At 39.5% G+C, this 72089-nt stretch overlaps 2 protein-coding genes and 1 pseudogene across 10 annotated transcripts in view; all 3 read right to left on the reverse strand.

Moving 5' to 3' along the window:
- Window positions 1-1337, reverse strand: part of LOC115611358 — a 4815-nt pseudogene extending 3478 nt beyond the window's left edge. Inside the window, exons 1-2 of the transcript XR_003992546.1 lie at window positions 858-1337; window positions 119-265 (exon numbers count right to left, since the gene is read on the reverse strand). The product of XR_003992546.1 is annotated as a pancreatic alpha-amylase-like (transcript). The remainder of the gene's footprint in view (window positions 1-118; window positions 266-857) is intronic.
- A 4749-nt stretch (window positions 1338-6086) lies between these two features.
- On the reverse strand, window positions 6087-15623 carry LOC115611356 (pancreatic alpha-amylase-like). Of its 6 annotated transcripts, none has more exons than XM_030494138.1 (12): window positions 14578-14640; window positions 12811-12865; window positions 12459-12674; window positions 10747-10945; window positions 10360-10557; window positions 8770-9000; window positions 7726-7859; window positions 7513-7635; window positions 7299-7398; window positions 6965-7086; window positions 6729-6854; window positions 6087-6403 (listed from the first exon to the last, which is right to left on the reverse strand). In XM_030494138.1, exons 3-12 carry the CDS (start codon window positions 12476-12478, stop codon window positions 6214-6216), a joined length of 1443 nt encoding a protein of 480 aa, XP_030349998.1. In that variant the 5' UTR covers window positions 12479-12674; window positions 12811-12865; window positions 14578-14640; the 3' UTR covers window positions 6087-6213. The 6 variants fall into 6 exon arrangements, with proteins under 6 accessions (XP_030349998.1, XP_030349995.1, XP_030349993.1 ...); XM_030494135.1 differs by having other exon boundaries at window positions 10747-10893; window positions 14578-14594; XM_030494133.1 differs by lacking the exon at window positions 12811-12865 and having other exon boundaries at window positions 10747-10893; window positions 12459-12595; window positions 14578-15623.
- Window positions 15624-17082: 1459 nt separating this feature from the next.
- Window positions 17083-33291, reverse strand: RNPC3 (RNA binding region (RNP1, RRM) containing 3). 3 transcript variants are annotated; one of them, XM_030494141.1, is made up of 15 exons: window positions 32949-33291; window positions 31867-31914; window positions 30600-30718; window positions 29377-29457; window positions 28485-28596; window positions 27925-27993; window positions 26253-26398; window positions 25157-25282; window positions 24259-24395; window positions 23240-23401; window positions 22965-23059; window positions 22826-22884; window positions 22122-22254; window positions 21109-21181; window positions 17083-17312 (listed from the first exon to the last, which is right to left on the reverse strand). In XM_030494141.1, exons 1-14 carry the CDS (start codon window positions 33210-33212, stop codon window positions 21122-21124), a joined length of 1611 nt encoding a protein of 536 aa, XP_030350001.1. In that variant the 5' UTR covers window positions 33213-33291; the 3' UTR covers window positions 17083-17312; window positions 21109-21121. The 3 variants fall into 3 exon arrangements, with proteins under 3 accessions (XP_030350001.1, XP_030350000.1, XP_030350002.1); XM_030494140.1 differs by having other exon boundaries at window positions 17083-18231; XM_030494142.1 differs by lacking the exon at window positions 23240-23401 and having other exon boundaries at window positions 17083-18231.
- Window positions 33292-72089: the final 38798 nt, after the last annotated feature.

Genomic DNA, 72089 nt, shown 5'->3' on the forward strand with positions numbered 1-72089 from the left:
TGTTGTTCCCCTACAGTTCATTCTCAGTTTATGCCTCCTTAGAGGAGAGCAGCACGAAATCCCCTCAGCTGCTACGGCACGCCTGGCCGTACCAGATACAGACTGTCAAGGCACTTACTCCAACGTTGTTGCATCTGGTCACCATGTCCCTGAATTCGTTTTCGTCTCCTGACCGAGTGCAGAGCTTGTAGCTGATGGGCTGGTATCTTTCCCACCAGGGTCTGAATGGGTCAGTAACGATAATGTTTTCATTTGGAGGTGAAACCTGTGGATGAAATGGTGCGCTTTGAGGGGAAATCGGCTGGATTTATTTCAAGGTTTTAAGGGCCACACCTGTGCTCGGCAACTCCGCCCCTCAGGGGCAGGCTCGCGCCCAACGCAGTCTCTCTCTCCCCCACAGCATGAGCTCGAGTCTGTGAGGTGTCTGTCTTGCAGGCTGGCAAGAAAGAAGTTTGCTTTTGTTCCTGTGGGCTGCACAGGTCCAGCGTGGGCCTGCTTCCAAGGACACGCACGTGGCAGGGCTGAAGCCACAGGAATTCTTTTCACTGCAATAGTGACTTCCTTAGGAAAGCCAAACCTCAGTGCTTATGCACGTCCCTCAGAAGAAGGAAAAGAGGAAAAGCCGAGCTTTGCGGGGGAAGCCGTTCAGAGGAAAGCGTGCCCCTTTCTAACTGATCAGGCATTGGCCCTGAAACAAGATCAGGCGTTGGCCCTGCAGGCTGTGGGGTTTCTGCTTCCATCCTCCCCTTCCCAACACCGAAGTGACTTGGAGCTGGCTGGCTCCAATTCAGGCATTCTGATTTATTAGTCGAATGCTACGCTGCCTTTTCCCAACCTACTCCCAGGAAACAGCTTACCTGGACTCCCCCAAATCCATAAGGAGCTAAATAGCGCTCACACTCAAGAGCAATATCGGCCCAGCGCCATTCAAAGAGATGTACGATAGATGTCGTCCCGGCCTGAACGTTGGGGTTGTACTGCCCCCAGCAGAACCCTAGACCCGCGAGCAGGAGGAGGACTTGCATGATGCCTTCAGTGTGGGGCTGCGGTCTCTCCGCTGGCAATTTATACTCTTGCAAGATGACACGGTTCCTCTTGCAGCTGTCAAAAGTCACACAGATCAGATGCTATCATCAGTTATTATTTGGCTAGCTGGCTCGGTATCCTTCTTCCGTTTTGTTTTTTTTTCCTGGATTGCTCAACAGCTGGAGATAAAACACCTTTTCACAATGATCGTACTTTATCATAAACCCAAATTCAGAATCGTACTCTTTCCAATCATGCAAGCAAGGACAGCCAAGGTCTTCCAAGAAGTAATAACAGACCCTCAGGGGAGGCTCTGGAAGGTAACAGGAAAGAGAGGGTGATAAAAATACACCTGGAACTCTAACAGTGCTAGGAGAATGAATGACTTTGACTTTGCCAGCATTCAGAGACATCCAGTGCTCAGGATTAGTCTGAGCTCAAACCAGGCTACTTCTCAAGTCACTAACAGAGGTATCACACAACACGCCGGGGCTGGGGGGGGGAGGGCGGGCTGCACCAGTTGAGCCACACTGGTAACCAGAAACTGACTCCATTTTGTGCTTGAAGGTTTTCTGGCGTCATTGCCCAGTCCCTGCTAGGGACCTCTTGTTGGTTTTCTTCCCTCGGTTGTACAGAGCAAATGTTGTTCTACCTGATTAAAAGTGATCAGAGCTGTGCGTGGCTCCCTCTCCAACAGAGACTCTGCATAAGGTTGCATCTCACTTTCAGTGACCAGTGGTTCACCTGAGTCAAGAAAAGAAAATCAAAGTCAGATGTAAAGTGATTACTGCTGATGAGTCTTAGCTGCCTGGCAGAAAACTGCATTTGAAAGCCAGAGCTGTTGCCCAAGTCGCTTCTGGCTTTTCCCTACCTTTTCCTCCTTCAAAAACCCCTCTGACTTTTGCTCATGACATCATTTCAGGTCTTCGTTTGGAACCGACTTACCTACAAGATCGAGGTCGCGGCAACGCTCCCTCAATATACGCTCTTAGACACTGTCACGGCAGTGAGAAAACAACACTCTCAGAGAATATGGAGAACAGACAGTCCCTGACATTTGATGAACATCTGTGAGGAAACCAGAGTCTGCCAAACGGCACATCTACTCCAAGATAAAAGAAACCTCACTGCACTTTGTACCTGAACGGCCACAGGCATGTTCTTTCTGAAACTAGCCACACCACCGAACATGTCACATGCCTTCTTCTCCTTGCCAGAATCGGTCTTCAAGGACAAAAGGCCACCTGTTCGTTTTCATGTCACGGGCCTTATGAAAGGTCTCTTTTTCCATTACAACTAGGAAATAGTAAATTACTGCAAACGACCTTGCCTACTCGCTGACAGCAAGGAACCTGTGAGATGATTACACACCTCGTGATTACCAATTAAGTGAGCACAGACCCCTTCCCCCATTCCTCAATACTACCAAGCGCAACCAAAAACGTGCCCCAGGTTAATTTCTACATCGCCAGTCCCTGTGTGCCTCCATTGATGTGATGGCATACGGCTGCCTAACATTGCGTTTCCAGGGACATACAGTTTCCGCTGAAACACGCTGCTGTCAGCCACAGAGAGGAAGGACCTGTCCTTGATAGCCTGATGCAAAGAGTGGAAATTGATTTCAGGGGTGTTCCAACACAACGCAGATGGGGACCCAACCCTCTGCCACCCCCGTCTGAAAAGCTTGTGTTTTAATCCATTTGATCCCCCGTAGTGTTGGAAACCTGGTGGTGGGGGATCTCTGGAGGATGCGGGTTCCAGGCTTCAAGATGAGACCCTCTCATTAGCAAACCCAACTTGATTAAAACTGCTTTTTGGCAGGCCTGCTCTTCTATGTCCCTATGTGGCTCTGTCCGTCGATACCGTGCTACGACGGCAGCGTCTTCCCAGTGCAGTGCTGCAGCATCAATGGGTACGCAAGACCTACCAGCATGCGACTGAGCAGTAAACCCTGCCACAAGAAAAAAGCTCAGAGGAGACAGGAAAGAGCGACTTGCCCAGGAAGCTCAGGGAAAGATGCAGGTGTTGATTGTCCACAGGTGTCGCAAAGGATGCTGACCTGATCTCAGCACAAAGAGGGCTGGAGGGTGGCCTTTATTTTAGGTAAACAGCTGCTTCATTGGAGTGCATCAGCTGGTAGGGTAACACTTTATCCCTGAAATAATTCAAACAGTGTCAATATCTTCCTGGTTCAGCCAGACCGGCATGGGGAGGAGTGTACACATGGCTCAGCACAACAGAGATTCTAAAAACTAAAGAGCTAACAAAAGAGATTTCAAAGACAGCAAGGGGCTTTAGCTGGTTTCAACCCACGTATTCCTTTCCAGGGACGGGGGATGCCCAGCATCCTGACTGTGAGTGTATTATAGACACCATTAACGGAGATCACATCGATACCGCGATTGAACTGTATATTGCAATTGTTCCGTTCCGCGAGGTGTCGCTTACGTTTGTATTACGACTTCAGTATATTTTGTATCACGCGGCTGAGTCAGACAAAGCATCCAGCATCAGTTATCTTCAAATAAGCAAATTTGATATTAAACGTTAAACCCTGCACATGTGGAATATCTGAAAGTAGCTGGTCTGAGAGCATTCGACTCTGACCCAGTCAGACCATCCCAATGGCATCGTCCACCTCGCTGCTGTTCAGCTTGACCAAGCGAATAGTCAATATTGCTGTGTTCTATCATAACAATGGCTTGAAGGGTATGCAAAGGCAGTTAAGTGTGCCCGTGTCTCAACCGCAGCATCCAAGCATTCCCAGACAGATTATGCAAAAGGAAACCGTACAAGACTAAGGGAGATGGCAGTCTGAAAACTGCTCAGAGAGAGATCTTACACTTGACTTATCATCTTCGCAAGAGAGAACATGTCTACATTGACTGCTGCTCACCAGGCAGGTGAGTATCTTAACAGGCTCCGAGGCTGAAAGTGCCCTCCTCTCAGGAAAGAAACAGTGCTCAGATTTCAGTGCTATCTGCCACAGCAAGTCCACTGGCAATCCCAGGAAGGGTGGCAAACCGTGGTCTCAGAGCAGCACAGACACAGCTATTACAAGAAAAGATAAAGCTGTCCTAGCTGAAGGACCTGAAAGGTCATGCCACAGGGGAGACAAAGCCATCACCTCGATGGCCAGTTTTCAGCTGCCAAGATACCGCCACTGTCACGCCGCTACATGAGACGTCACGCTTTTAGACCGCCTTTCCTAAAAATTGGCTTCAGGGATGTTGTAGCACAAGGTAGATGTGAACCCATCCCTTTGCCAGCCCAGTTTGCTCAACAAGGAGAGGAGCCCGTCTGTTTCCAAGGAGCAGGAGGGCTTCCTGCCCTGACCCTGGTGGCAAGCGACAGGTTTGCAAATAGCAATTAGCATCCTGCCACGTGGCTCTCCCAGTCTTTGACACCGCTCCAGCGAGCAGCCCCAGGAGCTGTGTTTTGCCAGCAGGCCCCCTGCCCTCAGCAAGGCGGTGCTGGCCACAGCGAGCAAGGGACACAGGCGGAAGGTCTAACCTCTGGGCCAGGGACGCTCTACCTGGCCCCTTCCTCCCACACCATCGCTGCCTTTGCCAGACACTCGGAGCCCTTGGCCGCACTGAGAGCCGATATCCACCCTCCAGCAGCCGCGCGCTCTCCCTCTCCCACCGCAAAAGGCAGGTGTACCCTTAAGAATACACCTTGACCTCAAAAGAAGACATCCAGGCGTTCCTCTGCCATTGGCCCCTCCGGACTGCGTCGCAACGAGTATTGTGGCCAAGCAGACATTCTGACTTAAAGCAAGGGCTGCACTCTCACACTGACCTCGGCGTTTCCTCATGGCTGACAATGAAGTTGGGAAAGCCGCCACGCCTGTGCTCCATCTGCGTATTTCTTCGAGACGTTACTGGATAGGCAAGCCAAACCCTCCACAGAGACAAGCATGTGCTGCGTTGCAGCCACTGTCAAGAGCTCTAACCGACGCTTGAGTAAACAGCGCCCTTCTCAGGCACCTTTGGAACGGCTACGGTGAACGTTCGTTCCCAGCAAGACACTGGGGCTAACAATATAAGGTCTGTGCTTTTGATTTGTACATCTGGCACAAGCTGACTGTGAACCAGGCACAGCCCGCTGGCTTGACTGATGTCACGGTGTCGTGGTTTGAGCCCAGCCGGTAACTGAGAACCACACAGCCGCTCGCTCACTCCCCCCCTTCCTCCCCCCGCTCCCGGAGGGATGGGGAGGAGAATCGGAAGAATGTAACTCCCACGGGTTGAGATAAGAGCAGTCCCGCAACTAAGGTATAATACAAAACCACTACTGCTACCACCAGTGATAATAACAATTAGTGAAATAACAAGGGGAGAGGATACAATTGCTCACCACCCGCCGACCGATACCCAGCCCGACCCGAGCAGTGATCTGGGCCTTCCGGGTAACTCCCCCCGGTTTATATACTGGGCATGACGTCCTGTGGTATGGAATACCCCTTTGGCTAGTTTGGGTCAGGTGTCCTGTCTCTGCTTCCTCCCGGCTTCCCTTCCTCCCTGGCAAAGCATGAGACTGAGAAAGTCCTTGGTTGGAATAAACATTACTTAGCAACAACTAAAAACATCAGTGTTATCAGCGTTGTTCCCAGGCTGAAAGTTAAAAAACACAGCACTGCACTAGCTACTAAGCAGGAGAAAAATGACTGCTATAGCTGAACCCAGGACACACGGGCTGGAATAACTGAATTGGCACAGCCCAGCTTCCTCTGCCGACCCAGAGCCCGGGCTCTGCTTTGACGCCAGAGACAGATCAACTCTCTTGGGTGCGTAGGCACTACTCGCAGCTGACTGCCCACAGCGTGGCTCATCCGGGATGCAGATGTGCGTGTATGTAGCGGCCTCGGAAGTACCGCATTTCTAACTCGCCCAGGTGTTGGTTTGGGTCCATTTTATTTCTTCTATTTTACGTTCTCCCCCCTTTCTCTGATGTGGAAAGCAGAGTGCTGCATTGCCTTAAAACACAGCACTGCACTGCCACCAGTTGCGACGCGATAAAGTTAACGGTCCAGTTCATTAAGGGAAAAAACATGACTCTTCAATTTGCTTGCCATTTATTATTCACTAGATACAGAGAATCACTCCTGCTCAAACACCAGGGAGTCACCAGTTGCGGGGGAAACGGTAACGCAGAGACCAAACGGAGAAGGACGTTTCTCCCGAGCTACAACTTGGCATTAACGTGAATTGCCATGAATGGATCTTCAGCCTGGCTACTAATCTGGAAATTAGCCAGTCCATCCTCAGAAACATACACCTGGCTTCCAGTGCATCGGTTGTCCTCCTTATCTCCAGAAATAACATCACAGTAGGTACCAGCAGGCAGCCCAGTTTGCAAATCGACGTTCATATCCCTACGTGAAAAGAAGCGGACCCTCTTTGTCCAATGCTTCCCAAGCAGGTAAATTCAAACCGGGTATAGAGGCTTTTTGAACCTGATGCTACGCCCTCAGTTTGAACATGTGGCAATGTAGAGCGTGAGCTTTCTGACCCTGTCCCAGCTTTGCTCCCTACGCTCCCATTTTGGCTCTCTAGACCTGGCATGCGAGCCGAGGACCTCTAGCGCAGGCTAGAGTGAGCGCTCTCATCAGGAGAAGCGGCCATTCCCCTTCCCATCAGTCTTGCAGATCAGGGATGCTATGCTTCTCTCTGGGGACACGGTCTCTCCTACTGACTTACCAGTCATCATTATTGAAAACGATGAAGCCTTTACTGCCACGGCCAAAAGCTACTTGGTTGCTGTCGTTGTCCCACCAGTTGGAGAACGGCTCACCGTCCACCACGTTACGGAAGACAACCATGTTCCTGAAAATGCAAGGGATTGCTGTCACTGGGGCTGCCAGAGCTCTAAAGCCACGAGGAATATGACGCAAAAGCATCAGCTCTTACTTCTTTTTGTCTCCACGGCGACCTACCTGATTTGACGCCAGCGATGTTCACAAACCCAGTCATTGCCACAGGTAGTGTCTTCGTTGATTGTAACGGCCTTTGTCGAGCCATCCGACTCGCTTGGTGGTCCAACCCAGTCATTGACATCCTGTAATTCAAAGGAGAAGGTTAAAACTTCTTACTGAAAAATGCAGAGAGCCTATCTGTAGAGAAAAGCTAGGTGGGGCGTCCAACTCCCACCTGCTAGATCCCACGCGAGACAGAGAAACCACTTCGCTAATTTGAACACACCAGACTGCTTCCCTGGCCCTCTTCTGATCCTCCTTCACCATGAAGCTATCTTCAGCACGAATAGCTTACCTCTCCGTTTACAAAATTTCTTGGCCAGCGAAAACTCGACATCACACGCGTGAACCCATACGGATGAGCGAGCATGAAACCAACTGCCATCTTATAAAGCCTGTTGGTTGGACAAAGAGCGTCATGAGACGTGGGACGAGAAACCGTGCCGGAAAAACAGAGACACAAACAAGCAGATGGAAGAAGCATCGCCCAGACAAGAGCGGTCCTTTACCTGGAGTCCCAGAAGGTCAGAATGGAAGCTCCACCGGCCCCGTGCCCCCGCTGGTTGTCGTGATTATCCACAAAAACCAGGGCTCTGTCGGAAGGCACAAAGCCCCAGCCTTCTCCCCAGTTCCTAGCCAAAAACAGAGAGACTTGAAGCTACCCTGTCCACCGGTGAACCCAGGGCACCCCAATGCATAAGTCGCAGCATCTTCATCCTTACACTAAGTAAGCCATCTTTTCTCCATCCCACTTGCGGATCACCGTCCCCAGTTTGGCACCGTATTTGAATTCTGTCACTCGGCCGTTCTCAAAGTAGTCACTGCCTGTGATCGGCTCTCCACCCAAGTCAATTACCTGGTATATAGGGGAAAGATAGAGCATTCGTTTTTACGTTAAAATCCCAATACGTAAAAGACATTGCCATAGACATTTTTTAAGGAAGAGGTGCTACATGTGCTAAGAATATTATCTGCCTTATATGCAAAATTCTATTTAAAGCTATTTTTTGCACTTTATTTGATCCTAACTGTGAAGTTTTTCCCCTCTACATCCTAAATCTCATTACCCTGTTTGATCACTACAGCATAATTAATGCTTGGGCCATATCAGCTTTTATTACGTCTAGTCACCAATGCCTCTGCTTCCACCATATGGGCAACCCCATTTCACTGTGTAGCTAAAGAATGATTCACTATTTGCCCCAGACATTGCAGACCAACATACTGATTTAGTAAAGAATGTCTAGTTAGCTTTTGCTGACTGAAACCAACAATCACCTGCTTCTTAGGTCTTGTTAGGATTCGTTATTGAAATGTAAAACTCAAATTTGGAATCTAACTAACAGTGCTTATGCCACTGGAAAACAAAGCTTCAGATCATAACCACCATTTATATCTTCTGTTGCAATTTATTGACCAGAATTTAAAATTCAGGGAGTTATATCTCTTTTTTAAACCAATAGAACTGTTACACTAACTTTGATGCAGTAAATTTCATCTCAAGTGAAATTTCCAGGTCAACTAGTTCCAGAAGATCCAAAACAACTGGAGCATTTTGCATGTCAGTTACTGTTTGTGGGCTGAGTAGGTATTTGTAAATTCCAGTTATTAAATCTCAGTGATGATTTCTATAAAACTTGAGACTGAAAGCTGCTCAGGCCCAGCTCAAACAGAGCATTGCTTCCAGTTTGGGACTCAGTCTATGCTGTGCCTGCAAGAAATATGTGTGTAAAGTACAATTTAAACAAAAAATAAATAAAGATTACCTCCTGGTAAATGAAAGGTTTAGTTCCTGCAGAAAACCATTTAGTATTTAGATCTTTCAGCTTGTCTAAAATTGCTTTCACATCTTGAGGCCACATATGCTTGGCAGCATCAATTCGGAAGCCTGCTACGCCAATATCAATGAGATGGTTCATGTACTCAGCAACTTTTGAGCGTACATAGTCCTTCTCCAGGGCCAGATCAAGAAGGCCAGTCAAGCGACAGTCTCGGACCTGTATAAAAAATCTGAGATGAAATATCTTTCACCTAATAAACTAAACGTAGTGCTCTACATACATTTTTGTATTTTGTATTGTACATTACAATCCCAAATAACTACAACCTTCACTAGACATTGTTCACCATGCATATCTTTGCCTTGGATAGTTACCTTGGACAGCCATCTACACAGAAGGAACATTGAGAAGCCTGCATTCACCCCTCTTACACAGCTGTAGATGCTGAAAAATTATAACTGCCTAACCAGTAAGTCTATAATCCACTTACAGTAAGTATAGCAAGTATAGGGCAAAAAAATGATAAATTATTTTTATTCCAGTGCATTATGGAACTGATTCATTACTATTTCAAGTGCATTCATTTCTCATCTGATGTAAGAAAGATTTCTAGAAGTTATGTTTCTAAATCTTTTAAAAATCTTGAGTTATTATAGCCTTACTTTTGTTTTCTCTCCCCTTTTTGCGTTTGTTTCCTGCAAATACTAAATGAGGGACATAAATTTTAATCAAAAGAATAATTTAAACATATACTGAATATACTGAAATACTTTTCTTAGCTCTTATGATGGGTTTCCATGGCTCTGCATATCTGCCTGGACAGAGCAAGGTGCATCAGCCTATGCTGCACTGTGTTCCAGGATTAGTTATAATGATGCTCCTTCAGAACTGGCTCAAGCATTCACAGACATTTCATGTTTCCTCTTCTTCTGCCATTTCTCAAAAATTCCTCCCCCCTAAATTTAGATTCAGGAAAGACCAAACGCATTTGAAAGGCATAAGACATTATTCAAGAAAGGTAGGTATTTATCTTTATAAAATAATTTTTAATTCTGTCGCAGTTTTAAACCTAACCTTGTAATCTGATGTAGAAGAACAGATAGACTCTTAGCAAATCTGTAAACAGAAGGTCAATCTTCAAGATTTTCACATTACTATTCATCTTTATAAAATCCTACCCTTTCTCTTCTGAAATTGAGACCAAAGAAAACTCCCAAAATACAATAAAAGGCAAGTAACTCCTCTTACTTTTGTTTTAAACACAAAAAACACAGGATAATTCCTAAATGTTTTGTAAGCTTTAAACTATTTTTTTAAGTACTTAAGCACATTTCCCTAAATCTGAAATTGAGCCACTGGCTCAAGTAGCATTATCTGTTTAAGAAGCGAGGTTCCTGATAGCAATGCTAACCTCTTTTATCAATTTGGACAATTTTCCATGCGGGTTTTCATTTTGTTTTGTTTTGCTTTTAAAATTTAAAAAGTTTTTGAAAAGTGTGTGACAGTAAAGGGGAACAAAGAAAGAACAGCCCAAGAACAAATGTACATGAAAAATATTTACCGTTCTAGGTTTACCTGAGTTATATCATGATAATCCTCAATGTCTCCACTTTGAGATTTACATTTACCATCATTAAAGTCGAAGCCAGAATACGGCACAGCTGGAAAATTTTCAGTCTTTGCACTGAAATAGCTTCCACAAGTAGCATGGTTGCCAGCACCAGCATTAGCTCCACACATATGGTTGATTACTGCATCCACATAAATGTGTACCTAGAGAATAGCATTCACATTTAATTTGAGAACTAGGTCTTTACTGGTCCCATCCAACCCGAACTAATCTATGACTTATGAAAGGAAACCCCAACATATCTACTCCAGTGCTACCACATCTTCCCTTCTAAATTACCATTTGTCTATATCCTTGCATTATCAACACCAGAAGGTTTTCAAAGCACGTACTCCAACATCGTTGCATCTGGTCACCATGTCTCTAAATTCAGTTTCATTTCCAGATCGTGTGCACAGCTTGTAGCTGATGGGCTGGTATCTTTCCCACCAGGGTTGCCAGCGGTCAGTAATGATAACATTTTCATTTGGAGGTGAAATCTGTGAATAAGATGGTGTCTTCTGATAACAGGATACTGATAGTGGTTTATTTCTTTGCCCAGTATTGTTAGAGAAAGACATAAAAACAGAAAGTCAGGTCCCTTTAATAAACGACGCTCACAATACTTAACCCACACAGATCCTCAGTATCCTCTCCTTATACTGTAGTGGGCTGGAAATAAAAGACTTCAGCCTGGACCTTCAGCAGGTAGAAAATTAATATAAAAATCAGGTCCATGGACATAGTGTCCTAATTATCTTTGTAAATGCAGGCCTCAAAGATCAAAAGAAGGGTCTGAAATCTGAAGGATTAGGTCAGTAGAGACAGCCCTGAATCAGGAGAAGGAACTGACTTCAGAACAACTGATATAACATCCTGTCCTTAAAATTGATCCAACTTCCCATTTTTGTAATGTTTTGGATAAAAGCATTCTTGAATGAAACTTGTCCTAGTTTTCAGACAAGCTACACCTCTTCCTTTTATAGACTCTTTCTGGGATACTTTTCAGGCAGCAAGCTTTTGCTGACACCTCCAAGTCTCTGGGCATAACCACCTGATCCCACCATTCGCAAAGAATCCTAGCCTGCAACTTACTTAGCTGTCACAGCTTTGTGACCCACTCAGCAGGTCTGCATCTGAAAAAACTTTCTGAGACCCTATCATAGCATGGATTAAAAAAGATATCCAAGTGTTTCCCATAGTCTGAGAAATCAATTTAAGATCAATCAGGCCTGTGCATCTGGAAAGGTGGCTGCAAAGAAAACTTCAAATGTATTTGAAAATGATGGGAAAATTCTCGCTCGGGCCAAGCTGTAAACTCCTGAGCTAGAAGAGACGGGAAGACTTCTCTCGCCAATTCTCCTGAGCAATCTGGCAAACAAACAGGAATTGCTTAATAAGTGACTGCTCTCAGCCATACCACCCCACCTATCTGACACTACTGGTTCCATAGGAACGGGAGTCTGTTGTTCAGACAGAACAGACTCACACTGACACACCTTCACTGGAACCTGTGGTCTGTTCATTTCTGCCTGCTTACATGAGGTTCCTGCAAAGAAGCGTCTCTTAATGGCTTATCCTGACACTAGGCTTTACAGAGAGAAACTTGCCTGTTTGAACACAAATAGCAGCCTTTTATATATATTTATTTATTTAAAACCTTCAGCCCTTTAGTATGGAGGAGGCTCTTTGGAAGCTCTCTTTTTTTTCCAGTCACAGTTTTGAGTTTATCTAGCTCTTAAGAACTTCCCTTGATCTAAATAGTATCAAGCACATAAACATAGGTTACTCTTCACAGCAGTAAAGAAAAGATTTAGCCAAGGATATGCAATTCTAATCCATCTAAATGTAATAGCACAATGTGCAAAACATGCACTTTGGAGCAATGAAATAAATTCACGCTTACACAATGATGGCTGAAGAATGTATTTGTGAGCACTTACTACTTCCATTATCAATTTCTATTTTTCTTTCTCAGTACCTGTCCTTTGGTGAAAATTTTCTCTGAAAAACAAATTATCATCTATGTAGCAATTTTATTACCTACTGATAGGAACAGACATACCTGAACTCCTCCAAATCCATTAGGAGCTAAATAGCGCTCACACTCAAGAGCAATATCGGCCCAGCGCCATTCAAAGAGATGTACAACAGATGTCCTCCCAGGGAGAGTATTAGGGTTGTACTGTGCCCAGCAAAGCCCTACATTTAACAGAAGAAAACAGATACCCATCCTGTGCTCTGTGATCAGTTCCGCTCTTCTTCCTGCCTATTTATGTTCCTGCAAGAGAGTAAAGTGCACATTACAAAATACACATTTAAAAGTAAATGCCCATCTTTGGCATCATATTTATTTAACTTTATTGTAATTTTCTCTGTGAACTGGATTCTAAATTATATCAACCTCTCATACTAACCGTAACTTTGTCCTCCTGAAGTTAAAATTCAGATGTTGTCTAATCCAGGCTGTCTCTAGCGTGTGAAAGTTGTAATTTTATTAGTATAAAGCCAAAAACAACCCCAAAATGCAAAGGAGTACTTATATAGACTGAAATGGACATTTAATTTCTCATTCTAATGTATAATACTTTACATTCCTATTTACATTCATATTTATCCTTGAAACGCATCTTTTTTTCAAATCTGTGTTACTACCACTTGTGCATATTCAGATAAATATAGAGAGTAGCAGAAATTTAGTTAAATAAATATTGGAGAAGTGGCAAGTTTCTTACCATGAGTTGCCATGAAGCCCCAGGTGTTTTGGAAGTCTAACATATGTGATTCTATTCCAGTCATAGTTTTGCGTTCATCTAGCTCTTAAGAACTTCCCTTGATTTAAATAATATCAAGCACATCAACATAGGTTACTCTTCACAGCAGTAAAGAAAAGATTTAGCCAAGGATATGCAATTCTAATCCATCTAAACGTAATAGCACACATTCATGATGTGCATGACAACTATCATTCAAACAGCAGCCCTAACCTGGGAAGATCTCTCAGATACAGAAGTGACTATACTTACTCAAACCCAGAAATGCTAAATTTGTCTTGTAGGACAAAGAAGTCCTCCAAGATCCTTTGCAAACAAAAGGCTGAACTACTACTTCCCTTAAATAACAAAATACTTGTTACTTTTCTAAGTTATCTATTCTTTGTAAAATGCTATCTTTACACAGAAACAATACAGGGCAAAGAGGAAATAAGGAGACTCTTGGGTGCCGTCACATGGGACACCAAACACTTCAGTGAAGGTATGAACATGAACACAAGGGCCTTCAGGTTTGCTACATGAAAGAAACCTGCACCCTTTTCATGTTTTAACACACATTTGGGAATGCATTACTGAAAACTCCAACCTACTATGATACACATACCCAAACAGAAATTTATATAAAAACTTAAATAATTTCTGCAAAGTGACTTAGTTTTAAAGGTAAGGATGATCCACATCTCCCAGTCTGTGGAGCTGCACTCTTTGGAGCAAACTAAAGCATAAAACATGCCGTCTTGTAATGTGTAGAACCTGCCTCCCAGAGCCTGTTGCTACCAGCTGTCACTGCACTTCACAGGCAAAGTTATTTAGGATGAATCATTTGACAAATTTAGCTTGTTTTTCTGCTTGTGAGCAGAACAATTTTAATGAAATTATTTCCTTGTAGACCTTCATAGAGTATACAGATAAATTTCAGCTGTAAAGCAGGTGTTCTCTGTGCTTCCATTTTCATAAAAGAATGATTCGTTGCCCTGATAGGAAGAACATACATTAACAGAAAACGAGCTAAGAAAGTTTGATCTTCTCTGCTGAGAGAAACCGTTTATCAGATTAGCAATTTTTACTTACAGCAGTTAAGTACACAGTGCAGTAAACTACACAAAGCAGTAAGAATAATGTATTTTGACCCAACCAGCTCCAAGACCTAGTGCTTGAAGAGAAAACCCAGTGTAGTTTTTCATTTCTTTGAAATAGGTTATCTGACTTCACTACAAGCCATGATAAGAGAATGGAGATGGTGAAATCCGCACCACACTCTATAAGCTCTAGTTTCAAACTGCTTGTGAAATTTGGAAGAAAAAAGTAAGAGGCGCGTACTCCCCTATGGAAGAGAGCACAACTGACTGCAATCCTAAGAACACGGGAGAGAACACATGCCGAAAGAAAGCAGCAGAACTCGGTACGTACATGTCGGGGCTTGCCTGTGTCCTTTCCAGCGGGCCCCAGCGGCAGCAACCCACCCCCCACCAGCCGACGGCTGCTGGGGCAGCAGCGACGAGAGCTCAGCCCTTTCCGCTGACGCAGAGCGGCGCGGAGGGGAGCGGAAGTACTGCGGTACCCGGTGCAGCAAGTTCCAGGCCCTCAGCCCCATGCCAGGTTTGCCAGCGAGAAACTGTTATACGGTAAAATAAACTAATATCTGAAAGCTTTACATCACACGTGAACATGTTAATTCAAGATAAGATTACATTCTGGAATATATTTGTTCTCGAGATTTGAGAAAGGAAATCTCTCCACATATACACTTAGCTCACTTATTTTTGTGAGTATAGCACCACCTCGCGGTTATCCTACTCCCCTGCACGGAATATTTAGTTAGCCTTTTATGCAATATTTTAATAGCTTGGTTCTGTATTTGTAACTCAACGTGGTTGTTAGGATGTATTACACGTTTACTCTATTACAGACACCTTTTTATGTGCAACAACTCGAGTCACAGAGTTTTGTAAAGTGGCTCCATTCAGATACGGACTAAAAATGTGTTAGCACAAGGAAGGGTTCCACATTTTGAAGGCTACAGTGGATTAACTAGTATTTTCTACTTTAATGTTTGTCATTATCAGAATAATGTTTCATTTCTTTCAGAACAGTAAAAATGACAACTAGAGTAAATATTTGTCTGCATATAACATAAAAGGATCTCATGCCAGAACCCAATTGCTAGGCTGGAGTAAAAGACCCAGGGAGGAGTCACAGGACTCAAGTGTTTGTCCTACCTTAGGAACGGGAGCGATGTAAGCTACTTAAGAAGACCAAAGTATTTACAATGGCAGATATGTTCTCTTCAGTCTTGTATCAAGTAGGGAGATACATTTAAGGAACAAAACAGAAGCAGTTGGAGTCCTAGACAATAAAAGTGATTCTCAGTTTGAAATTGGGTCCCTCTTAGCTGTCAATTTCCAAAGATATGGAGGGATAACAAATATGCAAACTATGTAACATGTTATGTGGAATTTGGAGATCCCAAAGTTCTGTTATAACACTAAGGAAACCTTAAGGTAAAATGCAGCTGCTACTCCCAGGGACGATGCAGTTGGATGCACGGAATCTAGCAGGTGATAGTTCCCCAGGCAACCCTGCGATCTTGGCATATGCTGAGAGACACTAAGTGGAGGGTGGAGAGAAGTGAAGGCTCTGCGGCCAGGCCCTGTTACAGTCCCTGCAGGAGTGGTAACTTGAAGGCACCATGTACTGATAAACTGCACAGCAGCTGCCAAACAAGGAAACTAGATTTGTATTTGTGAAAGCAAAGCAAGAGAATTTTACACCCATCAGTAACAAAGTGTGTATGACTGGAGTCACTCAAGCTCCATAGGCACAGACTTAAAAAATTGAAGCTTGTGTTACTATGGAACAGCCTGGACAAATCCAAGCTCTTCCTGAAAGGTCAAGATGAACAAAGAACTGATAGCAGGAGAGGAGGCTTTGCCCTCATGTAGGCACATAAAGAAACAGACTAACAAATCTCTAATCAAGAAAGACTATCTTTGAAGCGTGGTACACCCTGGAAGCACATTGACATTGTCAACTTATGGCTTCATGTGTTGGCAAAACACAACTAGGTTGTCCCTTCAATGGAAATGATGTAACCTCATGCAAATTAACTGACAATTTTGTACATGGTGGGAGGGTTATGGGGAGTTACTAACCTGAATCAAAATGTGTAAGTATGTGAAATTAGGAAAGGGAAATCAGGGAAGACTCCATCTTCTGGGATCAGTCGACGGGCTGAACCTGTCTTCTCCCCATAGGGATGCAAGCTCAGTAACTTACTCACGCCAGCTGTTATTAGTGATTAGAGCCTGGTAGTGTATCACTTCAAGCTTGTTTTCGCAGCGTCCCTATCACCAGCAACCTGAACTTTATCTTGTCACAAACTTGTATTTTATCAAACTTGCCTGAGTCAGTGCAGAAGGCAGCATGTAGACAAGCAATGTATGACAGCAACATGATGAAGAAATCCCCTGTGCAAACTCCTCTTGATCCGGCATGGTTTTAACTGCTACCCTGGTTTAAAGACTTTAGCTTCACTAGTGGTATTTTTTAATATGTGGATGACCAATGAAAGTTAATTATTGATGAAAAAAACAATACCCAATTTCACAGCACAAATTCATGCCACTGCACTACTCCTCCTGCTTAGTCTCCAGGACAAGAAATAAAACAAAAAAAACCCCATCACAGTAAATGAGATTATCCTTAGATTTTCTTATCTTTTTACCCTGAAACACTAACAGCTAAACATCACGCTCAAGGAGGTGCATATGAATATATACTCTGAATCATCTAGAACATGCTGCACAGTTACAACTGTACTGTTCACCTTTTACAAAAAAAATTAAAAGTGTCTTCCTCCTCCTTCCCACTCCCAAATCCCACAACAAAAGTCAAACTGAAGAGAAAAAGGCAAAATGAAGAGAAAGGAAATAATTTATTAAAAATTTCACAAGCAAACTAACATTCATTTGTCTTGTAAATCTTGTGACAGCTTAAAGATAACTGGAATCTTTATGATGAGAAAATTTATACTCTGCCTTAAACATTTTAGAAATGCTACTACGCACAGTTCAAAAGTCCTGAAGATTACACTGCTTCTTCCCCCAGCTTGGTAATACTTGAAAGAGATGGAACACAAAAGGGACCTGGAACATCACAAAGGCATGTTAAAAGTAAGAATGAGCAGGAAAATAGTAGTGTTATGCTTTCTCTTAACAACTAAATTGAAAGATGCTTAGTATTTAAAAAAGCGTTGAGTGTCTGAACAAAATCCGACTTAATAGATGCAGGCTGTATTAATTTTATATTACAGTAAATTAAACAATAATGTAATGTGAAACACAAGAAAATATAAGTCACTGGCAACAACACTACCTCAGTGCAGAGAACAATTAAAAAAATAAAAAACAAAAAGGTGAAAGGTAGCAGTGATTAATAGTTGATTAATATTTCCATTCCAAATACTTCATTGTGACATATTGTTAGATTTTCTTCTCTACTCAAAAACGAAAAAGTAAGGAATGTACAAACTAAGTCAACTACAGATTGTTTCTCATATATCAGGACAACAGTAATCATCAAATGACCTAAAATACTGTTCAACTCTCTCATATGATGAAGAACTGCTCTGCAACATTTTTAACCAATATATTATTATTATATTTGAAGACAAGACAACATCCTCAGTGTGAGCTCAGCACAGCTCCACACACATTAGTGGAACATTACCTCATACAAGCTAATGCAGTGGAGCAAATTAGGAAGTTACATGACCTTTGAGGAAGAAGGTAGAGGCCACCTTTTAAGACTAAGAACCTCTATTGTATTTATTCACTCAAGACAGACAACTCAGTGATTTTTCTTTTTCCCCAGACAAAGTGCCCTTTGCTTTTAAAGTCACCAGATTAGTTCAGGCACTAAAACATGTAAATTCCCCACACCTACTCTACACCAAAACTTAGATGTAGTTGAGTGCTACAGGAAACATTGTACAAAAAAAGGATACAACAAGAAAGGATACACTCTGCATGACAGTATTACTGCAGTATTTAGGCAGGAATGTTTCTAAAGAAGAACAGCAGAATGTGGTTTAATTTTACTTGATTCTCAGTAATGCATACACATAACTTTATGCTACCTATCGAAAGCAAGTATGTGTGTCTGATAAAATACAATTTTGACCCCTTATGAGATTTAATGAGGGCTGATGAGTCCATCAACACTAAACTCCATAATCAAAACTAAACACATTTTTTGATAACTCAAGCTACTAGGACAACACCAGATTTTTCTGCCTCATTAATTCTCCTTCAATGGTCTTTGCCATTTTACAGACTCACTTTTTCCATCAGATCCAAAACCCAACCACATTTCCATTCAGTGAAGGCTTTCAAGTCACTTCTTCCCTGTGAAGAAGCTGGAAACCTCTCAACACCAGTTTCTTCTACAAAACCCTTCTCCCCAGAAACCGCATTTTAGCTACAGAAAATATAGCCACCCCAAGTACTAACTGAAGTTTTTGCCAGTCAAGAAAAAGACATTTTCAGCCAATAAGGAGTTACATAGTATTTTTATAAACCAGAAGTATTACTTTATCTACAAAGTATAAAACCTTTGTAGAGAAAATATGAAAAAAAAAAAATTACATTAACATTCGTAAACTTAACACAGCTTCTTCCTGTTTAAAGATAACCAAAAGTTAAAAACAGTGCCCCCCCGATACAGATCAAATCTGAAGCCCCTTAAATGTTTGCATAAACTTATTTATACGCATATTTATGTTTCAAATGAGATTCTGACACTGTTCTTCCTTGCAGACTCACATTTCTGTCACGGAATTTTGCATCAAAAATCAGCATCCATCAGAATATTCCAGCAGGAACAGGAAAACAGAGTCATGCAGAAATAGGGTTCAGTTTGATCATTAGTTGGGAAATGAAATAATATCTTTAATTAAACCCCATGGATGCCTAGAAATCTGTATTAGTCCATGGTGCATTCTGTGATCTTTTTATATAAAAGGTCAAAGTAAAGAAGTTCTGCCCTTGATACATTAAACCACTGACACCAGGGTAACTCACGTAAAACTTCCAGGTGCACAAACAAGTCTTGCATAAGTATGTGTTTGCTCACTCTAAAAAAAGCTTATGAGTTGATGATCAACATGATTAATAACCAATTACTTTGTTATTTTCTTTGTGTAATTAAAGTATTACTTAGCATGTTCAGCAAAGTCAGAATTGGATTTAAAGTACAAAATTAGTTGGAAAGATACATAATTCCTAAAATAAAAATGTTCAGACTTCATTTATAAGGCTTTCCAATAGCTAAAATACTTCAAGCTGCTTCTTGCATTTAAAGAAGCCATAATAATTTAGTGGTTTTTTTGATTAGACACTGGATAAAACGACACAAATACAAGTGGCTTTTCCTAACAAGGAAGGAGAAAGAAACAAGACTGAAACATTCCCATAAACCCTTGTTTCTAATAGAATACATTAGCCAAGGCTCATTCATCTCTTTTCAATGACCAGTACAGAAGAACACCTGTAAAAAAGGCGATCTTTAGTTTGACAAAATACAGATTTTGCAAACCACAAATCAATAATTCAAAATAGGAACTGGTGAGACCAAACAGCATCTCAGAAATGAGCAAGACAAGCTCAACTATAATCTGATAAAAAAAAATCCTTAGACAACTGACAGAACAAGAAACCTACAACTGAAGTAACTGTTGGAAATACTACTCTCGCAATAACCATACTGTGGGGTCTCCAACCAATTTTTAAAAATCAAAACCAGCTGTTCAGACTCTTTATTTCAAACTTCAGGGTTGATTATTTTTTTTTCCCAAAAATTACGACAATGAAAACATCCAGATTAAAACAAATCAGGGATTAAGTGGAATGTTTCAGAAGCATTCAGCCTAAGCTTTGAGTTCATTTAGTCTTAGGTGGAAGAACCTGAGTGATGCCTAACGGTAATCTGTAAGGAAGTTAAAGTCCCTCTAAATTTGAGGTAAGTGATCTATCAGAGAGTGTGGATTGAGAAATGAATGCTTCTGATTTTTGCACCAGTTACTTCACATGCTAATTTGAGACTGTTCACTACTCAAATATTTTCAGGGCATGAAACCCCTGAAAGTGAAATTAGAACCTATTTTACTTGAGTTATATAAAGCTAATATTTAGAGTAAGCAACAGTGAAGTAAAGCTATATGGCAGGAAATAAAGTTAAATAGTAATTACTTTCTGCTAAAAGTTAGTTTCCCATTAAGTTTAGACAATAATGCAAAAAATCAGGACCTGTGCATTCCACAACAAAGGAAGACTTAATTAATGCAACATTAAGTAGCACTTTCTGACATAATACCCTTTCCTAAATCAGACAAGTTTAAAGGATGTGGTAAGAGCACTAAGATCTCGTTTCCCAAAATTATCAAAGCCAAAGGTTCTTTACAGAGCTAGCAGAAGAAAGTTTATTGCTGGAAAAGTTCTTCAGGATCACTTTACAATGTTGGCGACAAAAGGGAAGGAGAAAAGAGGCAACTCTCTTCAAAACCAAAACCCCAGAAGATTACTAAAAGATAAATGGTCCAATTTCACAGAATTATTCTCCTTAGCTCCCCTTAGATGAAGGGTTAGAGAAACTGACAACTACTCTTGGATATGAGGATTAGGGAAATGGCAGTTTCCGAGTTTCTAAACAGAATACGGAGCAACGTTTTAAACTCACACCAACTATACACCTTGCATTCTGCTTCTCTACTATAAGTGCACATTTAAGAGAAAGAAATTGTATGGAACACTTCCCCTCCACATCACTATTCCTAGAGAGCCATTAAAAAGATATTAAATAAAAACAAAAAACCCCAAACAAAACAAATGAACAAATAAAACCCAGCCTATTTCTTTATTTTTATTTTCAGGAAGGAATCCATACCTTGTGGAGTGCTCTACTTTTTTCTTTTCCCTTCACTGGCATCCTGTTTTGGTCTAGCTGAACGAGCAAATTGCTGAAATTCTGTTAAGGACTAGAAGTGTCACTGATAAACAGGAGTGAACCAAGAAGCAAAAAAGAAGTATCATTTCAACAACAGATAGTTTAAAAAGTGGCCTTTATCTGTGAACCAATTCTAGTACAGAATATTATAACAAGCGTGTCTGTTAGTTAAAGATTAGGACCTCACCGATTTGCAGTACAAAAAATTTTAAGAGAGCCTGTCCAAGGGTTTACAATACTAAGTAAATAAGAAGGACTAATCAGAAATGGGTTAGGTGCAAACAGAATAATTATAGCAGGATAAGTACTTGATATTTACAATCCTCCATCCTGACATGTTAATTTCATAACTTTGATGTTTCACTAGGTATTTGGGAGGGAAAAAGGTAAAAAGAAGAGAGGTTGAGGTGAACACTAGTACACAGAAAGTAAATAAACTATGAAACATTTAAGTGAACAGTAAGAAAGGACTTGCAGACAAAAAAACAGGGCAATACAAGTGTTGAAATCCCAACATGTTTCACAGGCCCAAAAAGCAACTGACAGTTCCAGATGCAGAAGCAGTCTAAATAGAGACTACTGACCCTAACAGGAGCATTGTTTGTATTCTTAATTCTATAAGAAAGTCAAAAAGCTTACTTAATTAAAATACAATCATCATGCAAGCTAAATTATCTTTTGTATTGTGTTTGCAGGATCAAAGAGCTAAGATCAAAGAAGACAATTTTAGTTGTCTTAAATAAACTACAGTTACTTTCCTAATTTCAGAAGGGGTGCCCCAATATATTTTTTGGTTATAAAAAAATTTACAATTGTATGCTATGCAGCCTGGTTTTCTTAAGGTATTTCCTCTTTCCACAGACTTCTAATAAGTAGAACACTATGACAGCAAAACTAGAGATTGACAGATAGATTACAAAGAATATAATGTAAATATTTGAAGAAAAAGATACAACCACCATGGGTTTTTCAAATAAGACATATCCATTTGCTTCGTTTAAAGCTTTAGCAGCTGCTTTTTCATTAGGAAGTCCAATGAAAGCCTGTCCCTTCATACGGCCTTCTTTCATCAAACGTATATCAAACCTAGAAGCAAAATTGAGAATTGGGACTCACTCATGTTTAACCACACTTTCACATTTCGCAGTACAAATACAATCTTCATGCTTCAAGATGGAGAAATAGCAGAAATGGAAGCAGAGCCTACAAGCAGGGATTATATTACTAGGGACCATTTTGCTTGGGGGATCCATTCAGTAAAAAGTGACATTAGTCTGCAGGATGGCAAACTGATGTGCAACTGTAGTAAATATGACATATGCAAAATGATCATACACACAATCATTTCCACTGTTTATTCTGCATCTCTAAGCCCATAAACAGTAAATTCGGTAATGAAAACATAGGGGAAAAATAATACTGTCTTAGAATCATAGAATTGTTACGTTTGGAAAGGACCTTAAGATCATCTAGTTCCAACCCCCCCTCCCATAGGCAGGAACAAAGTGTCTTCAGACACTGTTCAAGCAGAAAAATTCTATTTATGCAGAAGCATAAAGAAAAAAAGTAGGTATTAGGTTTTAAAACCCAATTTTCACCAGTATTATAGAAGTTAACGTAAAAGGCTTAATTTTAACCAAGTACCAAATTAACTTACATATTTCGTTCCACTTCTGACTGGAAGTCAACGTATCTTCCAAAAATGAATTTGAGATCCTGGAATTAAAGGGTAGGTATAAGAGGGAAGCTGATAAAAAGCCTTTCTGATCAACACTTAAATTTGCTGGTTTACCTACCTTTTCTTGAACTTGCTTAGCTAAATTCTTCACATATATCCTGCAATTTGGATCACCTGGCTCATAGTTTTTGAAAACAGAAAATTTTTCCATTTCTGAAAAAGAGACAATGTTTTAGCTCATTTACATACTTCGTATTTTTGCTAAGTATAAAATAACTACATTTAATATATAAATTTAGTATGATACGATACTTAATATATGATACTTATTTAAACTATTTGTTGCAACAAATGAAAGAGCTATCATGAAATAATTTATTCTCACAGTTGTACCTTCGCTAGACAGTCTGTTTTTTTCTAGATCCCTTCTAGAAATAAATTCTGATGGTATTTCATCCTCCTCCTCTTCAGTTTCCATTTTATCATTTGAACTAGGAGCTGGGAAAATCCTTCCAAAGCCTGTATTATTGAATTCTTCTGTGGTTGAATAAAGGTCTGAAATTTCAGCACATTATATGGAAGTGATTTGTATGTTTATACACAAAAGGATCAACAGCAAGCAAAAAACATACACCTTTCAATAACATTTTCATGTAGTAGACTTTGTAAAGCAATTTGAAAACATCCTGAAAGAAATCTGTCTTAATCCCTGGTTCAACAAACACACCTGCTCTATACGGTGCCCTATAAAATCAACTGTACTACATATAAAGCCATAGCACATGCCAGTTAAGGTGAAACTACTCTTGCTGTTCCAAGCCTGTATCCATTTCAATGGTTTACCTAAAGAAACCATATATTACTCTGTGTATTACTGTAAAGTATAAGAAACACAGACCGACCATAACCCTGTAAGAAACCACCACACCTCATCGCTATTATTGCCCAGCATTGTCATAGCAGGTAATTAGTGCATCATAGAGGAGTTGGCAATCACTTGAATGCTGCTTTCTAAGAGCTGGAAAAGGAAAATCTGAAATTAGCTTGATACATTCAATTACACTATGTAATGATGAGAATGCATTTACAAAATATTTGCTAAAAACACCTTACCATTTAAAAGAGTGCAATGTACCATCAACCCACAGATCACATAGGAGAGAAAGAGATCTTTAAAATCCTCTAGATCCTTTACTGTACCAAAGCACAAAGTTCTGTGCTTCAACATAGAAAAAACAGCAAATGAGACAAGACAGAAGTTGGTGTTCTGAAGCAAACCATGATGTGCACTGTTATGAAAAATCCAGTATAGAAGAAGAAAAGAATTCCCTGGCCTAAATTTCAGCAGCCTTCTACACACTGAAACCACATGAATTTAATATTAAATACATTTGAAGTACAAACTCTCTTACCATTATTTTTTTCTTTTTCTGAGTTTATCTGAAGAACAGCTGGGATGTCAGTATGAATATGGAACTCGATTTTTTTATGACCTACATGCTGTGGCTGCTCAAAGACATCTGAAGGTGACAGTGTAGGGTGCAAACTACTGTTTAAATAAAAAACCAACATGTTAATTAAAGATTCAGCCAGTGATGAGTGCATAGCCAAATACAAGATTTCTTCCAGATAGATTTTATGCTGCTGTTTACCACAAATACATCAATTCTCCATTTCATAAATTTTACTCAATACCATTCAAGATTATTAACACACCACAAATACAGAAGGTATGGCTGGCAGTGAAAGCAAAACCAATAATTGCATACCACATTACAGTATACATAGGCATTTATGAAAAACGTGGTCATTGCTACACAGAAATAGTACACTGGTGCCTACTGTGCCACAGTGCTGCAGTTTCAAAACCCAAACTTGTTCTAAAGCAAATCAATTTTATTCTTTTAGTAGCACCCTTTTTGTATTTTTAAATTTTTATTTTAAGAAGTATCCTAAACAATAAATCCAGATTGCTTGTGTCATGGCTGTGATATGAAATTGGTTTTCTTTTTTATGAAAAAGGGATTTTTGTTAGCTTGATAGCAAGAGAAACACAGACCACTTTACAGATTAAGGCTGTTGAGGAGACTTAAGAGTTTAAATTACACAAAAATGTGGACCTTTACAGCAATAAAACCAAGTGTGGGGATAAGGGAAGATCAACTCCACTATCAAACTCCACTATCAAACTTACGTATCAGTGAAGAAAGCTTGTTTTAAAACAGCAGTACTAAAGCAAACATGATACAGAGAATGTCATTTAGTAAAAGAATGATCTGAAAAAGTGCAAAACCCACAAAAAATACAAACCTGTGAGGAGTACACACGGGAACATTCAGTAAGTCTTTAATTCTTTGTTTTTTTCTAACACCACGTCTCTTTGTGCTTATTGGTCTTTTAGGCTGAAGGGTCGCTAATTCCATCAACTTGGTCATTCTATTTTAAACAAAATTTTAAGAAGAACTCAAGTGGTTTACATTTTATTTGAAAACACTCATATTGAAAACCCTTCCCCCTTCCTTAAAGCCCCTGCAATACAGATTTTCAGAATACAGTTATAAATCTAGCTACCTTAAGGCCAAAACTACATTAATAAACTAACACATAACAAATTGATATACCCAGAGTACTTTACTAAACTCATCATAATGAGTTAAGTGATGCCACTTCCTTCCCCAAGAATGCACCTAATTAGGACACTGAAGCTGTAGAAATGCTAAGAAGCCCCAAGCTGAACCTTTTTTAATAGCACTATTTTCACTCAACAGGAGTGCCTTCTTCCAAATGCATGTATTTTTCTGAATATAGCATAGGAACTTTGATTTACTTTTCAGTTTAAAAACAAACAAATAAAATTGCTTCTTCATTTCGTATTAAAGACAAAAAAAAAAAAAAAAAACAAACCACGTTATGATGCAATTCAGTCCCAAAACTCTAAGAGAATCCTCAGCACACACAACCTCCCATTACTATTACTTCTAGCAACACACACTGATGTGCAAAGAACATTTTAGAAGTCAGAGTGCACATACAATCCAGTAGTACTGAGCAGTTTACTCAGTAAAGATGTGGAAAACTGAAGAACCCAGAAAACAATCTAATGGTTGCTTCCTTGTATCTGTACTCTCTTTTCATTACAGGCTTTTGTTTTGTTGGGTTTCCTTTTGTTTTTGGACATGTGCACAAATGATAATTTGCACACCATTTGGCCATTTTCCTTCTCTTACTATGATTCAAAACAGCACTGTCCTTCTTAAGTCACTCTGGAGCTTCCTTAAGCATCTGGAAAGATCATCTATACTGCAAACATTAAGAGATTCCACCATTTGCTGAACTAGAAGCTAGAAAAGTAAAACCACCACTTGAAAAGAGCCCAACAGGTGGCAAATGACTGTAAAATGCATACCTCTCCTTTTCCTCCTCATTATCACTTTCATATTCTGATTCATCTCCACTAGATTGCTGCTCTTCCTCTTCAGGCAAAGGAGGCTCTTCAGGAGGAAGAGGTGGGATTGGGGGAGGTGGCACAGGTGCTGGTAAATACTCTTCATACTAATTATGGGGAAAAAGTTTTGTAGTGATTTTGTTTTGGTTTTTTTATTTTTTTAAAGTAACTAAACCTTTTAAGAAAAAAAATTGCATATCTTGTTTTCCTTTACATAATAAAAACAGTCAAAGCAATAAAGGAGAACACAACAAGAAGCCTTTTTTCATGTATGTTTATAGGCATCTCAATGCTATTTTGTTAAACTTAATAATGAATTAATAATGAAAAATTTCCACAAGAAAAAAAAAAATCAATAAATTGCTGCTTTCTGAAGCATAACAGGGCAGGTTTTCTTTTTTTAATTTGAGGAGTTAAAAAAAACCCACAACTATAGCCCTGGGTTTTTACTTTGCACTCAGCTTTAAGGACTTTCCCTGAGAAGAATATGGTGAAAACATATGGGACGAGGCCTAAGCTCCCAAGCCACCTCAGTTTCTACATTGAATCTTCTACCACCTATCAAAGTTACATTTCTGTTTCTGTAAGGAGTCAGGATTTCATGAAAGGAATGGGTTTTTTCACCAAGACTGCAAAACCACTCGTAAGGAATTCCCTATGTATAAAATCACCTCCATTTCAAAAATCCTACTATATTTAATAGGTACTTTATGTACCATCAATTCCATAAGGTTCTGATGTCTTCTGGCATTGGAAATATCCTGTGCCCTTTAGAAACTGCTCTAGGAATTTTGAGGACTGGCTTCTCTCCTTACCACCCTTTTTCGCATGACCATTAAATTCATAGTGCTTAATCTGGGCCAATACCAGGCAATGAATAAAATTATTCCCAGAAAATTAGTGTTAATTCACTTGATAGATTTATTTCACAGTTTTATCATCTAGCTCCCCTGTTAGCAGGAGTTCTGTTAGGGCAAACACAAAGCATAATGGAGCACAACTTCACTATATTCAAATACTGTAGCTATCACTACTAATGCAAGTCCTCACTTGCAGAATCTTCCACTGGCAATCAGTTAAACTACTCTATCACAGCAACACAGCACTGAGACCACAGAGCTGGTATTTCTAGTTCCCTTCAGAAACAGCTCCCCCTAAGCCTCTGCCAGTTTCCCTCTACCCTGTCTGTTTCAAAAAACATCCTGGAGACAGAGCAAGTTAAATCCAGAAGTGCTTTATAATCTCATTGTCAATCTGAATCTAATCAGAAGTCCAAAGAAACACACGAATCCAAGAACTTAACACATCTTTGTAAGGCAATGTGCTAATGGTATTCTTTATTTCCTGTATTTGTAACATGATGCTATAATCTCCTTTTTTTTTTCTTTGTATACTCAACAGTTTGAAATATTCCAGTGCTGTCATACATGTATATTTCTTTGCTCTATGTATAGTTTAAAAAGATTTCTTTAGAGGACTAACATGCAAATCTTACCCAATGAAATGAAGCAATACTTGCTATCCTCTAGAGATTTCTCCAATCTAAGTTTTACCCTAGATCTCCTACCATGCTGCAAACATTTTAAATTGTGAATCGTTTCACAGTACTTAAAATGTGTATTAAAAATGTTACCATGGGAGGACGAGCAGTAATTGGTCCAAAAGGTGGAGGAAGATTCATTTTATTCATAAGATGAAGTACCTGAAACGATGCAAGACAAGGAAGATTTCCTTTTAATTAAGAAAGAAATGAAAACAGTTCCCTGCTACGTATCTAAGCCGGTAACTTCTGGCAGGTGTAAATCAGCATAATTTTAATGAAGATACAATCACATTGGTTATTAAACAATGTGAAAGCCTGCACGTGAGATCCAACACTAATGGCAAACATGAGCAACATCCTAAAAAGACTAATAAAAAAAAGTATCTTCTCAGAATGAAATTCCATGTACTCAGGTCACATCTAATTAAGAAGATCATATCCAGTTAAGTCTTCAGCATCAATGAAATAAGTTACTTCTGGTCAATGAATTCTTATTATCTCAGCATAGTAAAAAATTAACATTGGTTAACACCATCAAAGGAAAACTAACTTAATATTTACTATGACAAAAATTATTTCTGCAGGTAATTAAAAGGAAAACTGAGATGTTTTTATGTTTATACTTTCTTTTTTTCGCCTTTTGTGCTTACCTGGACGTAAAATTTGGGCACGCTTGCCAAGGCATTTGCTATATTTGCTAGAACTGTACTTGAAGGTGGCGGATACAAATATTTGAGGCAAGAATTGATGGGAAAGCTGAGGCTGAGGAAAGAAAAATAAACAAACGAACAAACAAACCACAAAAACAAACCCCAAGACATCTTAGCACCACTGTCACATAATGACTGATAACAATTAATAATTAATAACTACTGGAGGTTTAATTATTTATTACATCTGAAGTACCACTGAAATATTTCCCTTAGAACAGTTTTGGACCACTTCCATTACGTCTTTAACATCAGGAAGCAGTCCCCTAATACATGAGAGATTTACTGGGCTTGGGTGCAATGAAAGTACCAACACATGCAGAAAGCCTGAAGTACGTAGAAACAACACGCCCAAAACCAAAAGCATAGTATAGCATGCGATACAAACATCATAAACTCAATGCTCAAAGTGCTGGATATATTAGCCCAAAAAGAAATTTATTCTTCACATATACAAAAATGCAAATGGGGGAAAAAAGAACAAGAAACCTCTGTAAAAATAAGTCAACAGTATTCTGCTGTTAACATTGGGACAACCTACCAGTCCTCAAACTCTTCCTAAGAAAGCAATGCATAGCGCTAGAAGGCTATTATGCAATCTACAACTTCACATTTCAAAGCACCAGAGACTACTCAACTGTGAGGGCTCTAAACTTGAAGAGCTAGAATTTCTTCTTTATGACAATTCCTACAGCTATGCATGTAAAACAGTAGCATTCTATGAAACAAAATGAGCGCAGCATGCTGCATTCTTTTTCAACAGTGCAAAACACTTATTTCAAAATACACTGTAACAGAATAAGATAATGAAGACCAAAAAAACCCCACTAACCCGTGTTCAGGTGCAATTCCATTCTCTATTTTAACACAGCTTGGTTCTTTTTTCTCTTCTTCTTTCACTTGTTCTTCTGAACTGAAAATTAATTTAGTGTTAATTAACTGGCAAAATTTAAGTGCATTACCTAATATAGGAAATACATTTTTGAGTAAATGAAATTAAACAAAAGAAACATTAGTATTTTTAACATCTTTTATCATTACTACAGCCATTTTAATTCTTAAGAATTAATACATGCAGATAAATAAAACAACCAGTCTTCTAAAAGAAATATTTATGCAGACTTAAGTTACTCTCCCAAAATTCAAACACTTCTGACTTAAATCTAATCAGAGAAAAGAACTAAAATTATTTCATGTTATTCTCTGTGCAGAGCCTGTATAAAATCAAAGGTATTACATTATTGGTTTGTTCATAGTCAGAGAGTGGAATAAGTAACTTAAAACATCTACAACTGATTTTAATTAAGCACTATCACGTAGCTTCTGTCACTTAGTTACATATTACACAGGTAAACGTGAAATCACTAACTATGCAACTTATTTTTTTAATTAAGTACTTGAAAGACAACTGAAACCCAAACTATCACGGCTCTTGGTCACGCTAGCATTACAGTTCATTGATTTTTTTATTCTTCTTTTTAAATATTACATATTCTTTAACTATCTGAAAATAGACTCAGGCAATTTTATGTTTGTTCTCCTCATGGTTCAAGCTAGATACATAGAAATCAGCTCCAGCTTAGAAGACAGTGGCTATAATATTTCAGTCTTAGATGGTTGTCCTAGCAGGTGTCAATTCTGCTCGAAACAGAAAGAAACATCAGGCAAGCACTGTTTCAGAGCAGAAGAAAATTATAATCCTGACAAATAAAAAAAAAAGACAAAGAATAATTTTTAAACACCGGGAACCTGTGCAACACAGAGGTCAGCTTACAAAGACTGGAACCTTGCTCTGTAAATGAAAGCAAACAGGATCATTCGCTGCGTAAAGTTATTAATAACTATAGGAATAAGGATGGGATTTCATGATGATACAGAACAAAACCATACCAATGGGAGGAATGCAGTCACTTATCTATAGAACTGAACCTGCCTGTTAACACTTCTAAATGGTTACAATTTATCCTTTGACTTAATAGTACTAGGAAAGTATCATGAACAATGCATTTCTTTTCCCTGGCCACAAACATAAAAACGAAATTATTATGCACATACCTTTTACACTTCTCTGAGACAGAAGGCTGGCTAAGTACCTGCACACTATCTTGCTCCTTTGCAAATTCAACAACTAAGGTGTGACCTAAAAGTTTCAGCTGATGCAGTCTTGACAAAGCCTTCAAATAATTATAATAGAGAAAAGAAAGAAAGGGAAGAGGAAAAACATCAGAATAATTTCAAAGCATAACTGTGTTTTCTTTGGTTGGTAAACCATTCACAGGATGCATCCCCAACTTCTTTAAGCTAAGTCTGTGCCAATATAGACACAGTTCCGCACCATTCCTGCCTTCACAGCCCTGTTTTTATCAACTTCTTCCCTGCTAGCAGGACAGAAAAAGATGGAAGTTGCACAGCTAGAACCATTGCAGAGACTTAGGTCAGTACTTAGGTGCTGTCTGAACACAGTAGCGAGACTGCAGCCTTAATGATATTTATCACACAGCCTAGTAAATTTCTGTGATCTCAAGTAACCAACCACTTGCTTTGAACTACAAACATGCTGAACTCCACTAATAATAGCTGGGAATTTAAAATCAAGATTCTTAACAGTGACACTAGGAAGCTCCACCATTCTGCATGTCCAGAAGCTAACAGGCTGCTATCAATCGAAAAAAAGCAACCTAAAGTCATCACTGTTCACCTCACTTAATCTTTGAAACTTTTTTGAATGGTACTTTGCAGTATGGCCTAAAACTTAAAAGCGATATCAAAAAGACACAGGGCATAAGAGGGAAATTCAGGACACAGACTGTTTACCAGATCCTTATTTAAAAAGAATTATTAGTATTACCTTTTAGGACATCCATGCCCCCATTATCATGGTAGTTTTCTTTTTCTTATCAAAGTTGGGCATTGAAGCCAGTCTTGAATTGTGTACATCACTATGTCTAAATTTTATCGCAAATATACAATTATGAAGGAGACAAGTTATGCTTGATTTATAGTTTATATATAAATGCACACACACCCTAGACAAGGCCCTGATGTGTCTCAAGTCATGTAAGTTTGCCACGCTCTAAGTGATAGATGGGATCAGATGACTTCCATGAGCTCCTTCCAACCCACCTTTCTTATGACTCTACAGAAGCAACCATTCAATCAAATCCTTCAAGCACCTCCTGAAACAGAACTCTAATATTACATTGCCCTGCATTTTATTTTCCGCAACACCAAGTGCTAGATGATGTGTAAAATGTTTTAGAGCACAACTGGCAATTCAGCAAAGTGCTTTGCTAGAACATTTAATAACAAAATTAATACAAACCTTCATAGCTGCATTTTCACTGGGGAAAGCAGCAAAAGCAGTATGTTTCTAGAAAACAAAACAAAAAATTCAATTCAAATCAAAGAGGTAAGAAATTGCATGTAAAACATATACCCACAAGTAATTAGAAGTTCAGCTTATGAATTAGAAAGCTTCCAGATAATAACCATCTAACTCCCATGTGAGTCAAAGGTGGAGGACTAGAGAAAGCTTTTCTTAAGAATTTACGACAAGCAAAAACTCCTGTACTCAAAAATTAAGACAGGAACTCAGCAGTTTGAGGAATACAAGAAAACAAGAGTTTGGGGGGTTTTGTTTTGGCTTTGTTTGGTTTAGCAAAAGCTATCCTAAACTGCAAGAAAATACACATTGATAAAGAAGTTGAATCCTCTTTTCAAAAAAGGAGATTTATTTCAGCACCTCTCAGCAGAACATTTTCATCAAAGCAGCTCCAAAAAGTAATACTTTTCCCCTTACAAAAATTATAGCTATTGTTGTACTCTGAAAGTTTACATGTTTTACATAATGTTTTCCCTTATTTTTTAAGTTTAAAAAAATCAAAGCTTTCCAACTTAGACTGAATCTTCACAGAACACACAGTTCATCTTAAATTTTTTTTAACAAATATTATTACTTCATCTTGGCGCTACATGATTTGCTATTAAAAACCTAAACATTGTTATAAGAGCCTCTATAAGGAAAATCATTGTAATGAAGTTAGTATTTTTAATATCCTACAAAAGCAAGCATAACCCTGACACAAGATGCGGACATCGTTTACCTGCAGGTCTGCAGGAATAAAAGGCTCTTTCCAAATACCATTCATCACCAAACAGATACTCCTATGTTTTCGTAATTTCGAGGGAGAAAAAAATAAAGGAATATTTCAAAGGCAGACCCGTGAAACTGCATCCGTACACCTACCAGCAGACCCTTTCGCACTGCGTTTCCACAGCCTTATTCCTAACAATAGGGCAGGCCAAAGCTGAGGCAGTCGGATACAGAACTTGCAGCAGCCGAGGAGACGGGACCCCCGGGTCAGACGCTCTCCCGATCGCACCGCCCTAGGCCCCAGCGCTTACCAGCCGCCCGTGGTCCGACAGGACGCGCACAGACACCGCCCCGAAGTGCTTCAGCAGATCCTCCTTCTCCGCCGCGCTCAGCTCGGCGGGCAGGTGCCGCACCAGCAGCGTCCGGCCCCGCCGCCGCGCCACGCCGGGGTGAGGAGGGACGCCAGGAGGGACGCCAGGCGGGACACCGGGGTGAGGCGGGACACCGGGGTGAGGCGGGCCGGCACCCAGCCCCGGGACCACCGCCCGCGCCTCCTCACAGCCCAGCGCCGCCATGGCAGCGCCTGCAGCCCGGAAGGGAAGACACCGCACGAGAACGGACGCCGAGGGTTTGGGCCTCAAGTCTCGCGAGACTGGCGGCGCCTGTGGATGGGTTGTCGCTAGCGGAAAGGGCGGGAAGTGCGCTCTCGGGCTGCTGGCTTGGGACCGGCGGGGAAACGGAAGGGTCTGGTCACGCAGTATGGGCTCATGAAGGGCAGGTCCTGCTTGACCAACCTGATCTTCTTCTACGACAAGGTGACCTGTCTGGTTGATGAGGGAAAGACTGTGGACATTTTCGGTTGGGACTTCAGTAAAGCATTGACACTGTCTCCCACAGTGTTCTCCTGGAGAAACTGGCTGCTCATGGCCTGGGTAGGTGAATTTTTCACTGGGTAAAAAAACAGCTCTGGCTGGAAGGCAGAGCTCAGAGAGTGGTGGAAATGGTGTCACATCTAGTTGGTGACCGGTCACTAGTGACGTCCCTCAGGCCTCGGTGTTAGGGCCAGTGTCGTTTAATATCTTCATTGATGATCTGGATGACAGGATCGAGGGCACCCTTAGTAGGTCTGCAGATGACACCAAGTTGGGTGAGAGTGTTATCTGCTGGAGGGCAGGAAGCTCTGCAGAGGGAGCTGGGCAGGCTGGATTGATGGGCTGTGAGCCATGGTAAGAGGTGCAACAAGGAAAAGTGCCAGGTCCTGCACTTGGGCCACACCAACCCCATGCGACGCTCCAGGCTTGGATAAGAGTGGCTGGAAAGCTGCTCATGGCAAAGGACCTGGGAGTGCTGATTGATGGAGCTGAGCATGAGCAGCTTGTGTCCAGGCAGCCAAGAAGCCACCAGCATCCTGGCCTGTATCAGCCAGGATGATACAGTGTGGCAGCAGGGCCAGGGCAGTGACTGTCTCCCTGTACTGGGCACTGGTGAGGCTGCATCTCGAATCCTGTGTTCAGTTCTGGGCTCCTCACTGCAAGAGAGACATTGAGGTGCTGGAGTGCGGCCAGAGAAGGACAACAGAGCTGGTGAAGGGCCTGGAGCACAAGTGTGATGAGGAACGGCTGGGAGACCTGGCGGGGTTTAGTCTGGAGAAGAGAAGGCTCAGGGGGGGCCTTATCGCTCTCTACAACTGCCTGACAGGAGGTTGCAGTGAGGTGGCGTCGGTCTGCTCGCAAGGAACAAGGGACAGGACAAGAGGAAACGGCCTCAAGCTGTGCCAGGGGAGGTTTAGACTGAAGATTAGGAACAATTCCTTCACTGAGAGGGTGCTCAGGCATTGGAACAGGCTGCCCAGGTCACTGGTGGAGTCACCGTTCCTGGAAGTGTTCACAAACTGTAGACAAGGCCCTTAGTGACATGGTTTAGTGGTGGCCTTGGCAGTGCTGGGGTAGCAGTTGGGCTTAAGGGTCTTTTCCAACCTAGCTGATTCTATGATTATAAGAGGCAGCAGCTGGCTCTGCCATTCCTCTGGCCCTTGTGCTGACAGGCAGTCTGAACAGCAGGCTCAGCCAACCCCTGTGGTCTGTTGGGCCTTACTGGCTTGCCATGAGCACTGCGGTGTGCGGCCTGTCAGCTATTCTTTAGGGGCCATCCATGTCTCTATTGGGTGATGCCTTACGTGATACACAAAATCTGCCTCAGTCAAATCTGAAATAATACTTCAAAAGGAGAGATGAGCCTTCCATTCTTTCCCTCAACAGGACAGAGCTTGTTTTCAGACCTAATTGCTTCCTAAATACCATTCTCATTAGCCTTTATCTGGAGAGACTTCTCTTTTCCTCCTGCCACTTTACCTGAACAGCAAGGTAGTAAGATCTTTCTGGCATAGGCATTAATACACTGCTTCAGGATAGCAGCTGTGTCTGGCCAAGACAAGCAGCATGGATGAAGCACAGCCATTATTACAGCCTGTGATTGCAGGCATTCTGCACTGTGAGTTGTGAGTACAGAGGCAGTTACCAACTAGCTACTGCTGAAGCCAGACAAACCTGCCCCTTTTTTCTGAGTCAGAGGCTGTCATCTCAAAAGGCTGGGGGGTGGAAATCCCCAGACTTGGCTGATGAAAGCTCAAGTCTTACCATAAAGTCCTTAAGGCCACTTCTTTTCCTGGAAGAGTCATGATGGACCTGGCACTATATGTGCAGTACACCTGAAGGGTCTTAGGCCATGCTTATTTCCTGGCTGAACACTGACAATCTGGGGAAAAATCTGGCCATTGTGGGTGGTCACAGTGGTCTCACTGAGCAGATCGGATGGCAGTCTTAAGTTCATCCAGATGGATTTGGGACGGAGTTGGAAAAGACTGGGAAGCACAGGACATTCAGAAGGGATCTAGGAGAAAAGCAGAAATTTAGCAGCGATTTCTTACATGACCCATTACTGCATGTTTGTTGCTGTCATTACTATAAACTAGGAAACATCTATGGGCTTGGAAACAGGTGGAAGAATTTGCACAGTATGCAAATGTACTTTCTATCTTGAAGACATCAGCAGTACTGTTCTTTCTGAGTCTGCTGAAACTTTAAAAGTAACACTGGCAGGACTCTCTGTGGCTTGTGGTTTATAGAAAATCCAGAAGGCTTTCTGAGGTATGCTGGTCAACATGCAATTGTAGCAGATGGGAGCGTCAGGATTGCAAAAGCTAGTCTATGGTGGCTGTGCTGCTACATCCTGTTTAAATTGGCTTGACTTCTAGTTCACTCCTGGGTAATGACATAGGAGAAATTTTTATGCAGCAGGTCTGTGAAACTTACAAGCAAACTAAACATCCCTATTTCCCCTGTAGCTCTCTAGTACATTCCAGTTATTAATTTGCACATCAGTTATCAGATGGTGAAATAGCAATATAACTTTCAATGTGTTTTCCTCTCAGAACTAAGAAACACTGTCAAATTCCCAATTAATATTTATTGAGTTGGTAAGAAATACAAGTTTGGGGAAAAGAAAACCAGGAAAGCTAGCTTTGCACATCGATGTTTTGCACACCATAAACACAAAAACCAGTAAAAAATTACCCACACCATAAATTTGTCCATTCTTGACATTCAGTCAGCAGTGGCCAGGGGCAGATGCCATCATCCAAAGTAGTAGAAGTCCAACTCATCCTGTCCTTTACAGTTATTTATAAAAGCAGCAAATCAGTGACACATAGAATGATAAACTGGTTTATTTAAATTTATATTAAAAAAATTACTATGTAAGATTTCACTTGAAAAAGATGAGTTTACTTTTGGATGGTATGAGTTAGCGGGCTAACAATTTTTTTGGAAAGTACTTATTTACATCCTGACAACAGGGTAAATATTACTATGACAGCAGCAATGCTACTGTTTCTTGGAGCAATTAAGATGCTGTTAGATCATCATCCTGATAAAGTGAGACCAGAAAGAGACTAAATGTGGAAGAAAAGCTGCAGTGTGGGATTTCTAGATCATGCTGTCATCGTTATTGATCATGATTTTTTTTTAATGCCTTTTGGTATTTTCTGCTGTCTCCAGTAGATGTTCCAGTTGGCTAGACACAAACAAGCTGAGTAAGGAGACAAGTAGCTGTGTTAGCATGAAGATAAAGCCCAAGGTAGTAAGGCTTGGTTTACCTTGTCTGCAAAATACTGTATATCCAGGTACTTAAATGAGTCTCTAAGGGCACTTACCATTTTGGAACTTCTTGTATGGCTAGGAACAGAAAGGCCACTAGAAGCAGGGTTTTAAATGGCCCCAAAAACTGATTGGACAAACCACACAAAAATAACACTGTGTAATGGGGTCACACTCTTTCATTAGTGAAATTGCATATTAGAGTTAGTGCTACAGAATGACTGTACATTTGCATTTGCTGACTGTTCTGGTTTGGCATTCATCGTTTACTGACACAGGGGAAAAAAAAAATAAGAATCTTAAGATTACAACAGCAGCAACTTCAAATAACCTTAATTCAAGTTTCTTACCCCAGAAATAACAGTCAGAACTTTTATTACAATTTGAGAGGCTGTTAGAAAAGGCTTTTTTAAGGAAAATTTCTTCACTAAAGAAAAAAACCCGCTTTCCTAAGTTTGGGGGTTTTTTAATTTTACAATTGTTTTTCTTGTTTGTTTGTTTTCCTGCCAGTAATGAAACACGTGAAAGACTTTTGTTGCTCTCTATATATTCTGTACATTATTCAGACTATGGCAACTGGCATTCCAGTGTCAGAATAAGGAAAGCATTCTTCCTGCACACTGAGAAGCCTCAGCTGTAAGTTCTAATTTCTTTACTTTTTAAACAAAGTTCGCAGAGTTTGTTGTAACAGTGGTACCTTTTGCTTTTCTTTCCCTATGCAGTTGTATTCTGGTTGGTTTTCCTCCAAGCCTTTGTTTGCATATAAATTTTTGTAACAGCATCTGCATGCTTAAGCATGTTTTGCAGCATAAGAGTAAGAAACCATGTAGTGTAACGGCTTCTTTTTAATATAAAGTGCTGCATTTTAGCAGTGAAGCGTTGATCAAATCAAATTATCTTTACACTCAATACATTTAGGGGAAGAACTACATGCTGCAAATCAGTTTTCAAAGTCAGTTCTCAGGTTACATGTCTAATGCTAAGATGATGTATTTCGTATCTTGCAGCATCAACGACTTTTCAGGTGAAAGCATAAAATACACCTCTGCATAAACCGAGAGCATGGGGTTTTCTTATCCAGAGGGGATCAGGTTCAGGACCAATGCCTTATTGTGTGTTAAACTTCTATGTAAGACAGTTAGTGTCTTTTTCCACCAAATACGATCAATACTTTATATGCAAGTACAACTTCTTTCTAGATCATTGGGCTATGAATTTTCAGACATGCTGCCTTATATCAAAATGAAAAGCCTGTATGCTCAGTTATACACCTCCATTCCAGAAGTAATTGACATTCTATTTTCAGCAAGCTGCTTGACACCATCTGGCAATTGCAATCTGCAGTTTCCCCTCTTTCTGTCCCTCCTGCCTTGTGGCATGATATCTATAGCTATGTGAGAAATAATTATAGGTGACAAAAAATAACTAGGTGAGGGGGAATCTTTATTTTCCTTCAGACAGAGGAATGTATAATATTAATGTATAAAAGAGGCTTTTAGAATTATAACATCTAGAGGAATATAATTTCAGTTCTCCAAAGAGTGCAAATTTGGCACTTTTTGAAATTAATTCTTTCACTCTCATCCTGTTTTTTTAATTCATATATTTTCTGCCTGATTTCAAAAGTCATCAGAAGAGACTTGGTTTAATCAAAGACTGCCTGGTATAGGATATTTATTACCTGTGAATACCTTAATTCATCATAAAGGATTTGGTGATATCATTACTCTGACTTCAGTCTTAGAAGTGGCTAGTGACATTAATATTTGTATACTATGTGTTAGGCACAAGAAAACAAAGGCATTCAAAGCTATATGTAAATTTCATTGCATTCCTGTTGTATGTTGATGTGTGTATGGATTTTCTCAAAATATCAAAAACGTTGACCTGTTCAGCATTAGTTGTTCTTTAGGATGGTATCAGTGCTGACTTTGCTGTTTGTGCAATTGCATCCTTTAAAGCAAAGCTCCTCAGTTTGGATTATGGTGCAGAGTAGATTCTGTTAGTTGGCTAATAAGTATGTATATATTTCATCTGTGGAAGAGCACGAGTACCTCATGGGAAAATAGATCACATAGTTCTGAAATATATCTTCATCACAAGTAGAATTCTCTGTATCAAACCATATCCAGGTACTCAGCCTTATTCTTAGGACAAGTGCCAAAGAAAGAATAATATAATTTCAAAGTACAGGTTCCATCTTAGCTCTCAAACTCCATATGAAACAGCTGATGTGTAGCTATGCAGTGACTTGCAGAACTGTATAGTGTGCAGCCAGGACTGTTTCACTGGTTCTCTCAGAGAAGTCTGCTTTTGCTTTTCCTTGAGAGTTTCAAAATACAGGCTGCAAATACTGTGTAAGCACTTGAGTTTCCGCAAAGCTTCTCCAACTGCTCAAGTATGTTTGCATACAACTACAGACAAATTGAGAGTTTGGTAAGAACGTATCCCTATACCTCATTGATTTCAAGGCCTCTGTTGTCATACTAGGCCTGTATTTCTGCATGAGAGATAAACATTTCATTCTATACAGAATGACTACTTGTTACCTGTTGGAGCAAGTCCAGAGGAGGCCACAAGGGTGATCAGGGGCTGGAGCACCTCCCATACAAATACAGGCTGAGAAAGTTGCGGCTGTTGAGCCTAGAGAAGAGAAGCTGCATGGTGACCTCAGAGCAGCTTCCAGTATCTGAAGGGGGCTACAAGGATGCTGGAGAGGGACTCTTCATCAGGGACTGTAGTGATAGGACAAGGGGTGGTGGGTTCAAACTGAAACAGGAGAAGTTCAGGTTAGATATAAGGAAGAAGTTCTTCCCTGTGGGGGTGGTAAGGCACTGGAACAGGTTGCCCAAAGAAGTGGTAAATGCTCCATCCCTGGCAGTGTTCAAGGCCAGGAGTCTTTGGCGACAGTCTAGTGTGAGGTGTCCTACCTATGGCAGGGGGTTGGAAATAGATGATCTTAAGGTCCTTTCCAACACAAACCATTCTGTGATTTTAGAATTCTACTACAGTTTATATAAAATCTATTTTTCAGTACAGAGGTAAACAAAAGTATGTGAAATTAGGCAATAAGAAAAATGGATGTTACATCTAAACAAGTTAAGACAAAGCTCCAGACAGGTTTAGATGAACTCAGGCAAAGCGAGTCTGACATGCCTCAGTCCTGAGGCTTCACAAACTCAGTGAAACCCTGCATCTCATTGTTAGTAATGGCAATACAGTATTTGCTGGCCTACAGGGTAACATCCTATATTATCAGGTCATTATTGCAATAATAACTCTAGATCAAAAATATTGGAGGTATAGGAAGTATTATGTTATTCAAATTCAGTTCCCAAAAGACTTTTTCTGCCTAATTGCTTGTGAGCTAAAACAAGGCTAGTAAAGCATTTGGTAAGAGTTTAGAAGCCTCAGGACAAAAATGTTTTAATTACTAAGGAAAAAAGAAAACAAAACCAAACAATACAAAAGCAGCTTTGAGACATAAATTGCAAAACTGCTGGGGAAAATTTGATTTTCATGGTGGCAGTTCTGTAAATTTCTTTATATTAATATGAATAGTGTAATGTAGCAAAGTAGCCTTAGAAATAAGGTCACAGAAGAATACTGCTGACAAAATAATCTCTTACTGCTAGCATCACATGTGCATGTTACAGAAGCTTCAGGCATGGGCAAGAGCTGCATTTTGTTAGGTACTATTGTACTGGGTTTGCGTGGCATCGTTTTGGTAGTGGGGGGTGCTACAGGGGTGGCTTCTGAGAGGCTGCTAGAAGCTTCCCCTGTGTCCCCATAGAGCCAATGCCAGCCAGCTCAAAGACAGATCCACTGCTGGCCAAGGCTGGGCCCATCAGCAACAGTGGTAATGCCTCTGGGATAACGTATTTATGGACAGAAAAACAAACAAACAAACAAACTGGGCAAGAGCAATTGCAGCCAGAGAAAGGAGTGAAAATGTGAGAGGTTCAACTCTGCAGACACCAAGATCAGTGAAGGAGGGGAGGAGGCACCAGAGCAGAGATTCCCCTGCAGCCCATGGTGAGGCAGGCTGTCCCCTTGCAGCCCATGAAGGTTAACAAGGGAGCAGATATCCCCCTGCAGCCCATGGAGGTCCATGGTGGAACAGATATCCTCCTGCAGCCTGTGAAGGACCCCACACCAGAGCGGGGGGATGCCCAAAGGAGGCTGTGGCCCAGTGGGAAGCCCACACAGGAAATGGCGCCTGGCAGGACCCATGGCCCCAGGGGCAGAGGAGCCCACACTGGAGCAGGTTTGCTGGCAGGACTTGTGACCCCATGAGGGACCCACACTGGAGCAGTCTGTTCCTGAAGGACTGCACCTTGTAGGATGGATTCACATTGGAGTTCGTGGAGGACTGTCTCCCATACAAAGGAGCCCCCAGTGGAGCAGGGAAAGAGTGTGAGGAGCCCTCCCCCTGAAGAGGAAATTGCAAAGGAGAGATCTGATGAACTGACCACAACCGCTATTCCCCATCCCCCTGTGCCACTGTGGGAGAGGATGTAGAGAAATTGTGAATAAAGTTAAGCCTGTTCAGAAGAGCAGGGGAGGTTTTTTCGGATTTGTTTTTATTTCTTATTATCCTACTCTGATTTGATTGGTAAGAAATTATTTTCCCCAAGTCAACTGTTTTGCCTGTAATGTTAATGGCTGGGTGATCTCCTTGTCCTTATCTTGACCCATGAGTCTTTCATTATGTTCACTCCCCTGTCCAGGTGAGGAGAGGAGTGATAGAGAAGCTTTGGTGGGTACCTGGTGTCCAGCCTGGGTCAGCCCACCACATATGTATGCTTAGCTATGTAAGCATACACATAACCTCAAAGAGGCTTCAAAATGATGGCTAAATGTCATTTCACTTGTACGTTTTGTGGAGGATTTCGTTTCCATTCTGGGTATATCTGAACACAGTTAAAGAAAAAGCAAGCAAGAGTACATGCTGTGAAAAGAGAAAGTGCATATTTTAAAAAAACCTTATGACGGGTAACTGCTTTCCTAGGCTTTGCCTACAATGCTCCCTGAAGTGTAAATAGCAATTTTCTTTATGCTTTTATTTTATTGTCTGAATCAAGTACCAAAACAATGGAAAATCCTTAGAATTCTGCTTTTTGTATTTGATCACTGGATGGTGCTGTGACTCTTAATTGCAAATGATACTGTGCTGTTAGCATTTTGGTGCTATCCTTTCATTTTATAGAACTCTGCAGCATTTTCATATATGAAAAACATTTTTTTCCTTCTTACATGCATTGTAGCTCTTACTGTATATAGACTAGTTATATTTTATACAAATCCATATACATCACGCAGCAGCAGCTCCTTCTCCTGATACTGAGAATTTCACATGATTCTAGAAGCTATGTGTTTATATTTTGTCCGTAGATGCAGATCTGGACTGCCCTGAGTAAAGATTTTTGCAAAAAGTGGAAAGTATACCGAGAAGAAATATGATATTTTTAATTCAGATTTGATTTTACTTTGTTTATCTGTTCTACATAATTATTTAGAATGGTATTTTACTTTGGTTTATAATTTTAATTCTAGATGCAGCTACAGCATAAAATAAGGGCGACATTTCTATTTTGCAGCACTTGTTAAAAATTATCTTCTCTTACTTAATTCCATAGGCATTATTTCTGATACCTGTTGCCATAATTAATTTCCTCTTTTTATGTTAAGAAGGGCAGTGGTTTGATCCACACTGTTGGGTCTCTTAGCCAAGAGCTCCATTAGACTTTCAAAGATGACACCATTTTACTAATAATCTTCTCAAAGTGATTTCAAAAGAGCAGGCTTCTTCCACATGAGCTGATTGTTTTTCACCATTTGCCATTTCTATGAACTCCTACACACACTTTTCTGCAGTTATATTTCCCATAAGAAGATGGAAGAATTAACTCCAATAAGGGTAAATTGATTGCAGCAGACAGGCTGCCTCCTGTATAGGAGTGTTAAAGGCATGGCTCTATTCAGGTGATCTCCATATGTCAAAACCAGTGCAGGAATGAAAATAGGTTACACAGTTCAGAACAGCCTGTAAGTTAGGTCAGCACCTGTCAGCTCCAGTGTAAAAGAGGTTTGGAACTAGCTTAATAACAGCCTTTGCCACTTCTAGACTTGCATGTACTCTACTTCTGCCAGTCAAGTCTGGATCCTATTTTCAGTATGTAAGCAAGAAAATTACACTCTTTGAGAGATAAGTAGTACACAAAGCCTATATTGCCCTTGCTGAAATAGCATCTTCAAGTCACACTGAGGTCTAATTGGGAAATGGCTACATTGCACTACAATCCCACCTTCTCCCTGACTTTGTTATATCCACTGCAGGCTCCAAGCTGAGGTATAACTTAATATTCTTTTAAAAAGTGAGCTTCCTTTTTGCAAACTCAGTAACAATTATACTGAAACTGAGCTGCTGTCACAGTAGGCATGCTAACTCTTGTTTTGGTGTACGTCTGCACTAAATTACTTTGAGGACATACATGTCCTCATCTCTCCTTTATATAAAGGACACCAAGTTGCAATAGTTATGCTAAATATATAGGATATTGCTCATTTTACTTCCAGGCATAAGCTTATTGGCATCTTCAAAGACATCTAAAACTGCTTTCCAAAAAAGTCATTCTATACTTACGTAGGCAATAAGTACATGAAGAAAAAGTCCTTAACTGAGATACTTGGCATAAAGATTTGTTGAAAATTCCGTGCCACTGGAATGACAGTGGTGGGGACTGCAAATCTACAGAGCATGCTTATACAGCTGCAGCGTGTGTGGAGTAACACATTCTAACAAGACAGCACTACATAAGGCTTTCTTCAGGCTTAACCAGAGGTCGGTCTTAGAATCTAAGAGACCAAAAGCAAAGACTGAAGACCACTTCTTCCACCCCACCACTGAGCAATTCAGACCATTGTTTTGCTAATGGTCCCACTGATATCCAGGTACTGCACAAAGTATTTATTCAGTGAGGACATCGGCATTCTACCTGGACTTCGTCTAGTCTTAAAACTACTGGTGTACAACTGTAAGGATTAAAACTGGTACAAGAGGCTTCATCACCAGAATTTCCATTTGAATAAATCCACATATTTCCCAAGCCCTGAAGAGTCTTGGGTTGTACAGACTCCTATTTTGTTTGAGTGTGATTTTAATTTTTTTAACTTTGTGTCTCAACTATTTTTAGATGCTAGTAGGTATACCCATTTCTACTCTGAGAACTTCATTGGTCAGGAGAAGCTTCCCTGCTGTAAAAAGAATTTTGGTGACTTCAAAAAGTCATCTGGAGATATACTTGAATTACAGCAATTTAAATTTACTATACATTGGAGGAGAACATGCATATGACATACCCTGGTCTAGGGAACTATTGAAATTTCCTACTCTTTGTTCCTTAACTTGGGAGAAAGAAAGGATATACTGCTTTTTTTAATTCTAAAGTAGCCTTTGTGCCTGCTGTTATAAAAATAAAGCGGTGGAACAAACAGGAAGAAGGCATTGTTGAACACAGCCTCGGGAGCATAGCAGTCAAGAGGTCATCATAATAGCTATTTTGACAGTCAGAATGATAATGGAGATTTGGAACTGTAAAGACATTGGCTGCTGTAGTTTGATTCCTGTCATAGTCATAGGAAAAAAAAGTTGTATGGAAGTCATACCTAGCACTCTCACTCTCTTCACCTAGTGGAAGAAAACTACATGATCTCTTGTTCAGAAAAACATTTGGACCAGAACAATGCAAAAATGCATGTGGGGGTGAGGGGTGGAATTTCTTCCGTAGAGGTCTGCCACTGTGACAAGAGGAATAGGAGGAAGCTTCTTGAGGCTTCTTTGGTGCTCACAGTTACTATTTCCAAGAGCTGTGCAGAGGCAAAGCCCCCCACTGTCCCTGTATGGCCTTAGTCAGGTGTTGAGGGTTTGTTTTGCAGGGAATTTTTGTTTGTTTTGGGGTTTTAGATTTTTTTTAAATGTGTAACTCTTTTGTTTGCAAATCAGTTAATCAATGTGGAAAATACACCACAGTACTGAGCAAACAAGGCCTGCATGGGTTTCAAAATCTACTAGTAATGTTTCTGGTTTAGCAGTCTCTGATAGAAGGAGCAAAGCAGCAGATCTTTATTTACACTTTGCATAAGCTTCACTTAGTGGAAGTAGTTTCTTGTCTGTGCTGAAAGAAGACTGTCAATGTCTTCTTTCAATGTCTGTCAAACAGTACATTAACTGGAGAATGTTCTTCCAGCCCACTACTCATTCCAGATTCTTGGACCAGAGGAAAAACAAACCAAAACAAACATAAACACAAAACCCTCAACACATTGCCATTTTTCTTTCTATTCATTCAGCATTAAGTTTGCTAAGACAAAGTTACATACAAATTTTAAGAGCGTGGAGTTTGCACACTTAAAATTCTAAATTCTATTTAAGGGAGAAGGTGGCATTTTAATGTCATCAGGTCCACTCCTCCCACCCCATACAGTGACCTTTCTTGGACATCCTTAAGAGTTTAGACTAAATTATTACTTCTAACTCTCAAGATTTTTCTTTCCCTTTTTCACTTACTCTGTAAAATGATTCTGATGTATTTTGTGAGAAAGTCACCTTCATTGATTTAGGGACAGATCAAGTCATGAAACCGTTTTCATTAAGGACAGGCATGAAGTAGTTCTTCTGAAGACAACTTCCAGGTATTTCCTAGAGGAAGGAGACGGAGGGTTTTGAGAAAGGAGTGAGAACCAGAGAAGAAAGGTATGAAATGAAGGGCAAACCAAAAGTCAGTTGGAAACCTGAAGAGATAAAGGAGCAGAAAACCCAAGAAGGAAAGATTAAACATAAGAAAAATTACTTGCCACTGAATAATAAATATATGTAAGACTACAGACAAGCAGCACAAAAGTAAGCATCAGGAAACAGCACTGGCCAGTGTCTCTCTGAGGGAAAGCAAGCTAGCGGCTGAGCGTAATACTACCAGCCTTAACAGCCAAGGCACAGCCCCATAGTACCAGAACAAGGTTAAGCAGGACACATCCAGAGATGCTTACCATATCCAGCCAAGAGTCCACAGCACAAGACAAATTCGTTGTGAAAATACAGGTCTGAGATCAAGGGAGAGAGTTAATCCACACACATCAGGATCAGTTCCAGTGGTTGCCAAGCAGGTCCACAGCAGCACAATAATCCAAGGTAAAGCCAGTTCGTAGGTCAAGGCCTGAACCAAAGGGCTCAGTAGTCAGGCATAGGTATGACTAGCACTAAACTGAGACCAATAGTCCTCCAGCAGCACAGCTCAAGCCACTGCAGGCCCAAGGCTGACCTTAAATAGTGCTCCTGGGCCCACGGACAAGGAATGTGCCTGAAAGCTCCAGCTGAGGCTGGTCAGGGCCACTAAAGCCCAATAGTGCCTTAATGGCTTTGACAGTAACAACAGGCAAATCTGTTCTTCTCTAAGGAGAGTTTGGTGACAGTGTGAAGAGTAAGGCTGACTGATGGATGTGACTAGTTGAAACTCAATGCAATCATGGAAGGGTTAATGAGGCTAGAGAGTGTTACTGACAATAAACTGCTGCCTGCATTTTCTACATGCCCTTTCATGAAGTGATTTCAGCGCAAAACATCATCTATGAAGTTTGCAAAGAAAACTTCGTGAAGTGAAAACTTCATAAAATGCAGTCACTTCCTTTTTTACATATTAACTTCTATTTTTACTAATAAGTTTTGTAAAAATAATTGTCAAAGCCCTGGTTGGATCTGAGCTGTGATCAGATATGGTCATGTAGCCCCGCCATGGGCTCAGGACCCAACTTCCTGCTCCTGCACCTGCCGAGCATCACTATGTGGGTGGGACAAGAGCTGTGCACATGGGGAGTTTTCCCAGGCTTTTGTCTGTGGCAGGAAGATTCCAGAGGCTTTGGGCTTTTGTCAGGTCCTTGTCAGGGTGGGTGTACCTGCCACACAGCCGTCAAACATTCCTGTTTTTTGGTGTCTGCGATGATTACAGTTGTAAACTATACCCATCTTGGAGGTATATATTGAGCCTTGAACTGTAACTCTCATTTATTGTGAGGTAAATGGATAATTTAATACAGTAAAATACATGTCCTTTCACATTTTTAAATGCAGCACTGTTCTGTCCACCTAAATGCACCTAGTATGGGCAAGAATAGGTAGAACTGAGGAATGGTCTGGACTGGATACAAACTAGACTGATTGCAGTTTTGCAGAAGGGATATGTCATCTGCATAAATCGAGGAGATGCTGGACAGGCAGCATTAAAGAGATTAAAAGGAAATTTTTCTTATTCAGAAGAAGGTATTTTCTACGTGAGTCCTGAAATCAGAATGTTCAAGTATTTCAAGATACTTGAAGTGGACCAACTGAAAAAAGTTGTAATTTACAGTAGGGAAATGAAACTGGTATTGCGTTGCTTGGTTTATATAATATGCTTATACTTGAATGCTGTACAAATAACTCTTTGCCCCTTAATGATAATAGGTTAAAAAATAGTATGACCCTTAGTTAATTGTGGAATATCACAATGGAATGTCTTTAGAGAAAGATTATTCAATATGATTTTTTTCAAGCAACATTCCTGCTAAGAAGGATTAATTTAAACTGACGTAGCATAGCCAAGCTCCTGAGTCACAGTTCTGCTGTCAAGACGCAAACTTCTTTTCTATTTTATAGAATCTTGCAACATCAAAGGTGAATTTATATTAAAAAATTCTGTTGCAAAAAGCTGTAACACGTTCTACTTCTCAAAATGACTTTGCTAAATAAAAAGCTACAGTGACCTTGACATTTGTAAATCCTTTAAAATGTAGCATCTACCCTCAGGATACGAAAATCCATTTTAGAACTGATTTTTACGTTTGGCACTAATAGGTGCCACTCTAGCCAATTTAAAATTAATTTGATGTGCAGTAAGAATGCTTCAAAGTTTCCTAAAAAATGAAGCACATATCAAATGGCATTGAAATGAAGTAGTAACTGAAACCACTACAAGTGCAGGTTTTAATCATCTGTTTTCTTTCGTGTTTTCTTTGTGTACATTACAAGCATATCACTGAAAGCTGAAGACTTCACTCCTCACTTAGGTAATATTCCCACTGAGGTCATGTAATGACAATGGAACTGGATCTGAAAGGTGTAAATCTAGAACAAATATATTTCTTAATGTTTTTTGAGTCTGTATGGTAAAACCTGGTTATTTAATGTACAGTTGTCATGCAGTTGGACTAGATGATTGTTGTAGGTCCCTTCCAACTGAAATACTCTGTTCAATTCTGCAATCTTTGTAAGCAAAAATGATGTAAAAGTCATGGCACAACCCAGCTGTCTGGCCTGTGCTACAGGCTGTACTCCCAGGAACTAAGGACTGCCACAAACCCCAGATGGTCTCCCCAGAGAATGTAGAAGACACTTTGACTTTACATCCTGTGTATTTGACAAATAGCAATAAAAAGCAAAATCAGAATCAAAACAAATAATTTTCTTTATCCAGATCCTAGAAAGCTAATCACTGTACTTTACACAAGAGGTTAAACTGAGAAACTGCCTCTTGTGCCCGACATCCTGTAGCTGCTTTTATAAAGGCAGATAAGAGCACTAAAAGTGTATGGCTAAAAGCACCTTAGCAGCCACTGTAATTCAAAAAATTGCGTTAAATAAATAATTTCAAACCCAAAATAGGACTAAGGCAAATTTAAAATTACGAAGTGTTGCAAGCCCTAAGACTTTTTCTCCAAGGCTCTGGGAGTGCCAAGCTGAAATTCAGCCCACCTGGCTCTTGTAGTCAAGGAAGGCACTGAATTACAGTGCAGACATATCTTTAAACCAGCATACTACTCACAGTAAGAAGTTACGTCACTTGAAATGGTGTTACAGTAGTCTCCTAACAAATGCTTTTCTGAGCAGTTATAGAAGACTGAGGTAAACAAAATAAGAAACTGTGAAAACTGGTATTAGAATCAGACTTGAAAACCACAATTCACCTTTTCGTTCTTTACATAAGTTTCAAATCTATAAAGTCACAATACACATGAAATATACTACACAAATTAGTGACACACAACTGCCAGGAGAGAAATACGAACTTCCTATGCGACCCAAAGCAGAGTAAAAGAAATGTTATAACAAATAGTGTGGCCAGATGCCCAATGTTACAAAGGAGTACTTCCAGTGTATTATCTGGAAGTACTCTACTGCAGTTTGGATGATTGCTTTGGCACGTTGGCAAGACAGGGTTATAGCATCATAATCAGCTTAAGCCAACTAATGTTGCTGACAGAAGTGGCATTCCCTCCACCCTAGGGCACGTGTTTTGTTGTATTCCCTGTGCTGGCAGACTGCTGATGCGATCATACCACTTGCCTGAGCTCGCTGGCTGAAAGCTAACTCAACAAAAGCAAAATTGCTTAACTTTACGCATCTGCACGAGACACTTCTGCTACAAAACAAGCTTCCCTGTCCTAGAAGAGATGTATAACCCCTCTGGGGGTAATGCAGACCACTTTTAAGTTAGCTTTTTTCTACATTGGCTTTAGGGATCGTAATGCTAGACTCTCTGAATAAACCCTCAGATAACTATGAACATTCATATTTATTTTCATTTTGAGTATAGTGTTTCCAGAGTGCCCAGGTGAGGTGTCTTCATTAAAAACCAGACAGAGCTGTTCTGAGATAAAATTATTCCATGCTAATTTCATTTGTCATTTGGTAGTTGTTTCAATTTTCCATCAAAGTTCAGCTTTGCTCATGCTGTAAGCCTCTGCTTCTGCTCATGAAGAAGGATGATTCTTTGGCTATTAACTGATAGAAATAATAGGTCATTGGGTGTCAGGACTTGAATGGCTTTTAAATTAATTGGGTTAGGCACTAAGAGTATGTGAAAGATGATGTATTTTGTTTCTAGTTCATAAGATTTCTACAGTCCATTTAATCCATCTGTTTTGAGCGGATGTCATGATATGATATTTATAAGGATTTAGCAAACTGAAAGTTTCACCACCAAGAAGTTTTCTATTCTAAGTATGCTAACTAGGAATGCCCAACTAGAAGTTTCCCTGATATTCTAAACAAGTTTTCTATTCTAAGTATGTAAACTTTTTCTCTTGTTTTTCCTTAAACATTAATAAAGGTCATATTGCTGCATGCTGAATCAACTATAAAGATTTCCTGTGTGTTGGATTTTATTTCCAAAGTTGCTGACCTGACTTCTGTGTATTACTTTATACCAGATCAACCCATGTGGGAGACATCTGGTAAGCTGTAATATCTCCCAGAAAGGGAACATATCCTACAGTACAAATGTAAAAAGCTAAGGTAGCCTTCCACCTCTTTGCAAGTGTTATTTAATAAACTGCAAGCAATAAATTAGACAATGCTGATCAAGTTGCTTGGATTCTGTCCATAACTATTGGTAAGACCCATTTATGAATTTGGTGACCTTGTATTTGATTACGATAAACAATAGTTCAACATTTCTGTTGCATATCTTTCTTATAGCACTATGTCCCCTTATCGTAGGAAAACCCAAAAATATAGTTCATGTTGCAAACTGACTTGTCTCATTGGTTTCAGCTGTCCCAACAGACTTTAAGAGATTAATATTTCAGAAACGGACCAACAGATTCTACCCTATATATTCAAATGTGTTTGCTGATTCTCCAGCGGGGATAGGGGCTCCACATCCATTAATGCTGAGTTTCAGAAAGCTATCCAGTTTAAAAAAGGTCCCTGTTAGCTATAGTTTCACTCTCTGTAGACAAATTCATGCTTGTTTTATTCTAGTATTATAAAAGTGAACTGGTTGGAAAACCAGAGAAAGCTGAAAGCTCACTACACTGCAGACATTGTAAGGCTTAGAATAAGTTGTATCTTTTAAATTCAAGCAGTAGGTTTCAAGTTCATAAAATGTATATTTTCCATGAGGAGTATATTGTTATAGCGTATCGTATGACATTAGCTAGTTAGTACAAGCCTTATCTTGTCCATTAACATGACACAATACATAGTCTTTCTTCATTTAAATCCTTCACCATTGAAGAAGAGTAATTCTTAGTGGATACCACTGATCTAGATTAATTCCCTGGTGTATTATACTGTGAAATATATCTGTCATTGGAACTTAACACTGTAGTATTATGCAACAGCAGTAATGAACTTGCTAGCTATAGATGTTACCATTGAACACATAATTTTAATAAGTATAGTATGACATGTTTGTAAATCCAAAATTAAGATCTTTCAAATAGTTTGATATATAAAAGTACTTATTACTTACAATGTCGACACTGTAAATTCATTCAGTGATGAGAGAGATAAACGTAATTCCCTTATTTTATAGAGTGAGAGCTGGTGTTAAAAGAAAATTAGAGGAAAGCGGGAGTCTAGATAGCATTATGTCTCATGTTGGTGCTATATTGCTACAAAACGGGAAGAGACATAATTTAACTTCCAACTTTCTGATAATCTCTTTGGCTTTCTGGTTACTGTTTAGCTGGAAAGTGTGAGGACAAGAGTGTGAATACAATCACCCTTCAGATTCGGTCCGCACTGCCATGTCCTGACCGTACACTAGACTGACCATGCTACAGACTGGCTAGGATTTTCTTTCCATGAAAAGCTGAGCTTTCCGTGATCTTTAGACTGTGCTAAACTGTTCTCCTGTACAATGTGTAGTACAGTCTGTACTTATATGATTTCATTTTAAAACACTTAGGAAACAAGTCTGTTCCTGTTCTTCAGTAAACTCATGCTACAGCTAACATCTCACCAGAAGTAAAGTCTGTAATAGATCTTCATCTTGCTTTAATACAGGACTGAATCGTCACTGAACTTTGCTGCTTTTGCATCAAAAATACAATTAAACAATATTTTCTAGTCCATCCAGAAAAAAAAACCACCTGGTTTTCCCTTCTTTTATGCTGCAGGCAACCAGAAATGACAGGATATTGGTTCTGTGGCTTGCCTAAGCTAACGTCACATCTAAGAACTGAGGAAGGCATCAGAAAGTAGTTATCTGAGTGAAACCAGACATAACAAATACCATTTTCTAAAATGCAGCATCAGCTAAAAAGCCTGCTAAGAAAGTTATGTCTTGCTGATGCTTCTCTGTTGCTGACCAAGTACAGAGCAACAAAGATCAACGATATCTCAGCAATCTGGAAAGAGCTACTGCAAATGAAGCCCATCCATCACATCCAATACAATTTAAAAGCCAGTTGGCACTGGGACAAGTATCTACACAAGGTACCAGACAGCAGGGAATCAGGGCCTTACAGATGCAAGACAATTACACTTATAAAAGTTCCAGTGAGTTTGTGACAGGCACACACTCATTAAGTGTGAGCAAATGACATGGGTAGGTAACTAAGCCTTGTGCTGTCACTAATTTATCTTTGTTGTGGTTTAAGCCCAGCCGGTGACTAAGAACCACGTAGCTGCTCGCTCACTCCCCCCCTTCCTCCCCCCGCTCCCGGAGGGATGGGGAGAAGAATCAAAAAGATGTAACTCCCACGAGTTGAGATAAGAGCAGTCCCGTAACTAAGGTATAATACAAAACCACTACTACTACCACCAGTGATAATAATGATAAGGGAAATAACAAGGGGAGAGGATACAATTGCTCACCACCCGCCGACCAATACCCAGCCCGACCCAAGCAGTGATCTGGGCCTCCCGGGTAACTCCCCCCAGTTTCTATACTGGGCATGATGTGCTGTGGTATGGAATACCCCTTTGGCCAGTTTGGGTCAGGTGTCCAGTCTCTGCTTCCTCCCAGCTTCCCCTCCTCCCTGGCAGAGCATGAGACTGAGAAAGTCCTTAATCGGAGTAAACATTACTTAGCAATGACTAAAAACATTGGTGTTATCAGTGTTGCTCCCAGGCTGAAAGTCAAAAACACAGCACTGCACCAGCTACTAAGAAGGAGAAAAAATGACTGCTGTAGCTGAACCCAGGACAATCTTACTTACATATAAAAATAAAAATAACTCTGACCTCCAAATTCTGTTCACATCTAGTCCTTGTATCTTTACATTCTTATCAAAACCTTCTCTTCTTTGGCTTGCTTACCTTCCAGTTTGTAATAGCGTATCTGAAATTAAGCCATAGTTCTACTATCAGAATAGCACAGAGGCAGAGGACCACTTATGGATTTTGGGACTGTAGCTACTCAGCCTCATCCACTGTTTAAGTATAAAAAGTTCCTTCCATTAATTTTAATGAATTTTGGAAAAGTTGTATGTATTTTAAGTAGCTAAAGCAAGACTCTCTTTTACACTATGTTTCTATAGAACAGAGAGTTACAGTCTGCAGGTATTGCTTTGAGACAAGTGAACAGTATCATGTGAGGAAGCTTAAACTCAAGGTTTACTGAATATTGAATATTCACAGTTGAGTGTCCAGTTTAATCCAAAGATCAGAATAGTATGGATAAATTGAATAAAACTTTAGGGAAATTCTTAAAAAAAATTAGTTTATTATGAACTCTTTTTACAGTTTTTTCCTAAGAAAATTTTGCTTATCTTTAATAAATCAACAATATGCAACATGGTTTCTTGTCTCTTTGAAATTAATTATGTATCAATATCTTACATGCTTAATGGAAATATATACATGTATTAAATTGTCTTTGGTTCAGAATAGAGTGCATAATTCTACTCTGTAAATTGATGCAGTTTCTGCCTTAATCTTTACGTTGATGGCTTTTCGCCATTTGAGCCTACAGCTGATGGAAATGAAATTAATTTTCTTCTGAGAAACTCAGTTTAACTGCTAAAAACCCTGATCTATTTATCAGTATTTTAATACCATTTAAATGAATTGCATTGGCCCTTTTTAAAAACTGTTATACCATTAAAAATGGCTGGTTTACATACAAGAAACAGGATATATATTCCAATTTCAGAACCTGATTGTTAGTGGTAATACAGATCCAGGAAGAATTCCTGATACGATGAATTTGCTGACTGTAGACAGCCAAATTTAGTATGAAATTTGGACATACAGCACAGTTACTAAAACCGGCATAAATTCTGTTTGCCTGACTTATCAAGAGTATTATTTAGGGCTGACTTGCACACCCGAAGTACTTCTTGACGTCCTCTTTAGATCTCACAGGAAACACAGAGGTCAGCATCTCTTGACACTCAGGCATTAAATGGTACTACATGGAGAGGCATATTCCAAAGGAATTGCTGAAATAAATTATATCCATATGCAATTATAACCTGTTATGAAGCAGGTCTAATGATATTGCAGAGCATATATAAAGAACATACTGTATCCTATTGCAAAAGTGGGAAAACTGGCAAAGACAGTAACTGATGAAATGTCAAAACATTTCTGATTAATGAAACACTGTGTCACCCAGCCTATGAAAAATTATAGGCAAGGAGGACTATGTTCCATAACAGCTTCCTTGACTTGTCCTAGTCCTAAAAAATATCCGTTACATCATTTAGGTCTCAGACTTCTGCTTACACCACTTGCTGGCACTGGTGGTATATAGCATCAAGTGTCCAAAGGAGAGCAATGCACAGAAATTGGGAAAAGAAGGCCACAGCAGGGTGGTCCAGTTTTGACATTTCCCAGCAGCCTTCTCCATTGAAAGTATGTCTCTGTTGTAGTCACTGTAGAATCCTGCATTATTTGTTTGACTTTGTTTATTCATACAGGTTCATTACCAGCTTGTATCCGTGATGCAATCTTTCACAATGATAAATACATGTCACATATATGGATGATTCAAGTCCATCCATATTCACAAAACTCAAAGCTTGTGCCATTAAAACTGAGCAATAAAGTTTTAAGAGAGAAAAAACATCCTGACATATGTATAATGATGCATTTAAAGCATCAGCATATCTGCAGTCATCTGAGCAGGTGACATGAAGTTTATCTCTGCCCATTTTGTTTTGACAAAGGAATAACTGTTACTTCCCATTATGAAGTCGTTCACTCCTTTATAGAGAAATATACAGAATTGTATGTTATAATTTATATATTCTAACTCCCTCTTATTAAGGGTCGTATCATATATGTATGATAGCAGGAGAACAATCACTACTGTTAGGGAAAAGTGTAACAATCTTCACATTTTATGCTATTCAAGTCAGTAAGAGTAGGACTTTGAGAATAACAGGAAATTATTTCCCTGTCAAAATGACAAAAGAAAAAGTACATTTCTTTACCTAGAGTATTTGGACTGACAAGCTGTCAGAACTGGTTTTCCTGATCCAAAATGAGAGTCTTATAGACTGAAGAATAAGAAAATCATCTTTGAATTTTCCGACCTTGAATGACCTCCTTATCCATATTTTTGGTAGTATCAAATCAAAACATAAATTATTGCATTCATTATGAGGATCCAAAATTTTTTATTTCTCATTTTAACATTTCCTTGCAAATTTATTACAGTCCTAATTTTCCTATAATTGACATGGCTTTGCTGCATCTGATGATATTCCTATTGAAGTTGGTATATTTGCAAGTAACACAGTGTAGATAGATTTACATAGATAATACATACATATTATTTACCAATAATTTTCTTATTGGTAAATCAGCTTTCCCTTTCTTCCATATACAGATTTACAGGAATAAAATATTATTCTTATTGGTAAATGAGCTTTCCCTTTCTTCTATGTACAAGATGTCATCCCATTGAAAATATGCTTAGAATTAGGTATACTTCCACTGAAATATATTATTTTTTTATGCCTGCATAACTTCAGGCATTACATGAAAAAGAGGACCAAGGAATTCAGTTATGTAAATTACAAAGACATCATTTTCATCCAAAAACCTGTATTTTCCCAGTTTATTTGGCAAATCAAAGGCCACATTCCCTTTCTGGGCTATTAGCCACAGTGATCATAAGCAAATGTATAGCAACTTTGTTCAGAGACGGAAACAGCTAAAGTAATTCATCATTAGCCAAACTGATGTTAATGGAGCCACACTAGTTCACACACTCAGGATGAAGTTCATAAACTCACATATACATTTGGTTTATTTATTTTTCCAGTCTACCAGCACATACTGTATTGATAATTACAGGGTTAATCCCACTTTTCTTGAGTACATGAATATACATCCTGAATGGGACGTGCATTTGCCAGAGCAAATGTTGCATATAGTTATTTTTGAATTTCTGAATGTCTCTGCACTGGGAACTGACAGCCCTGTCGCTTAAAGAAGAGGCATGTATTTATAGAACTGTGGGTTTGTGCAAGCTGTATTGTTTCTATCACAAATTTCTTGCATGAATATGTACTCTATATGAGACTGCAGTAAGTATTGATTGTTGATGTTTGCTTTTGATCTTTCCACATATATGGAATATGTCCATATTTTTACCAGCATCAGGTGATCTGTATTTTCCAAAAATGGCAACTGGAAATGTTTAATATTCCAGGTTCATGTAAGTAGTTCTATTGTTTGTTGAATCTGCAGGAAAAATCTGCAAACATGGTCTCAGAAGTGAGACAGGAAGCATGATTTCCTTGCACAAGATTCAGCTGAATTAATGAAGAATGACAGACAAAAAATAAGGTTCCATTCTTGAGCAGACTTGGAAAAGTCATGTGAATCCAAGGTTGTACAGCGACTGTTCCCATTTGCTTTCTTGACACTGCAGTTAAAGAGTAGGAAGGTGTAATAGCCACACATTGCTCTTGTAGTGCATTAATGACATACTCGAGAAGTGAGCTGAAACTTACATTTGTGTGTCAGTTTTACAGTCTTACTATGTTTAGTAAGCAATGCTTCCTCATTTGATCTTTCTGGATGACTGTTCTCTGAATATAAAGGGAGTTCAAGGAGATTAGGATCTGAAAACTGAGGCTATTGTTTATGAATTATTTCTTATATCACTAATAACATTTTTACTTCTTAGTTCCAAATTGGTTCCTTATGCACCTAGGCTGGCAGTTTGTGCAAGGCCTGCGCTCATTTGGGGAGGCTGTCCTGGCAAAAGCAGACACAAGTCTTCTCCTGTTGTGTTGACAAGCACTCACAAGCACTCCATCCTTCTCAGAACACCTTCATCCCAAGTATTATATAGGCACAGAGTGAAGGGACTTTGGCATTTTGTTGCCGCCTTTGTCTTTATGTATTTTCTCCAATGCATTTTCTCCCTTCCCTATTTATCATCACATTCTCCAGTGAAGTGAGGTCCATTGAGTAGAAGAGAGTACACCTGTCGTTTGGCCTTGAATCAATGGTGTCGTATGGAGTAAGTTTTCTTTCAAACCCTTCAGGCAAAGAGTTTTGGCTGTTGCAGGCATTTTCTAATACTCACTTCAAGTTAACTGCTTCCATGAATACGAAGGAAATTCATCTTCTGTCACAGAAAGTAGATGCAGAGTGTCTGAGAGCATGGCCAAAGAGAACATGTTATGAAATGTGAATGAGTAACTTTTCCGATTCTTGAGCTTTTTTAAAGCTTTAGTTAATAAGAAGCGGAAATACTTTCATAAATACCTGACCCAATTCTGGAACATTGAAAGCAATACTGAAAAATAACTGCTAATATCTGCCCAAACTTTTTTTTTTTCTTACTTTCTGTAAAACCAGAATAATTTAACATATATGAGAAGATTTGGTCTGAATTTGCACTGTAACAGGAGAAAGAACTTCCTGTCCCTGTGTCCCCACCCCTTTCTTCTCTCTGCTAATTTTGGGAAGGGGTTCTTTTTTTATATTCTTACAATAGAGGTATGACTTATCTCTAAAGGACAGTTAAATTGTGCTATTTCAGCATGACAATATAAGCAGGCAGCATGATGAATCATCCAGTAGCAAGTCAAGCCTCAAAATCTGGAAAAGACAAATCTCACTAAAAAGCATCACGACAACGTGTTTTCAAATCAAGAGGCATTCAGTGTAATCATAGCTTAGAAGATATTTGACAGGGATATTCATACACCCTGAGTCTTCTGTAGGGTATTTTGATACTGATCATATCCACCTGATTTATTCATGTCTGTGTTTCTGGAATACCGTCATTTACTTACAACAGCTCTCTCCTAACACTTAAAATCATATAGGTAAAAGAAAGGATCTGTTTTAAGCACCTTTTGTATTAAACCAAATACAGCATCAGATGAGACAGCATTAACAATACCTTCCAAACAAATAGGAACTGCACAGCATCGTCTTTACTGTTCTTTTTTTCTGGGCCTACTTCAAGCACCAACTAATTCAGCTGCATTAGAAACAAAAGAAACACTGTTTTAAATTATCTCCCCTGTATGAACAGGGAAGAAACCAGGCATGTGAATTCCATGGCTCAGCATTAGCATGATTCTCAGTCAAATTAACCTGAAACTCTGAAATTTAACAAATCCTAGTTAAAAGTGATTTTAAAATAACAGTGGGGGGAAAAAAGTGCTAATATTTTAGGCTATTGTTTTAACTCTCAGAAGAGCAAAGATGACAAATCTTTCTCTCGGCTTGGAAGTCGTGACAAGACTTTGAACAGTTCTGAAACTAGACATCTGTCTTGAAGCTAAACCCTGTGCTATGGCGGTACTATAATGTTTTCTATTGGGCAAATGCTATTTCCGCTCATCACCGTTAAACCCCGTGATATGCAGGCACGTCGCCATTAGAGGTCACTGTTAACAGGGGAATGGAAGCCACCTCCGGGCAGAGGGATCTGGGGTTAAGCCGGTGTGCGCACCCGAGCAGGCCGGACTTGGCTGCTCTGCGGGCTGTGAGAGCGGGCGAGCGGCACAGCTACAGGGGGGCCAAGGCCAAGCAGGTCCCCTGCGAGGCTTCAGAGCCACCTCCACCGCCTGCACGACGAACCGGTGGGGTGGGAGTTTGTATTAACACAAAGAGAAACAAGATATTTACTCGAACTCTTTGGTTTGGATGAACCTTTTGGCTACTCTCAGCCACTGCCTTTGTGATGATCTATCTGAGCAAACTGACACAGGCAGGGGTGCAGCGAGGATGAGTTCCTCTCGGGTTTTATTGTTTTTTATTTATTCGCTACTTTCTCATATCTAAAATGTGAACCCACAGTTTTGGAGGATTTTAACTTCACAAAAGTGAGTCCTTTGCTGTTCCCTGTGTAAATTTGCAATCCATGACATTAGGAATATCACTATGTGGAAAGAACAAAAGTGAGAAGGGGGGGGGGGAAGAAAAAAAGCAATTGGAGGCTGAAGTAACAAAGAACTCATCTTTAGGACTTCATGCAGCTCAAGAGGAGGTAGTCGGGACCTCCTTTACCATTAACATTACTAAACTATTTTAACACTAAAGGCAGTCTGTCATTTTGAGTAAATTCTCTTCTGCTTCTATAAACACAGCCGTAATCAATTAAAGACCCACTTGTGAAGGAGCTATTGTGTGCAGTTCCATTCAGACATTGCTGAGTTGTCTTTTAGACAGCCTGTGGGGAAACACTGGTAAGGTGATGGGAAAGTTCAAAGTGACTCAGTTTTCAATGTAGATTTTGTTATCGAGACTTTTTTCTCTTTTTTTTTTTTTTCATATTGCTTATCATAGGCAGGGTAGAAAATTGGTGATATCTCTCTATGCATTTAACATTTATAACATGTTCGGCTTGGGAGGTTCTGCAAATACTTTAGATTATTCTCTAATGCAATTCCTTGGGGGACTTATGCATGGCAGCAAATAAATTACTAATTTGAAAGACCTGAAAGAACAAACCAACCCTATAGAAAGTATATATATGTATATACGTATTTATAATTGTGCACATGAGCTCAGTTCCCAACATGTTCAACACCAGTCCAATGCAGTTTTGTGCAGTGAAATAGAACCTGATTTACAGTAGTGTGAAGATGAGAATTAGTCTGACACAAGCCCTTCAAAAAGTTAGAGTTCAATTTCATATTGAAAAAAACAGTCAAATAGATCATTCCAGTGACTCAAATTAGTTTATTTTTTAATTATCTTCTTATTGCACTGGGTCACCTGTACCTTCAGAGTCCATGAATGTTACCAATTTTTGCTGAAGCAACCAAAGTAAACAAGGAAACTTAACTTATTATTTTACTCTCTTTCATGTTTCTCAATGAAGGAAAAGGTAATGTTAAACAGAAAATCATGTATAAAGTGACCAAATTCTTACTCTTCTTTTATTAGGCTTTTTTTTCCCTGAACATTGGCATGAGTGAAGACAGAAAAACTGAAATACAAATGAAGTTTAAAAATTTTCCCATTTCTTTGTGTTTACGTTAAAAATAAATGTAAGGAAATATTAAGAATGGGCCATATATATATAGGGAGAGAGGTATTTAGAGATATTTATGGAAAGAAAATAGAAGAACGGGCAGATCATACCTGTAGAATCTGGATGTCATTGGGCTTTCTGATGTATTTACTTTTGGATCCATTGTCAATTTTCACTGCATAGTCAGGTAGGGTTAAGAGCCTCACTCTGGAAATTCATAAACACATTGCCTGTGTTTATGTCACTGAAGAATGACAGTGCCTTATTCCAAGGAAAGTCACTTAAAACTAGAATTGGGCAAAGCAGGTTTTTGGCATGGTGCAAATTATTTTGAAGGGATGGTGGAAAAAAAGTAGGAAAGTGAGAAGATCATAAAGAAATTATCTTTGTTAAAAATCTAGTGAAAAATCTTAGCTGATGACAAAGGTACTTCTCTTAGAGTGCTTTAGCATCTACCAGTTAAAAGCAAAATTAACAGTAGCTTTTTTCTAGGGCACTTGGGGCAGACTGAAACCTGGTTGTGCTGGCCAGCAAACTTTCTAAACCTCATTTTTCTTTGAATGACAGCTTTTTGGAAGTTATACAGGAGAGTCTTGGTGCATATACCAGGCACTTTGTAGATGAGTCAGGACACCTTAACTAAATCCATTCATTACCCTGTCTCATCAGGACAGGCAAAAGCTGCCAATTTGATGTTGGTAATGTAGATGCTGCATTAGGGAATTGGTTAAGCCTGCCAGAATTCATTCCTGAAGTTTAGCAGCCACAAAAGAGTATTTCTCTATCGTCTGTAATTGATTCAGAGCCAGGTCCCAAAAGGACAAGCTTCCTTTTGTGTGCCATCTATACCAGGGTCTAAGGACACACAGTGCTATAACTTTTTTTAGCTAGATCACAGGAAACTGTGATTTAAAAAGAAAAGAAATAAAATATGAAATATCATAAATTCTGCTCTGAAGCTTTCTAAGACACATTACTTATTACCTGTATTATTACATTCTAGTCCATACTTTCTGAAAACAGTCACAGTCAGTTTATTATAATCTGAGTATTTAATGTCAATAGAGTGTTATGGTTTGGAGATTAAATGAGGTCTGACACTAAAACAGAGAAGAAATGTATTTGTACAGAAAATAAGATTTCCAGGGCTTCGGCTCACTGAGCACAGTACTTATTATCATCAGTTCATATTCAGGTCAGATCCCTCCTTCCTTTGAAAAACAGGTTGAAAAACCCTTTGAAGACTTCTCCCGTCTTCCCTTTACCTAGCTGATTACAAATTTACTAATATCATTACTTTGTGTCTCATATTTGCATATTCTGCATCTACTGTGCAATGCATTAAAGATTTCATGATAGTAGATCAAATACTCCTAATAAGGATTATGAAAAGTTATACACCTTATTAGCATTATCAGTCTATCCTGGCAACATTCTCAACTCATTCTGTAAGAAAATATCCCAGAAACTTAGCAGATAGGACTCTCAGATAGCAGAACTGTTGGCCAGTCCCAGTATATTCTTGTAAGAATGGTTTGTCTATGTGCTTGTGTTTCAAACGGTTTTAAACATAGTCTCACAGCTTCTATTCCCAGTTTTCACCCTGGAAGTGACTTATAATTTGTTGAAGCAGGCATCATCTGTCTGAACTTGAATACATTCTCTGTATCTTTTCCTTGTATTCAAGTAGAAGTATATTCTATTAGAAATGTTTTTCAAAATGCTTATTAAACATACAGGCTTATTCATATGAAAGCACACAAGTGTTATAAATGCTTAGGATAGAGTCAAGAACAGAGGAACCTGTGTGTGGAGGGCTAATCATAGTTCAAACCCAGTGGTTTTAGTGGTGAAGCCTTCCTTCTCTTTCCCACCCACTCAGCAAAAGAACCCAGAAAGGCTGAGGTTCAGTCACTATAAATGTTCAGATGTTTAATGAATGTGCCATAGCTTTCACCTAGTAACTGCAAGGCCTTCTCAAGCAGACTCCAAATTCCTGCTGAAATGAAGACCTTTCCTGGACTAGGCCTGGCATTCCTGGGAAACAATGGCCCTTTTCAAGTCTCTCTGAAATTCCACAGGTGAAGGGAACAGGGCAGTCATTTGATCCCATCCACAAGGAGTCTGTTAGCATTTTAACAAGTGAAGACAGAGCCTATCATGGAAGCACTGGCAAAACTGGTTTGTGACAGGAAAAGGCAACCAAGACTCACAGCTCAGGAAACCCCTGTGAGGCATAAATCAGTTTGTCATTTACCTTGTGCTACAACTTCATTCACAGCCCGCAGAGCTAAGGAGACGGGTCTCTAAGTTGTATCATGTGCTTTGGAACCACGGCATTTATGCTTACTTTAGCCAGAACTTCACTTTGAGAAAGTAAAGGAATCCATTGCTGGGATATAGTATTGTGTATGGAGAACACTTGTAAAAAAACACATTAATTCAGACTTCTGAAGCATTCTTTAGTGGCCTTATTTTGAAAAACAAGCATATCACAGTAATTGCAGTTGCTTGGTTATAAGAACCCTATCAAATTCATTCAGAAGTATATTCAGAAAACTCAGGAATGGGATGCTACAACTGCTACCTGTGCATTGATGACGCAATGGTCTCAGAGTGTAAGACTGGAGTTGCAGACCCCCGTTACTCCAAACATCCAAGTACAACATTCTGAAGGGTAACAACGGCTCTCCGTTCTGTGAAGAGAACTGTGGAATGACAGAAGCCTCTGAGATGATTTGAGGGATGGGAGGTGAACATTCAGAATTAGCAGTTCTTAAGCTGGAATGTGTCATCAGTTCATGTTATAGAAGATTATTTTCTTCTCATAGTTTAAAAAAAAAATCCAACAACAAAACAAGAAAAACCCAACCAACAGAATCCCAACTCACTTTCATTTAGCAATTGTTAAGTATTTTGCCTCTAAAAATCAGAGAACTTATGCACTCTCTGCCTACAGCATGTTATAGAGAATATTATGCTTACTGATCCTTTTTAGAACTTGAAGGCTACTTGAATACTGACACTCATTAAAGAGTTCAAATTTGAACTAATTTCTGAGAGCAAACCTGGGTGAATTAACCAGGTCATTTGATAAGCAAAAAGTACCAGCAAGGGAGCAATATACATGCTTGAGACAAGTTAAATAATAACTGACCAGTAAGTGACCAATATTTCACACATGCCTCTGACCTAACTCATCTAGGCAGGGGAAAGTTGCCTTGGTTTTGTTCAATGTTTACTTTGAAACAGCAATTTCCTAATATTACAAGGGGAAACTTGCTTCAGTATTTCCTTCACTTTCTGTCTTTATACCATAATGAAGACTTCTGTTTCATTGCTTTTTTCCCATAAAAAAGTCCAACTTACTACCAGGGATTTTTTTTTTTTTTTTTTTTAAGAATCAATGAAGAAACCCATTTTCTCACATGTAAAGAAAAGTGAAAAACCTGATTAGCTTAACTAAACTAGTGTTAAAAGGTTTTTAACACTATGGCCAACCCGCGTTTCCCTCGAGTCCAAATTTTGCTCTTTGACAAAATTAAGGTCTACCTCTTAATTTTTCTGGTCCATGTCATTAACAGAATCATTCCCTTTTCTCCTCAAGAAAACATCAAGTTCAGAGGTAAGCAGATCGAGGAATAGTTAAAGAGAAAATCTGAGGTGGTTCATGTGACTAAGATGAAAAGTTATTACCTTGTGTAACCTAAAGCAGCTTGGAGCAGTTTTGTACTTAACATGTGGAGGAATACTTAACATGAGGAGGTATCCTCCTGTTGAGAGGATATCAGCGACATCATCAGTGGTACTTTACTGTTGCTGAATACAACAATATTCAAATATACAACTATTATATTTGTCTTGTATTCCTTAAGCTGTTGCCAGCATACTTTGCTGTGAAAAGCTGAAAATCACACCCCGGGTTTCTTTCCCCATTCCCAACAGCTGTCTCCACATCATTAGGCTTAGCAGCATCATACTTAGAAGGACGCTCTGAGAGAGAGTGAGTCAGTGTGGGCACGGTGAAGCCCAAGAGGAAAGCTGCCAAGGAATTGCTTCTTGGGTGAACAGGGAACAAGGGAGCTGTGCAATGTGCTCACAGAACTTGTGCTGAGGGGCTTTTTCATGCCAAAGATTGATAGTCTCCCACAGGGAAAAGATTGTTTTACACAGGCGCTCCACCCTTACTGGCAGAGAAACAGGGCTTATTGGCACAGGGAAGGACTAGTAGATGGTCAGCAATCCTTGTGGCAGGTCTGACTGAAAAGGATAGAAGCACTCGCAGAGGTACGTGAGGCAAAGAATGGTGTTAGAATACTAAGTTTTTTTGGTGTTACAGAATTTAATTTAATAACTACTATACTGAGTAACACAAACAGCTTTAGAATGACCTGAATAGCTCTTCTGGCAGCCTTGTTCTTGCTTTACCAAATAACCTCAGGATCTTCCCGTCATTGTCACACCTTGGAATTCCCTGTCAGTTTCTCTGCAAGTTTCTTTATTTGTATGTGGGTTTTGCTCATTTACTGCTGTTTTTGTTGGCAGCATTATACCTTTTATTAGAACAAATGTAGGCCCAGAAACTGATGAAACAGAAACAGAAGGTTCACTGTAGTCTGCTCTTTTCAGGGAAAATAAACATCATAGGATGCTTAAAAAAAAAATCCCATGATATATCTTCTTGATTAGCAGCTAAAATCTAAATGGCTCCTTCTTACAGACAAGATTAACCAGAAAGATTATGCTGAGCCTTGCTTAACAGAACCTGTTTATTGTTTTCAGAAGTTCCCACTACTTTGGAAGCATGGAGTTGAGTATATATCTTGCTTTAATGCAATGTGTTTCTGTAAGTCTCATCCATTAGAGAATTAAATCCTCAGGATTTTAGAAAGCAGTTTACAGCTAGCAGGTGTATCTTTCCTTTTTCTTCTTTTAAAGTAATGAAAAGGGGGTGGGAGTCCTTAAAAGAAGAAAAAATAGTTTTAAACACTGAAAAGGCTAAGTTCAAGGTTTTGTAGGAATTACAAGGGTAAGACACATACCATCGCTGAATGTTCTGTCTATTAGTGTTCTTGGTGAGACACAATACCTGTCCGTTAGCAGATACTTTGGCTATTTTCCTTCACTGGGATACCCAAAAGCAGCTGTTCTCACTTTTGAGTGCCGGCTACTGGAGATGGGTTAAATCTGTAACAGTCATTACCTGTAAAGAGTACCAAAATAGCCACATGAAACCTGACCTGAAAACGCTAAGGCTGAGCACTTGCTGGTCAGACCTGAAATGTGCCCTGTCTTGCTCACCTCCAGCCCCAGCTCTGCCTAACTGCTGGAACAGTAAATAGGGCCATTCATACAACAGAGATAGAGAAAGTCTTTTGAAAGTTATAGAAGACTCCCAGTATGTAATGATACCTCCTACAGTGCTAACCACCATACTAACAATGAAAAGCTATACCCTGCATGTGCAAACCGGCATCCTTTTTACTGTATATTACTTTTTATCCTTCTATGAGGCTTAAAGTAAAAGACTTTGGACTCCCATTGTACCTAGTCGCCATTAGATTTCTCCAGTCATGTTTTAAAATATATATATGCATATGCATTTTTCAAACATAGCGCTATATATTCCACCAGTAAACTGCACTTTAATTATGTTTCTCCCTTTCTGTGTATTATTCAATGTGTTACTCCAAAGCCTCTTTGGATCATGTGATAGTGTCTGCCTGCGTGGGTATGTAGGCAGAGCTTGGCTTAATGTGAATAACATTTAAAATTTTAATAACACTATCCTGCAGAAGTGTCTAGTCGAAGATTATATCAACCAAAGCCCATTATTCAACTCACACATGTATAACATTTTGGCCGTAAGTGAACACAAAAGGATTCTGCTCACAAGACCTGCTCTTTTCCTATTGAGATGCTTTAAAGCTTAAAATACCTTTCTAGTTTTCCCTCTCCCTATTATTTCTTTCTTTCTCATTGGAAGCTGTGCAAGGAATCAATGCTGATGACAAAGAAGGCAGCACAGTAATCATGGTCCTATTAATGTTTACTAATTTTGCTGGGTATCTTCAGCTCTTACAAAATTGGATTCTAGATGATCTGTAGCAGAAAACACAGGCTTGGAGGTTGTCTTTCAGAGTTACTGGGAAGAATAATTGATCTGGTTCAGAAAATATTTTTGGGGGCAAGTAATATTATTGTTAAATAACCTCTTTAGCAGATTCTGTAATTACAATCCCATATGGTAGTGGGTAGGAGAGGTAAGAAAATATATGGTGTCTCCTTGAGTGAGTGTTAAAGAAATTAAGTGCTCATTAGCACAGAAGGGAGAAGAAGGGAAGGGTAATGCTTCCTTGTTGTCATACCCTCAGCACAGAACCAGGGTAGATGTTATCCAGCACATGCAGGTTTGCTTTTAATGACAGCGTTTCATCAGGAGTATTTTTGTTTCAGATCTGTGCTGGTACCTAACAAGTGGATTCCTGTCTTATGGGTCAGGGTTAGATATGAAGACTTGCAAAAAAAATAACCCCATAACTTAATTCTGAGCTGTTGGTAAGCCAAGGAAATCTCCTAGAGGATGTATCTTGCAATTACACCCTGGCCAGACAACTGGCCTAGAATTAGCAGGATGCAGCTCCGCAGAGCAATTTTCATCAGTTCCAAGCAAACAATATCAGACTAAAATCCTCTTATCCCTCTGTAGGAATGAGATACATAAACAATGTCTGAATCAATTTAAGATGTAAACTAGTCTCATTTTATTAGACAAGCCCAAGAATGTTTTCACTGAACTTAATTCTTTGTCAACAGCAGAAACTGCCTCATAATTAGTTCAGTACTGGAAACTCTGTCTTTTCAAAATACCTAGTTTAAAGTTTAATTCTCATGCAACTACAAGGAAAGTTGCATTACTGTCCAAGAAAATAACAGTTTAGAGTTCTTACTATACCATCAGTCATGTTTCTAGTAGGAATATACTGGTAATGGCTTAACAAATGACAAACAAATATTACATTTCTTCGTAGCTTCATGAAACAAGTAGAATATTTTCCAAAGAATAACAAAGGTACATTATTGGACGCTATTAATGAGATTTCACATTATGAGCAGTTCAGCACTGAATTATAGAGATATATAATTTCCATAATACGAATAGTCAAATGTGATCCTAATATGAATCATTTTGTTTGTTGAAAACAAACAAGTCATTCTTTTTTAAAGCTAAAGTCTTTCAAGGTTGAACAGTAAAGAATTAATGCAAACATATTTTAATTGCTGTAGAAGGCATCACCTTCATTTATGCTTTGTAAAACAGAAGTAATTCCACAGAAGTTAGCAGTTATACCTAATTCAAATCTGTGCAAAGTCATTATGTAAGTCATGTATTATGGGGTTTATAATCTGCTTCTAGAAATAAATTTGTGATCTGGTTAAATGGGCTTCATGTAACATCCCAGATTAATCATTTTGGAATGTGAAGACTCATTAAAGAGGAGTGACAAATATTCACAAAACAAAGGTTTTCTAATGTTCTCATTTATGATTAAATAGTAACTCTGTACTGCAAAAAGGTTTTATGATGCTTTAGTAAGGTAATGGGGGGTGGCAATTTCTTTTTTCTCTTCTGAAAATGATGGAAAATGTGATTGGAATGTTCAGATAAGGATTTTTCTATGTTGTCTATTTGTTCCCTGGGTTTTCTAAAACTATCATTCTTTTAATGGAATTTCAGCTATGTTTTATATGACACAGGATGTGAAATTTAGGACATCAGCTATGAATGAACAATCAACACTGCTCTTGACTAGTTATTATTGTGTTAATACTATATTAGAAGGTTGCTGTAATTATCTAGTCATGGATGACACCTCTTAAAGGAAACATTGTGTTAAAGGGTAGACACGTAGTGCGACTCTGGAATGTATCTTTGACATTCTACAGATCAGGAATGCAAAATAAGGCTTGGAGTTTCTTCTGACTCAGCTCTCTCATCTGTATTAATAAGGTGTGGTGACTGGTTTCCAATCACGTATGTACAAAGCAAGTTTTTACAAAGATCCTAATCCAAAATTTGCTTTGTCACTGGGGCCCTTCTTTTGATTCAAGCCAAGAAGTCTATACAGGATGCACTACCAGATACCAGATTACATGCACTACCAGATAATTCCAAATGTGAGAGTAGCAAAGAGCTGAATATCCTAGTGCGTAGCAAGTAAAAACTGAAGTGATGCATATGTTTTTTAAAAAAGGAGAGGCTTCAACGTAACACATTTGAAAGAAAACACATCACCATTATAACCTTATGGCCACATTTATATCCACTGTCACTGGTAAAAAACTGTAATTACTCTACTGAAAACATGCTGTCAGTAGAATTGCAACTAAAGAGCTAGTGTGGAACTGAACTAGAAACTGGAGTAATGCCCCTTTATTGCTATTTTCCTGCATTATTCTTTTAACTATATTACATTATTCTCTGGAAGAGGTATTTTAAGCATTCATCTCAGTTGTACCTCAGAAAACATCATATTTTCATCTTAAAGTAATGGGACTTTTCAGATCATGTTTTCGCATCACCTTAAGAGCTGTGGAAAATTGAAGAATATGAGCTTAAAAGCTTTGATTTCATTCACTTTGAAAATTCAAAAAGGCAATAATATCCAACTTAAAAAGAAGACAAGTAACCGGGCAAAGGGAAGCAACTGGAAGTCTGTTTGACCTCTGAAACAAGTGGAATTGTTGACTCAAATCCTTTGAAATATGAAATCATGCAGCAAATGCCAGGCAATAGGTTTTAACTGAGCGAGGAGTTTGGGTAGCTGGTTATTCACTCCCTTTCTCTCCTCTTCTTTATAGGTGTATAGCAGCCTCCCATCCAGGAGGGGCAGCTAAAATCTACTTTTCTCAAACTGTAGCATGATTCGCCCAGCCTACCCAGGTCTTGCAAAGCCCTTTCAGGAACCCTTCTCAAATGTCCAGTGAAATTAAATAAGCTTCGCTAGATTCACTCTTCTCGAAACTTGAAGGGGAAAATAGAGCAAATGCTCCAGGAAGGATTACTTCATGATGTATCCCATTCGTTATAGAATTCTCTTCAGCAAGCACTCAGCAAGTGGGCAGCCTGAGCTGTAGAAGAATTCAGACTCCTTTTCCTCTGTCAAGTTCACAGCTGAGCTTTTAGAGGATTCAGTGATAACACTGCAGTAAAGCTACACCTTTGGTACCTGGGAGTCTGGAGTGCTTATTGACCTAGACTGGATCAGAACACCTCCTTAAAATACATTTTTAAATGTCATAGGCTCCATTTCACCTTTGTCCCATCTATCACTCTTATGAAAGTCATAGGCCCAAACTGAAGCCACAGATTTCGCTATAAAGTGTAACAAATGGCTTAATTGAGCAAAAGCCTTACTTTTATTTTCACAGTGTTGTGAATGCATTGCTCATGATCTACTTGTCTCTGCACAAAGTAGGCAGATGGAAGTGCAAATTCACTAACAGATGCTGTTGTGGTTAAAGCCCAGCCGGTAACTCAGAACCACACAGCTGCTTGCTTACTCCTCCCCTTCTTCCTCCCTGCTCCCGGAGGGATGGGGAGGAGAACTGAATGAGTGTAAACCCCACGGCTTCAGATAAGAACAGTCCAGTAAGTAAGGTCTAATACAAAACTACTATTGCTACCACCAATAATAATAATGATAAGGGAAATAACAAGGGCAGAGAATATAAAACTAAACAGGGAAAAGGAAAAGAAAATAATAAACACAAGTGATGCACAATACAATTGCTCACCACTGACTGAACAATACCCAGCCCGACCCGAGCAGCGACCTGGGCCTTCTGGATAACTCCTCCCAGTTTCTATACTGGGCATGACGTGCTGTGGGATGGAATACCCCTTTGGCTAGTTTGGGTCAGGTGTCCTGTCTCTGCTCCCTGCTAGCTTCCCGTGCCCCTCCTCACTGGCAGAGCATGAGACTGAAAAGTCCTTGGTCGGGGTAAATGCTACTGAGCAACCACTGAACTGGTGTGTTATCAGCATTGTTCCCAGACTAAAGTCGAAAACACAGCACTGCACCAGCTACTTAAGGAGGAGAAAAATAATTGTTACAGCTGAACCCAGGACAGTGTAACTCAGCCTTGTATAGTCACCTGGTTTCACTGTTAAGATTAAAAAGTGGTACACTTCTTTAACTAAATTTTCAAGATAAAAAGCTACCAAAAGTTAAGAGAATATCATGCTAAAAAGGAATGTCCAAAAGTAAAGCAATTAATTAGAAGTAGTTCTACATCAGAAGACACTGCATGGACCTTTTCCCTCTGTGCTCTAGGTCTGTATGGGCCCATTATGGGAATGGTATGGATGCATGATCAAAAAATTGCTTTGATGTGGCCAGTTGAAAGATTCCAGTTCATTTCAAGGGGCATTTTTGAAAAAGCCTCAATAACTGTTAAAAATCTCTAATGAAGTTGTTTTCAGACTGCTTCCTAGCTGAAAGATAGGCACATCACATAAACCTTGATCTGTGTGCTCATTAATTTCCATTGCTATTATAATTTCCATGACTTGTCAATCTTTTTATTGTAAAGACTGAGCAAACCTCTTTTTCTCAATTTCTATGTAATAATTCCAGATAGCTATTGAAAAAAATTGATAGAGATGAGGCCTGCCCTTCTGCCCAAAGAGTACATAGGGGCATACATACAGTGAGTGTCACTCTTTGTTCATCTGTGAACTCTTAGAATTATTTTTCATAAGTAAACTTGTCATTTGAACGCAGAGGTAAAAATACAGTGACACTAAAAGGCTTCAACAGAAGATTTTTTTGTACAGCTCACTAGCCCATTACAACTTTCCAAAGGCTTTATAAGTTTGTAAACCATAATGATGAAAAAGAATATATATTACTGAGTCTCTGTACAAGATTCAAACGAAAATAGGTTAATAAGGTCCTTGTACTCTGTCTTCAGCTATGTCTGTTTTGATTTTCCTCTTTAAGATAATGCACATTTGTCAGTGCACATGCACACACATGCATAAACACACGACATGAGTAGACACTAAATAAACAGCCCTATAGAGAGGGAGTACAATATTTTACTGACTGTAGAATGAAGCCAAATCTTATTGGCAGACTTCAATGATGCTAGACAATAAAACATTTGTAAGTTTTGCCACAGACAGTCCGGTGGCAGTTTCAGCAGCTCTAATTTATTGTGAATAAATAATTTCCTGGAATCTCTGAGGAGTCATGTTAAGACTCTGAAAAAAAAAAATATTTGGCACACCATTAAATTTGTTTTCCATTGTTTTGAACCAAAAATGCTTAAAATTAAAGAACTAAGGAAAAACTCACCCTGATTTCAAAGATAGTCCTTTGTAAATGCCAAATCTCCCAGTTTCACACTGGTTTTACACATGAATAATTTGTGTTTACTTCATCTTCATATTTAAAGGCATGCCAAATACCATCTGTTTGTGGTTTCTTTTTTGTATGTTATTTCTCAGTTCCAGGCAGAGAAACTGTCCAGGTTAAAGAATTCTTATATTTGTGCAGAGTATATTTAGACTGTGTTTGTGTTTCTATCCTACCTTAAATTGATTATTACTTGTAGCACGACAGTGATCAGACCATTTTCAAAGGCAGTGCATTCTTGAAGCAGAAACTCGAAAAGCCAGTGTAAAACCCAACTTCAGAATATGTTTGAAGCCAACTGTAAAAATATAGATGGAGTCAATTAGTTGATTTAGTTTTGCTGCCATCAGCAAAAAAAAGAATCTGATTTCCACAGTTGCTGAGTGCGTGTTTTCCATGAGGCACCTCACAGGTCCTGCCACTGGACCAATATAGAAGTATATATTGCAATTTTACCCAATTCTCATTAAGTTTACGTATCAAAAAATTCTGAATAAGAAACTGAACCAGTACAAGGGGCTGCATCAAAAGAAGCATGACCAACAGTTCAAAGGAGGTGATCCTGCCCCTCTACTCTGCTCTCGTGAGACCTCACTTGGAGTACTGCGTACAGTTCTGGTGTCCTCAACATAAAAAGGACATGGAGCTGTTGG

The sequence above is a fragment of the Strigops habroptila genome, chromosome 8 (genome assembly GCF_004027225.2).
Source record: "Strigops habroptila isolate Jane chromosome 8, bStrHab1.2.pri, whole genome shotgun sequence".
NCBI lineage: Eukaryota > Metazoa > Chordata > Aves > Psittaciformes > Psittacidae > Strigops > Strigops habroptila.

Excerpts from the sequence above, each read along its gene's own strand:
- LOC115611356 (XM_030494133.1), bottom strand. The coding sequence starts at position 14,761 with ATGGGGCTGAGGGCCTGGAACTTGCTGCACCGGGTACCGCAGTACTTC. Across the intron at positions 10,558-10,746 it reads CCAGATGCAACGATGTTGGA|GTACACATTTATGTGGATGC; the intron begins GTACGTGCTTTG and ends GCTATTCTCTAG. Across the intron at positions 7,860-8,769 it reads AACCTTTCATTTACCAGGAG|GTAATTGACTTGGGTGGAGA; the intron begins GTAATCTTTATT and ends CCTATATACCAG.
- RNPC3 (XM_030494141.1), bottom strand. The coding sequence starts at position 33,212 with ATGGCGGCGCTGGGCTGTGAGGAGGCGCGGGCGGTGGTCCCGGGGCTG. Across the intron at positions 31,915-32,948 it reads TGTCGGACCACGGGCGGCTG|AAACATACTGCTTTTGCTGC; the intron begins GTAAGCGCTGGG and ends TTTGTTTTCTAG. Across the intron at positions 30,719-31,866 it reads GTGAAAATGCAGCTATGAAG|GCTTTGTCAAGACTGCATCA; the intron begins GTTTGTATTAAT and ends AATTATTTGAAG.